The 55,000-nt window shown below is 45.5% G+C and overlaps 2 protein-coding genes across 2 annotated transcripts; both read right to left on the bottom strand.

Moving 5' to 3' along the window:
- Nucleotides 1-8,060: 8,060 nt before the first annotated feature.
- efnb2a (ephrin-B2a) lies at nucleotides 8,061-39,041 on the bottom strand. Its single transcript, XM_030343584.1, has 6 exons — nucleotides 38,932-39,041; nucleotides 38,079-38,816; nucleotides 26,439-26,722; nucleotides 15,894-15,986; nucleotides 14,600-14,713; nucleotides 8,061-12,706 (listed from the first exon to the last, which is right to left on the bottom strand). The coding sequence occupies exons 2-6, from the start codon at nucleotides 38,189-38,191 to the stop codon at nucleotides 12,279-12,281; spliced, it is 1,032 nt and encodes a 343-aa protein (XP_030199444.1). The 5' UTR covers nucleotides 38,192-38,816; nucleotides 38,932-39,041; the 3' UTR covers nucleotides 8,061-12,278.
- Nucleotides 39,042-42,352: 3,311 nt separating this feature from the next.
- LOC115532993 (arginine and glutamate-rich protein 1-B) lies at nucleotides 42,353-50,435 on the bottom strand. The gene is made up of 4 exons (XM_030343136.1): nucleotides 49,870-50,435; nucleotides 47,864-48,089; nucleotides 45,079-45,162; nucleotides 42,353-44,026 (listed from the first exon to the last, which is right to left on the bottom strand). Exons 1-4 carry the CDS (start codon nucleotides 50,208-50,210, stop codon nucleotides 43,862-43,864), a joined length of 816 nt encoding a protein of 271 aa, XP_030198996.1. The 5' UTR covers nucleotides 50,211-50,435; the 3' UTR covers nucleotides 42,353-43,861.
- Between the last annotated feature and the right edge of the window lie 4,565 nt (nucleotides 50,436-55,000).

Below are 55,000 nucleotides of genomic sequence, written 5' to 3'. Positions count from 1 at the left end.
GGCACACAGCATCATTGGGAGAGGTAATTCATCCCCCACCCCCCCTCCCTTCACTTTGCTGTCAAAGTACATCATTGGGCCAAATATTTGTTCATCTCATTGTTCCGCCATATTATGCAATCGTCTGTCGCCCTGGATGTGATTATCGTCGCCATCCAAGCTTTATTAGCAGGTGTGTGTGTGTATGTGTATGTGTGTGTGTGTTTGTGTATGTGTGTGTGTGTGTGTGTGTGTGTGTGTGTGTGTGTGTGTGTGTGTGTGTGTGTGCGTGTGTGTGTGTGTGTCTGTGTGTGTGTGTGTGTGTGTGTGTGTGTGTGCGTGTGTGTGTGTGTGTCTGTGTGTCTGTGTGAGTGTGTGTAGGGGAGCGTGTGTGTGCATGTGTGAGTGTATGTGTGTGTGCGTGTGTGCGCGCGTTTATGTGTGTGTGTGTGTGTGTGTGTGTGTGTGTGTGTATGTGTGTGTGCGTGTGTGCACGCGTTTATGTGTGTGTGTGTGTGTGTGTGTGTGTGTGTGTGTGTGTGTGTGTGTGTGTATCCTCATCATCAGCCAATCACACGGATCAGTGGCGACGAGTCGGTGGTAGCATTATGAAAAGGAAAGCCGTCTTTTGTTTTCTCTTCACTCCTCCTCCCCTCATCGTCATCATCACCGCCGCCACGCCAACCCGCCAACGAGACATCCGGTCCGCGCGTCCAAAAGAAACGCAACTAAATTATCCATTTATATTTATGTATGCAAAGCCCCGCTCCATTCACACTATTAAAAACAATGCAAATGAAATGGACTCACCTTGTTAATTTATCTCTCGCCATAACCCCAGATAGTGCATCTGGGGGGCTTAAGGCCTCCGTCATGGGTCAGTGATTGGCAGGAAATAAAAAGCAAAGCGAGGTGATAATACTGATGGAGGTGTAGAGGGCTGAGCTCTGGCAGGCTGGCAGTGGGAGGCGGCTGGCAGGCCTGAATGAAACTGAAACACGGTTGGAAATACGATGCTGAGCGAAGGGGGAATTTTGCTCCATAATGCTGGGGAAGGGTGTTTTAGGACAGCAGTGGTAACATTCCTACCAACAGAAATGTAATACCGGAGGAGACTCACAAGTGAAGCTTAATCGTTTGGAATAGGTGGAAGAAGAGGTGTTAGACCATGTTGAGCCCAATCCGGTTCAACTAAGTCCTGAATCTGAAGAAGTCAAACCTCATGGTCTTACTCCAGGTTTATGGGAAGATGTGCATACCATTCATCTTGATTAGTGTTATAACCAACAGTGCCAACAACTTTCATGAATAGGAGAACGTAACTGATCACAGAAATAACAGACGACAGTCTTTGTGAGACACTAGACATTATATTGAAGGCAGCAAATGATAAAACATGAGGAAAAAGTGGTAGCTAGAAACGCCATTTGAAGATTAGAATTAATCCCAGAGTGCCACTAAATGCCAGTTCAAACATGAATGAGAGCAGAGGGAATAGAAAAGCAAGGATATGACTGAACATGTGAAATTAAAGTTGCTATAATTAATTCTAATTTCCCATATTCAGTACTAAACCTTTTTTTGTAATGTAAGGCTCAGTGATCTCGTCTGTCCAGAACATAATTTTACTTTTTTGCTCATTTAAATTTTGACAATTAAGGATGCTGTGTCAATGATGATATTTCACAGAGATAGGATGAGATCTATGAAAAATCAAGGGGGCAGAATGTGTGTCTGTATGTGTGTGTTTGTGTGTGTGTGTGTGTGTGTGTGTGTGTGTGTGTGTGTGTGTGTGTGTGTGTGTGTGTGTGTGTGTGTGTGTGTGTGTGTGTGTGTGTGTGTGTGTGTGTGTGTGTGTGTGTGTGTGATTTTGTGTGTGTTTGTATTTTTGTGTGGATGAGTTATTGCTAGACCAGCAGCAGAGCTTAGCATAATTTAAAGAATATTTTGGCTTCAAAAACAAAGGAAAGCCACCAGATGTGCCTTTGGGTCCCTTATTGTGCAGCGGGGGTGCTTCTAATGATGTCGACGTGAGTGGTTCAAAGAAACTCTATTCCCATGACAACCGGGTGACAGACAGCTCTGGGTATGGCCAGGACAGCAGGGGCTGGGGGGGGGGTCTGCTGTGCTGATGCACCTGGTGATCTGGGCTTTGATTGATCAGACTTGACTTTGACACTGCCATGGATGTTTGGTAATTAGTCATAATTATTGAGGTACGATAGGGCCTTGGACTACCAGGGCACCTTGGCTAGGTGCCAAACACCTTCGCTATTACACACTAGTCATTAGCCAAACAACTGGACCATTACACATCCTGCCAGAGTCTTTAATGCATTCGAGCTAGACATTAGCCACACCTTTTAAGGAGGATCTAATTGCTAGCTTCAAATCTCATTATGAGAATTACTTTTATGTTCCAAGTCTTACCTTGAAATTGTTAGAAAAAAAACATGCATACACAGGCACTCAAGCACGCCCACACTTGCTAAACACAAGCATATGTCAGCAGTTTGTTCTGGAGAAGAATTTAAATGTCTTACAAAAAGGAATCTTTCAGTTGAACAAATATTTACCTGTGAAACATGAGAACTTTAATATATTTCCTTGTATAATGGAATATAATGGAATATATTCAAACGTACGCTATTTCAGGGATTTTAGGCCTATAGAAGTTGTAGAAAGATACTGTGAGTGCATCTTTTCTAGCATGAAAACCAAAATCCCTTTCAAACATCTTTGTCAAAGTAATGCCGTCACTTTTCAATTACCGAAGACATGGGGGTGTTTTCACCTCCAGAGTTTCAATGTGTCAGGATAGCTAATTATAGTTTATCAATTGTAACAGACAATGATTAGAAGGTATAGGAACGGCAGCTAAGCGCTGAATCACAACACTGGAGAAACGAGGAGAAAAAAATAATGAAAGCAGCCAGAACACAGATGAAACACTGTCTACCCAGTAGAAGTAGAAAATCACGATCAAAAAAGGTATTCTGTTCATTATACCTCTACAACCACTGAGGAACAACTTCACTCTGATTCTGACAACAGTCTACAGTCTTGCTTCTATCGATTAATCAATGCTTGTGCAACTTGAATTCCTTCCACATTCTTGTAATATCAACCAGTCCAATGACTGTTAAACCTACATTCCCAGTGACTAATCCACCTATTCTTTTCAATCCAAGAAACCGGGTGGAGCTGGCTGGGGCAAAACCTGCTCCAGAGAAAAGCTCCAGGGATCCGGTGACCTCAGCTGGGTTGTACGTCAAGCATAGGTTTGGTTTCAGGATGACAAAAAGGTGTGGACAACTTTTAAAAGCTCAACACCCTGGTCAATGTTACAACGGAGGCACACAACATTACTACATTTTAATTGAATTTCAAGATATTTATTTGAATAGCCTATAGGAGTATATAAATTGACGTCATACATCTATTCCAGTCATTATACATTCTTACAAAATGAATGTATATAAACATTTTTACCTATTAAAAATGTTATTGCATATAAATAGTTCCCTCAGAAAATGCTGAAACTAAACAAAAATATGTCTATAAAATGTTCCCATATGGCAATTGTACACACCGCAGAATGTATTTGTTGTGTGTGGACGATTGAAAAACCCAATGAAGTGTGTAACCCTGGGACCACAACAAAGGAGATAAGACCATCTCTGTTGTTTTCCCAGGCTGACTAAGATGATGAATAACACCCACAAGGCCAAACCCAGGAGAGGTATCTGTTCTCCTCCGCTTGAATCATAGACCTGGAATTGTGAGATTCCGTCAGGATTATGTTATTGTATTCTACGTTGCTAATTCATCCGAAGGCTTATTTGGATAAAGTGCTTTTGTGTTTCAGAAACTGGGATGGTCACATGATACATGTGTCCATGATTAGGTGAATCACCTTCTGGACTTTCCTACCTGATACGCCCACAGTTGAGCCCTGTCTGCCTGCAGATGTTACTCAGGAAACGGACGCAGAGCTAGCTTGATGTATACATCCCGAATCATATGTGTATACATTTGGGAGAGCCACAAGGGCATACAATGATGCATACAAGAATGAACGCACAAAAAACATTTGATTTAATTATTCTACGCTGATGAAAAAAAAAAATACTAGGACTGTTTAGTGTCTTCCCTTTATCTCCTTGGTTCTCTTTGGGTAGAATCTGTATTCAGAGCTGAATTCTGTACACTCTATTCAGAGTCAGTTTACCCCAGTCAAACAACCCCCCAGCAACTGGCCCCTGACGTTTATCTTCCACAGACCAAGTCGCAGGAGGGGTTTCACAGAAGGAGGCCCCTGGGAGCATGCACCCACTGGCTCCTCTCCTGGTTCATAATAGGAGGGAAAGACAGAGTGGCAGGGTTTGCTTAGGAAGTCCTTAACCATGCCATGTCATACTCTCCATGTGACAAACTGCCTGTTGAATAGTGTTAGTGAGAGGGATAGAGAGGGAGAGAGAGAGAGAGAGAGAGAGAGAGAGAGAGAGAGAGAGAGAGAGAGAGAGAGAGAGAGAGAGAGAGAGAGAGAGAGAGAGAGAGGGCGAAAGATAAAGAGACATGGGAAGAGAATGATAAAAAGAGGGAGCAAGAGAAAGAGGGAGCTAGAATGTGAGGAGTAAAAAGAGGGAGTGAGATGGAGAAAGTGAGAAAGAAAGGGAGAAAGTGAAGGAGCAAGAGTGGGAAAACATTAAACATCCGCAAAGCTTCATTGCCTCTCAGCAGCCCTCTGCAATCCCTGGCATGAAAGCGGGGGAGATAAAACAGAAATGTTAAATAGAAAAACATTTGAATGTCCATGCACGCACACACACACGCACACACACAGACACACACACACACACACACACACACACACACACACACACACACACACACACACACACACACACACACACACACACACACACACACACACACACACACACACACTTAGACCACCAGCACACCCTTCTCCCCTCCTCATCAAAGTGGGGAGTTATGGAGATGGAAGAAGTTGCAGATGGGGGACCATTTTGTTTGGTCCTCTGCTTCTAAGGCAAGTTAATGAATTCATCAATTTTGCTGTGTTTATATTTTAATAAACAATAAGGGAAAGCCGCCACAGTTGAATGATGATTTGATTGGTAACTATTGCCTCATAAACAGAGCATCTTCAGTGAGTCCAGTTATTTTGTACATTTGAGTCATAAAATAGCATTTAGCTTTCATATTATAACGGCTCCAGAAATTGGAAGAAATTAAAGCAATAGTTTTATGTACACCAGAAGGAACAGACATTTACTGTATGCTACAGATTGGTAAAATTTGTGTTTTAATCTATCGCGTATTTTGTTGGAGTCCTGCATTTTTGTCGATGAACGTGATGTTGGTTACTTACACCACATTGATGTTATTTTCTGGAGCAGTTAAGTCAAAATAACAGGGCAGGAGGAAAATGGCCAACATGTTTAACCTCTTTGCGAACTTGGAGTTCTGAGGTTCAAATTGGTTCTATAATGCTATGGGAAACCTTGGCTTATATTTTTGGGATGCTGTATAGGCCTAACTATCCTTATAGGTTTGCAGAAGATTGTTTAAGATAATTGAAAGACAACACATTGAAGCTAAGCTAATACCAGATAAAAACGAAACAACTGAATTTGTGTATTTAGCCCTTTTTTTATATACTCAAAGCTCTTTACAGGCCGCATTTGAATGGAATCTGATGCTTTGTGCTAATGCTAAACCCTTGAGTGAACAAAAACACATGAAAAAGCAGAAAGCTTGAGCTGAGACGGCAAAGGAATCCTTTCTCGACCATGAAGCAGACACATATTAACATGAAACATTTTCTATAGCAATAACATTTATTGTCCATCTCCATTCTGTAGAGCACACTCTTTACATCTACATAACACATTGTATCTATAGATTTAACAAGAGGCCTTTTTTCAGCAACATGTCTTCTGTTAGGCACTTTCCGGACCCAACAGCCACAAGAACATTTAAAGCCCCACCCAGAAAGGGTTCAGGATGGTACCTGCTGTGAGGCAGCCGTGCTTAACCAGTTAAACATGTAGCCCACAAGGCTTAGTATGCCTTCTCCCCAATTCTAAGCATAGTGGCTAATCAAACCATGGGCGCCAACCCACTAGTTGTTATTGAGAAGCCTAAATTGCACATTAAAACAACATTGCTTGACTCACTGCTGGTTGGCACACAAGCATTACCTTTTCCATAGAGCAAGCTTCACCCCACTGAGACATAATGGCTGCCTTTGCATTGCGTCACCCATTCAGTTTTACCGCCACATGATCATCACCTCCACACCACAACCTCCCTGCTTCCAGATGCTCTATTGACCATCCCAATCCCCAATTCATTTTATTTTATGGATTCTTTTTTGAATACATGAAAGTATGCCATTTGAATGACCATTACATTTTCAGTGCATAGGCACATTGTTAGCCTGGGTTAATCAAATTTCTACTAGTTCATACTGGATCAGTTTTTTTAACTGTTTTCCTTATATTACACAATTTGTTAAATATTTTCTAATTTAACTTGCTCTAAATTCTATAGGCTACAATTATTTGTATTGACCTTAAAGGCTTTACTTAGCATATAAGGTAAATATATTTTCATTAGGGGAGTGCTGTATGCAGCGCTCAACTATTGTTCTTAAGTATTATTCTTTCTTTCTTTCTATATTATTCTCTACAAACTTTGAGACCTATCGCCTTCCTCGATTTTTCACCTTGAGACTCCATTCCAATTTTAAAATGTTCAGATTAGCTTGGAATCTGATTTTTATATATATATATTTTTTTTATACTTTCTAAGATATTCTACTTTTAAAACACTATTTTTTAGAGCGCAGCCGTCCGCCCATTCTCTGACACTTACTAGGCCTACTTCAGCCTTCGTAACTTGGTCAATTTTGTATCGTTGAACTTCGTTCAAAGGTTTAACAAATCGAAGCACTTGTATCTTCAATGATCTGAATTTCGATTACCTTTATACTTTTTTCATAATCGCAGTTTAAGTTCCATATCGGCTTCGTTTTCATTTGGTCTCATTGATTTACGCTGAGTTAAGAGCGTGAGGACATGCAGGCAGTGTTGCCAGATTGGGCAGTTTTTCCCGCTCAATTGGACTATTTTTTAAGATGTTCAGGCAGCGTTGCCCAATTGGGCTTTTTTTCCCGCCCAATTGGAATACTTTTAATCACGTTAGGCTGGAAAAATTAGCATTAGGCGAGTACATACAATTTCGGCTGGTTTTAAAAAAACTGGCGGGATTATTATAATTCTTTCTCCAAAAATCAGTCATTACCATACCTTTCATAAAGCATATCGTTTGTGCACCTTTAGCTGCTACTAATACTACTACTACTTCAGCTGCTACTACTACTACCATTACTACTACTACTACTAGTACCACTACTACTACTTCAGCTGCTACTACTACTACCATTACTACCACTACTACTAGTACCACTACTACTACTTCAGCTACTATTTCAGCTACTACTACTACTTCAGCTAATACTACAAGGCTACTACTAATACTACTACTACTACCATTATTACTACTATTACTAGTACAGCTAGTACCACTACTATTACTATCTTCCAGCTTTCACAGTATTACAGTTTAACTTCTAGTTTTTGTAACAATGTATTTCAGCACTTTGCTTCTCATATGCAATTCAGCATCAGTCAGTTTTCAATTTCAGCTTCCGGGTTGTTTAGCAGTGCACTGCAATACATTTGAACTTTCAGATTTTTCAGCAGTGCAGGGCAATACATTTGACCTTTCAGATTCTTCAATTCAATTCCATTTAAATTTCTGCATTTTTAGATATGCTTTGCACTTTTCATTCAGCTGTCACTTTCAGCAGGAAATGCATTTTCTAGTTATGAATAATTATGAAAATACTTGTATTGTAATAATTGTAATATTATGAATTCTGAGAAACGTGCTTTCCTGGAAATATGCATACATATGCACACTATATTAAATATATTTATACATAAGGAATACTATTTTAAGACAAAGAAACATAAACAGACAGCACGTCCATAGGAAAAACATTTTATTGAAAAACATTTTCAGTTCGTAACAGACTGGTGGAATGTGTGTCATTTTCCTCACTTTTCATTTTCTTTTAATTTTTTGAATGTTGAAACCACTTTTTCACGGTCGGCCATCTTATACTGCAAGGGGTCGGGGGAGGGGCTACGGCCACCCGGTTACCATGACGAACAAAAGAAAACTAGGGGTTGACAAACAAACAACGCAATCATAATACTGTGTTACTCACAAACTGGACAAAGTTCAAATCATTAAAAAAAAACAAAAAAAAACGAATTCAATAAATATTTATGGTACACACTTATGGCACAAATATGCAGCAGTCGGTTTGGCAACTTTCCTCTCATTTTTTAAAAACCAAATTACCATGGAAACAGTGCAAAAGGGGAGGGAGTGGGAGGACACAGGCTTTTCAACGAGCGCTAGCTAAAATACATAGCAAAAAATTCAAATTTTATACAAAACATCTTACTTTAAGAGTTTATAAAAAAATGGTTTTATTGGGTTCTGGTCAATATTTACACAAGCTATTTACCAAAAAAGTAGTATGCTCTGTTTTACTGAAGTGTGTTCCATTTTTTCTGCGTTTTTCTTTTTCATTTAATTTCCTAAAAAGGTGAATAAGGCTATTGTAACAACCCAGGATCCATATACAATACAAACATTAATGTATTTACAGATTCTTACCTACAGAAGTACGGTGCAAAATTACTGAGTCAGGTGACCAAGGGTTGACCATACGAGCAAGGCATTTTACATTAGCCTGAGGTACTTCTCCTAGCCTGGTAACCGATACTCCTCCAACATGATTTTGTCATTTCATAAATGGCTGAGATATTTCCCGCCCGGTAAATATCGGAGGAGTGCCAGCAGAATATCAACTAGGAAAAGTACCCCAGATTCAAAGAAACTAATAAGATTGTCATTTTCTGCCGCAGTCAGACAGCAACTAAACAGCCATTTCGTTTGTGGTTTGTACTGTATATATATTTGTTCACCTTTTTCTTTAAACATCTGTCCAGGTGTGATACATCTTTATATGTTTTTATTTTTCACAGTTTACCTTTGTACTACGGCACATAGTCAGAAAAGAAATGGTTAAAGTAATACTACAAACAAAAAGAAAGAAAACCCTAACAGCAGGCTCGTGTGACGTTCTTTGCTAGTTTTGTGTCATTTTGTTGTTACATCTTTCAGTGGTTAAGAACACTTTCCATAGGTGTTTGTTTTTTTCCTCAGGACTGATTAAAAAAATAAATAAAAATTGCATATTTGCAGATTTTGTGGCCTCTTAGAGGCACAAACTTCAGACCATACAAGGCTTGGCTTTTCGGTGAAATTTGATGTTTTTTTTGTTTCAAATGGGCAAATGAGAATGTGTATGTCATGACCAGATCTATGCTTGATGGCTTGGCCTTGGTCGAGTCACAAATGTTCCCAGGCCAAAGTCAGCAACAAATATGAATGAACTGAAAATAGCTGACTACCGCTTAAAAAAACAAAAAGGACACACAGTACACACACATATGCACTCGCACGGCACATACACACGCGTGGGTACGCACAGAGAAAAAAACATGGAGGATGGTGGTGGGGGTGTAGGTGGTGCTGAGGAGGATCAAGGGCGTGTGGGTTTGGGAGTCATCCTTTTGGGAGATGCTACAGTGGGTGAGTGTGGGAGACAGGCTACTCCTGACCTTTTGTGCCCCCCCTCCCCCCTTGTGAGCTATTTTTGGGTCTGATAACTCTACTCCCTCTTTGGGGAGAATGCCCCCCCGAGGATGCTCTTCCATGTGCCCAGTTCCCAGGACTCTAGTCCCGGCCGGGATTCAACTTTGAGAAAAATATGGGACTCGTTGGGGCGAGAGATATCGAATAATCAGAAACCTAGCTTGCATAATGTGCACTTATACCATAATATATTAACATTAATTCTTCTGACTTCTTCCCCTACCTTCTGCCTGACAACACATGTGCTCTATGTGTCAATCATAAATAAATTCTGCTTTCCTTGTTTTTTTTCTCTCTCCACCTTTTCATGATTTCAATGTTGTATTTTAAATGTACATCTTTTTTTAAAAAAAAAAAAAGAAGAAAGAAAAATCAAACAATAATAATAATAATAAAGTAAATAAAATAAAAAAACGGACAATATGGAAATGCTAATGAAGATTGAGAAACAGTGACAATGTAACTAGATGTCCCTGTGCTTCTTTTTTTAGTTGAACATGAATAGGAGAGCACCGGGCCTGGAGGCACCCTTAATGCCCCCGCACCCCTGGAGGTGCAGACATTACAGTACCTAGAGCTTGTTCAGCCAGCGGCTCCGCAAGCCTCGGCTTGTCCCACTGGCGTTTCCTTCTAGTTCTTCTTCTCTCGATGCTTTAATGGCATTAAGGCAAGGTGGATTACGTATTGCCCTAATGCTTCCCCGAAAGAACAGTTTTCTAAATAGCTCAAGCTAGCCCTCGCACTAATTACGTTTCGCCTCTTAACTGTCGGGAAAACAGAGTCTCTCTTATCTCTATACCTATTCTCTCTCTCTTTTATTCGCTCTACATCTCTCTGTGGACCGATGTCAGGGTGGAGGTACAAAAAAGTTAAAAGTGCTGCTCTATTAGATAATAAGAAAGACCTCCACCCTTCCCAGAAGCGACCTGGTTCCCAGACCTGAGTCCGCAGAAGGATGACGTAGCGCACGGCCTGTCTCCCTGGTGAGACGGCGAAAAATAAAGATCGCCATTCCTCCGCTCCCCTTCCCGCACTATCGATACTCCGGGCACATCGGCCTTAATATTTGGGTAATTTTTTTTTTTGTCAATGACACCGACACATACAATATGAGTTCCAATAATACCATACCACTGAAGGAAAAGAAATACTATCTCCACTTTTACTATACCAGGGAATTAAAAGCAGATATGGCCAAAAATAAGAACAGTTAATGTTGACTTTACAAAAAAACAATATTTCCACTCGATGAAAACCTTCAAGTAACATCTGAAACAAAAGCATGTTGTCCGTCAAATGTTAAATGCAGTTGGGAGGGGGGATGGACTGGGAAGGATGATTGTTGTCCATGATAGAACACAATAGAACAGTTCACAATGACAGAAACAGCAGGCGTGTCCTCTGTGTGATGGGTATGAGTGTGTCAATGTGTCTGTTGGGGACGGGGAGCAGGGTGGATGAAAGAGGGCAAAGGGTGACCTCTGCGAGTCGGTCAGGAAAGTTCCAGAGAGGATCGTTCCGATCACTGCTCCCAGCTTTCTACTTCCTTCCGGTTAATCCACAGAGTCTTTCTGGCTTGTAACGGCAATAGGGGTGGACGTGGGAACGTGGGGGAATAGAGGTGCTAGGCGGCCATTTTGTGCCATGAGTTCATGCTCGGCCCCTGTCTTCTCTTTGACCTCTTTCGGTTCCGTCTGTCTCTCTCTGTTTGAGTCTCTTTAATTTAGTTATTCAAGTGGACGTTTCCCTCAGGGTTCAAGGCCCAGACACGCCGAGGAGGCCAGAAGCCTAGGCCTCGTCTTCCATCTCTTCTCCCCCACGTTTACATCCATGCATCCGTAGGTCCAGCTCATCTCAAAATAATACAACAAAAGATAAAACGCACACATGCGGATGCATCTGTATGTCCGTCTGCTTGGGCATTCCATTCCATTTTGTAGAGCAATCAAACTCCAGAAAGCAGCTTCCTTCTCCATCCTCCGTCCTTCTCCATCCATCCACAGCACCATTTTTCTAATACCAAGGTCCAACCCGAGCCATTGCAGAATTTCTCACAATTGGAGGGGGGAGAGGAAAATCAACAGGCAGCAAAAAGCGAGTCCATAGTGAAAAACAAACGTTGTCAGACAACAGGAGGGGTTGGCGGAGAGATTGAGAGGGCGGGACAGAGCGAGAGAGACAGAGAGAGGGCTTGAGAGGGAGAGAGGACTAGAGAGACAGAGAGAGAGAGAGAGAGAGAGAGAGAGAGGGAGAGAGAGAGAGAGAGAGAGAGAGAGAGAGAGAGAGAGAGCGTGATCCTTTAACAGGTGTCCTGGCCTGGCCATGGCAGACCACTCCCACTCCCCACTCACCTCCAAACAAGAACCACAACGACAAACTAATCCCCCACCCCCTCCCTTCTCCCGTAACCACTCCATAACTCTGCCAGGGAAAGTTTCTCCAAAGGGTGTCTCTTTAACCGCCGTTAAAGCTCAAACTTTGTAGTAAATGTTGGCGGGGCTCTGGGGAGGCATCTCCTGGACGATGTAGACGGGGTGGCCATAGTCCCCGCTCACCTTCTCGTAGTGCGGGCAGAACACGCTGTCGGCAGTCCTGAGCGGGATGATGATGTCGCTGGGCTCCGAGCCGTTGTTGTTGCCGCCGCCCCTCTTTGGCGTGGCCAGCGTGCTGAGCGAGAGCGTGGCCGCGTGCTGCGGTGAGTGCTTGCGATGCCGCCGCCGGTACTTGAGCAGCAGCAGCACCAGCATGATGATGATGATGATGAAGATCACGCCGCCCGAGGCGATGCCGGCGAACAGTGCCAACTCGGAGCCGATCACGCTGGACGTCTTGCTGTCGCCGCTTCCGCCGCCGCTGCCGCCGCCGACGTTCCCGCCGCCGCCCTCCCGGGGAGCCACACCTGAGAGAGAGAGAGAGAGAGGTTACCTACTGATGCAAAGACACACACACAGCCTTCTACAGAGGTTTAAAATGAGAATCGCCCGGTTCTTTCAACAGCCTTATAATCCTATACACCCACAGCATTTTGGGGGTTTTGCAAAAACTTGCAGATACCATGCTTTGCTTGGAACACACACACAGAAACCAACTGAACACCTATGTTCGGCAGTCTGAAGGAGCGAGAGAGAGAGAGAGGGAGAGAGAGAGAGAGAGAGAGAGAGAGAGAGAGAGAGAGAGAGAGATTTGATACAAGGGGGCCCTGCTTCCACCACTAGGCTTTTACATAAAGGTCACATTCGATTGGTTGCTATTCAAATTCAGCTGGTCGTGGCTGCACCCTTGAAACTAGGTCAGAGCACAGCCTGATACAAGATACAGATAGCGGCCTGGGTGGTGGTAGTGGGTAGAGTTGAAGAAACAGCACTTAAATTAATTGCTTAAAAAAACACAGCTTGCTTCCTTTTCTAACAAACAGTTGGTGGCGTCGGATGAAAAAGTAGAGACGGAGAGACAGAGAAATCCGATATCATCGCGAGGCATGAATTATGAAACCCAAGCTGTGCTCTGACTCCCAGCGATGGCCTTCCTGGTGCTCATCCAACACCCAAGGGCAGCCCTGTCTCTCTCTCTCTCTATCTCTCTCTGTCTCTCCCCCAGGACATGAGCTCCTTCTCTGGGTACGACCACTCTGTCTCCCTGTCCTGTCCCGACCTCTCTCCTCTCCCTGCAACCTCCACTCCCTCCCCCTCTGAACCCCACCCAACCCGCCCACAGGGGACGATAAAAGTGCTGAGTGAGGCGAGGATAGGAGAGGAGGGAGGGAGGGAGGGAGGGAGGGAGGGAGGGAGGGAGGGAGGGAGGGAGGGAGGGAGGGAGGGAAGGTACAATGGAGTATGGCAGCGAGCCCAAAACAGGGACCCGTCCTTTGTTTTACAAGAGGATTAAGCTGCCTCAGACTCTCTGACGAAACACTCAGACGTCCCCGTATGCTGCCACCTCCCTGAGCTGGGAGGCAGGGTGGGGAGGAGGAGGGGAGGAGATGGAGAAGGTAGCAGGGTGGTAGTGGTGGTGGTGGATGCGGAGGAGAGCTATGCCAGCATGGAGGTTTACCTCTGAGTGCTGGCAGCCCGTCGTGGGACGATGTCAGAAGGGTTTAGGGTGAGACGGGGAGGGGGGGAAGACATGGCTGTTGAAGCCATGCCCTTTCAGAATCAGGACAGGGCGTCCGCTATATAGGACAGCTTGTTTTTCTCTGGATGTGGATGTTGTTGTTGTTTTTTTTTAGAACTGTGCCCTTCCTAAGAAGACAGTTTGCAGCGGAAATTGTAGGTCTTATTTCTGCTCTGACAGGGTTTATTTGTAAGTCCTCTACAGCAGAGCTGATAAGGGCGAGCGGGTGTGGGAGAGGGAGGGGGAGAGAGAGAGAGAGAGAAAGAGAGGGAGAGAGAGGGGGAGGAAGAGAGAGAGCAGGAGAGAGAAAGACAGAGAGAATAGAAATGGGAGGAGGCTCTATCTCTCTCAGTCCACCACAGCTTCTACAGATCCCTATCAGTTTTATGTGCCATGGTCAGCTAATGAATCTCTGACCCCTCCCACACACAAACACACACGGACACACACACACACACACACACACACACACACACACACACACACACACACACACACACACACACACACACACACACACACACACACACATACACACGTTTTACTTCATGCACATTCTCCCATTGCTATCCTCTTGGTGCTGCTATCTGTCTGTCGGCCCAAATGCCACATTGGGTGGATAAATCCAACATTCAATTAAAGGGCTGGCAGCGATGGGCCATAAAGTGGAGTGGTCTCTTACCTGGCTTTTCCAGCACTTCGTTATTTGGTCTGTAGGGTTCATTGATGTCGGGGTTCTTCGGGGGGTAGGGCAGCCTGGTTGGGGTGCCTTTGGGCGAGAGAGTATCTGAGGGTTCTGCAAGACAAACAGTAAACACGCAGGTTAAGGACTGTATTGATTTAGAACGCACTCTGAGACATTCTGTTTAATAAAGAAAACAACTTCATTTTATGTATGTCAACACAAGTTAAGTGAGGACTCAAATTATCACAGCCCTCCGCTTCCCCCTTGAGAGTAGTAAAACTGAAATCTAATAAACAAAATGTTGACTCATGCTAGAAGCAGACTCATTCTTCCACACTGTTCTTGGTCTGCGGCTAACACTGGACTGCTCACCGCTTTCTTGTTGATTTTATGTTTGGGTCACAGCCCTTTAGGCTAAAGAACTATGAACTAATACTTTTTGGTTTGAGTTCAAAATATGTTCTTTGATTTTTGTCACATTTCCTCTGTCCTTGAACAGACCCGGGCTGATTAATGCCCTGACCTTCAGAGCATTCGGCATCACTGAGCGTGTGCGACGACCTCTGGAAATGGTGGTGTCGAGTGGCAGACGACCTCATGATTTATGAATAATCATGGCCATTAATTAAGGACAAGGGCTGGATGCTGTTTCCTCACAGAAAGTCAGCTGTGTGCATGTGTGTGTGTGTGAGTCTGCTGCGGGTTTCTATTCCACTTTGGATGTGCAGCAGATACGAAGAAAAACATCTGGAGAATCCATCGATGTGTACAAATATATGTATGCCTGCGTTTACTTGTATGACTATGTCAGCCACAGGCGTATATATTTAAACACAAACTCACTTGTGTGGAAGAACGGGCCACCACGTGCGTGTTGTGACGCATCCCTTCATGTTGTATGTGTGTGTGGTGAATGCGTGCGTGCATGCGTTTGCTTCTGCATGTGGTGTTCATCTATCGTAAGCTTGCATGCGCAGATGGCCTGGCTCAGAAGGCTTGTGTGTGTGTGTATGTGTGTGATTGTTTGTATGTGTGTGTTGGGAATGCAAGTGTTTGCTTCGATGCGCTAGCCTTCCGCTAGATTTGATCTGTTGGCCCCTGTCCGCCCCAGGTGTCATGGAGATGATGGGCGCTTTTAGGAGCGTAATCCCTCCTCTCATGGCCTTATTAGGACTTGCTCCTCTCCAGCTCCTCATCCCCCATTGACACAAAGGAGGAGGTGCCCGCTACAGAGCTACAGAGATTAGCCTGGAAGAACATAATAACTAAACAACTGGACCAAAGTACTCACGTTGCCCCACTTTCATGACTATCTTCATAGACTTGGTCTTGCACACTCCCCCCTCCTGGTTATCGATGCCGTCCATGGTGGTGTTGGACGTAGCTGTGGGTAGGAGCAGAACAACGGGTTAGCCACTAACCACTAGTTGGTGGACATTAGCAGTTAGCATGTTAGCGGGTCCCAAGGGAAAATGTGAGTACATGAGACACGGTACACCTGTCCTTCATCTTAAGTCACTCGACATCAGCAGAGTGTATTTCACATCTACAAAAGCTAATTAGCTTGAGTAATTATGTACTGTAATATCCCTAACTGGGCTGATGGGACCCGGTGGACTGGGCAGTTAAGAATAAAGGAGGTGGACAGAGAGAGAGAGAGAAACAGAGAAAGAGAGATAGAGAGAGAGAGAGAGAGAGAGAGAGAGAGAGAGAGAGAGAGAGAGAGAGAGAGAGAGAGAGAGAGAGAGAGAGAGAGAGAGAGAGAGAGAGAGAGAGAGAGAGAATATTGGTCCATGTGTCGGCGTCCATTTTGGCAGGCCACTGGTAATTCTACGGAGGCTTATCTCACATTAGCGCTAATGACACTCCAGACGGTTATTAAAGAACACACTCTTGGATTTCAAAGGCCATGAAACATTCATGTGGACAAACACCCAAGGACAAGAAGAAGGGGAGGGAGAAAATGAACTAAAAAGATAAATAAAACCAGAGAAGAAAAAAAGAGCGAGACATGAGGGCACTTTCCTCCTGAAACAGCAGCTTGAAGAGGAGGTTACCAGAAGGTGGTAATAAACATTTCAGCAGGTCTTTAATAAAAAAAAACTTTAAAGGATCTAAGTAAGCAGTTAAATAAGCATTGGAGAGGGAGGTCGTGTGGAGCTAAACGCTATGTTTAAGGTGGCAGATGTTAGTTGAGGAAGACCCACATAAGTCTCAAGGACACTACAACCAAACATTTTATAATTTTTTTACTATTCAGGCAAAACCGTTATCTAATCTAAAGTGCCATACGGTTGAATCACACATAGGTTGTTAAAGAGATAGGGATAGCAATCCCGCTCAAGGATGCTTACAGTTCAAACTGAGAGCATGTTTAAACCTATTATTCCCAAAACTCGGCTTTAGAATAGTACTTTGCAGCTCAGAACAGGACTAGCTAACCGCAGACGGACATTTTGAAAAGCTGAGTGGGAACCATGCTTTCTCCCTGGTTACGCCTGCCTCGTTCATCCCTTCACTGCCCCTGCTGGCGGCGGCTTCAACAGCAGGCGCTAGACGCCACGGTCTATAGACAAGGAGTGAATGGAGTCAGCAGTAGCGGTTGACGTGGGGGGGGGGGCAGGAGTAGTGCATGTGTGTGAGAGAGGGAGTGTGTGTGTGTGTGTGTGGGGGGGGGGGGGGGGGGCTGTGGTCTATCAGGTCAGTAACACAGAGGCTAACGAGTTGCCAGAGCTTAGCGGCTTGGCTTGCCGCCAACGTGCAGTGGCCCACATTCACTGGGAGACTGGCCCTCCAATATCCCCCCTGCATTCCCCCCACCTTCCCATCCCCCCTCCCCCCTCCTCCCTTCCCCTCCCAGTGCCCGACCCCCTCCCCCTGCTCTCAGTGTCTACCTTACCCCCTCATCCATTTGCAAAGAGAGGCAGGCGCTAGGCTTCCTTCACCCCACGAGTGCCTTCCCAACCGACCACCCCCCGTCTCCCCCCCCCCCCCGACCCCCATCCACTCTCTCCAAACCCTCACCCATCATTCCCCCCCACCCCCCCCAACTCCTGCCCGCCACCCAGAAAGATTTTCATCAACTCCTTGCCAAATCCCAAAGGAAGGCAAAATAAAACGACTAATTTAATAAATAAAGTAAAGCAGTGAGTTGCTCCGGGGCTGCCTCCGTCTAATAATAAAACCGACCAGGCTGAGAAGTAAACAAAGACAACAAAAATATATTCTCAAAGACCCATCAGTCCCTCTCTCCTCTCTGCCTTTCTCTCTTCTAGTACAACTTCTTAACGTTTCCTTTCATTTCTACAAGTCTGTCTGAACAGTCTTGACACAAGGAGCATGTGCCTGAGCCCCGTGCATTCAAACACACACACACACACACACACACACACACACACACACACACACACACACACACACACACACACACACACACACACACACACATACACACCTCTATTCTACTGACCTATGGCTTTCTAGTGTGGGACTGAAGGCATATTACAGACAAATCACCTTAAAGGCTTGTTGTTTTGTGTTTGTGCGTGTGTGTGTGTGTCTATGTGCTATTAAACCTGTTCGCTACACAGGCAGGAATTCCCCAATCCTGCGCCATAGCGAGATGATTGGTTGTCTTATGTGCTGCTGGTTGCTATGTGTGACGATCATTATAACTATAAAAACATCCTGTGTTTGCGTTGGACACTGGATATAAGAGGGTGTGTGTGACAGGGTTTGTGTGTTTGGCAACAGAAGCATTAGGGCGTAGAATGTTTGAGTTCCAAAGTCTGAACTGGTGAACTGAACAGAAGGTATGTGTCAGTCAACCCTCTCTCTGTCTCTCTCTGTCACTCTTCCATCCCTTGTTCCGTTTGACCAATAAAACCAATGAACACATAAACACCATCCAAACTACCTCATCAATTTGGTTGAAACCACCCCAACAAAGTGCAAAAACGACTTGTAGAGAGTTGGCTGAGGTGTTTAAATGAAACCAAATATAAAAAAAAATATCGTAAGTAATTAGATCTGCAGATCTTTCTACAGTCTTTGTCGACTTTAAGAGAAACACAAACCTGTGTATACGCACACACACAAACACACAGTTAGGCAAAGGCAAATCTGTCATCCTGCCAAGCTTGCATTCGAACAGAATGTAATAGTTGACTCAGGCTGACTGTCTAGGCTAGGCTATGCTAGGCTGCCAAACCCAATGGCTAGAGAGGGCTAGGCATGCTTAGGCTAAAGCTAACCAGTAGCGGCTCATCCCTCATTCTGGGGGGAAGGGTGCAAGGGTCTAACATGGCTCACGAGCCCCTCACAAATGGGCTTAGCATCCAACTACTGCTAGCTCTATAGCCACTACAGGCCCCAGATAAGACATACAGGGAGGGGGGGGGGAGAGAGAGCTATAGAGAGAGAGAGAGATGAACATTCTGACATAAAGGGAGAAAACATGGTTTGAGATTAATCCAGCAGTCCCAGAGGGAGAGGGAGCGAGAGAGCAACAGATCAAAGGAGAGAGAAAGGGCGAGAGAGCGAAAGGAGAGAGAGAGAGAGAGAGAGAGAGAGAGAGAGAGAGAGAGAGAGAGAGAGAGAGAGAGAGAGAGAGAGAGAGAGAGAGAGCAAGGTAGTAGAGTATCTTATTTATGGCTGTGTTAAAGTTGGTAACTGTTGTTCCAATAAAAAAAATATTGGACTTGGGGTCTATTATTCTCTGCATGTCCACACTGTGTTGTAACTGGATGGTCTCAAATCAGCCTGAGGAGTACTGTGAAGTGGAAATGATCTTATGGCCGCGTCAACACACACCTAGCAAACACACACTAACAATTTGTTTAGGCAGGAGTATATAAAAGGATTCCCTCATTCACAAACCTTTTGGCACCTTGTGTGTGTGTGTGTGTGTGTGTGTGTGTGTGTGTGTGTGTGTGTGTGTGTGTGTGTGTGTGTGTGTGTGTGTGTGTGTGTGTGTGTGTGTGTGTGTGTGTGTGTGTGTGTGTGTGTGTGTGTGCGTGCGCGAGACACTCTGCTCTTCAGACCGATCACCGGTGTAAGACATCAAGGCCTCTTCTTCTCTCAAACAAACATTACTTTTCTCCCTCAAACACACACCCTTGGCTCTATATGCATCACAAAGTCATTTCCCACTATCACCTTCCCTCAAACCCCCCTCCCCCAACCCCCCACCCCTGCCCCCAATCTACTCCACTTAAATTATACAACTGTTATCTAATTAAGACCTCCCTCCCTCCAAAGCACACACACACACACACACACACACACACACACACACACACACACACACACACACACACACACACATACACACACACACACACACACACACACACACACACACACACACACACACACACACATACACACACACAAACACACACACACACACCTCCCTTCGACCAATCTGGTGAGAGCAGAGCGAGGCAGACGCTCAGACCAACACAAGGACTGCAGGCTCTAAACTCAATTTCCTCCCTCGGCTACTAATACACAATGATCAATGATCAACCGCAGGCCACATTCAACTTCCACCCCCTCCTCCCCCTCCCTCCCCCTCCCTCCCCCTCCCTCCTTTTCGACCTCCTCCTCCATCCTCCTCCCTCCTCCTCCCCCTCCCGCCTCCTCCGCTCCAGGACGGCGAGACAGAGACGGAGGATAGAGATGTACAGAAACACCATGACAGAGCGACCGTCATCGGGCGCACTGGCAGGGCCTGTTATGAAAAGAGCCGTTGCCATGGCGCCGGTGGTGGAGCGCTGGCCAGGGCACGTCAGCGGACCCCACGTCTTAATCACCTCTGACAAGGGGGACCCCCGTGACCCCCCCCCCCCCCCCCCCCCCCCCCCCCCCCCCTCCCCAACGCCCCCTCTCTGGTGCAGACTCTGGTGAAGCTGGGATATAGCCTCAAATACCCAAACACCTGGTAATCACTAGCCTTGAAACACCCACACACACACACACACACACACAAACACACAGTCGCTCTATTAACACACACACATGCACACACACAGATAGCGCCACACACCAGCATAGACGTCCATGGTCTGTATCTACTTAATTTGGCTGAATGAAGTTAATGTGCGTATATCAAACATCTTCATGTCCTTAGGAAATAATTGGCTCCCAGCTTTTGCAGTGGTTTGTTCCTTTGAGCATAACTTGACAAACGCACCATGACACTCTCGCACAGAAAGCCCCAAAGAACGACAATGAATTATAGCAGCACAGCGGCACTGTCATCGTTGAGTTTAATCTTTAAAAGCACACATCTGAAAGCACAGTGGTGGTTAGAGATCTTTTTTTATTTTGTACTACATTGTTTTATTTGAACTTCTCAAATTCATGACATTAAGAAACTGGAGGGGGCCTGGGCTCTCTTTGGAGAAAATAATGATTCAGATTGTAATGGAATTTCCCTGACCATGTCTCATTGTTACTTCAAATCCAATTCTTTATGTACTTCTGATCCTGTTACCTCTTTCCCTCTCCATCATTCTCTCCATAGTGCCCTCTTTCTCTATCCCTTGCCTCAATATTCTTATCTCTCTTTAGCTCTCTTACTCCCTGTTCTGTGCATCTGTCTCTCCCTTATGCCTCTCTCTCTCTCTCTCTCTCTCTATCTCTCTCTCTCTCTCTCTGTCTCTCTCTCTGGCTTTCTCTCTCGCTCTCTCTCTCTCACTCTCTCCTCATCCTCCCCCCGCGCCCCCCTCCAAGCCTTCATCTTTAGGTCTCTTACTCTTGCTCATTATGCTCTCCCCCTTTCTCTCTGTGTTCTCTCGTTCCCTATTTAGATCGCTTTCGCTCTACTGCACTCTGTCTCTCTCCCTCTCCCCTGTGACTCTCACTCTATTGCACCCTCTATGTGTGCATGTGTGTGTCTCTCTCTTCCTGTGGGTCTCTCTCTCTCGCCCAATCCTCTCTCTCTCTCTCTTTCAGCCGTGTGTGTGTGTGTGTGTGTGTGTGTGTGTGTGTGTGTGTGTGTGTGTGTGTGTGTGTGTGTGTGTGTGTGTGTTTCACTCTCCCAGCCTGTGTCTACGTCTCTCGGCCTCTCCCTCTCTCTCTCTCTCTCTCTTTCTCTCTCTCTTCGGATCATGTAAACTTTCAGCTCACTAGGTTCCCTGCTGCAGGCCATGCTGCCTCCAACAATAACATCAACTGGAGCAGGGTGAAGCTGCTACCACTGAAAAGGTCTGCGCACGTGCGTGTGGGCACTCAGACGTACATGCCCACACATTGGTACGCACACATGCAACAGCCACCAGATGTGGTCAGGCAAATATTCAAATATAAAACACACACACTGAAACATGTAGCTATAGCCATCGCCATGCAAATTATCTAGGGACCAGCAGGGACACTGCATGAAAGGAAAAAAAGCAGATCAGAGTTTCATTCAACGACGAGAACCAAAAATGGATTCCAATGGGGCTCCATCGTCAGTCTACTCCCCACAGTTGGGAGGAGATAGTCAAATCATTAGTTTGAATTCAGGCCTGAGGGAGGGAGGGTGTGAGGGAGGGTTTGGTACATGCCCCCTGTCTCATCTAAATTCTAGCCTTGGCACAACACTTAACATAAGGCAGCACTAATCCAATTGGTTGAGATAGGGATCCGTTCCATTGATGTGTGGCCTCCACCATTATAAGTGGAATTGGCGGATTAAACAGTGGATAATTAATTAACGTATCGAGTGCTCCCTCCAAAAAAACGCTAATGAATCCCCCTGGTGAACTTTCCCGAAGCGCCGAGCTTTCTTCAAAAAGTATAGAGGCATTCACAGACTCTCACGCACACACGCACACACACACACACACACACACACACACACACACACACACACACACACACACACACACACACACACACACACTGAGTCATCCAGATGCAGTTCACTGGCACCCACACACAGAAAAACAAACCCTAAACTCTACAACTCTCCCACAGTCGACGTACAAACACATACTTATTTACGTTGTAAATAAAACAACAACGAAGCGCGTTGTTATTCTATTCTGCACACACACTGTTTTGTGACCATTGAAGGAGGACACACATTTGCGCACTACAGCGCATACTAAACAGACAGCAAACCAATCATAATAAAGCACACAAAATCCAGTCACCCTCAGACAAACGTGTCTCTTATTTGGCCATCTCCCCTCCCAAACTCAGGCCTTTAATAATTCCACAGGCCTGCTCTCCCACAATGCACTAGGCTGTTTCGAACTGCAGGAGGGGGTGGAGGTGGGAGGCGGGAGGGGGGAGAAGGGGGGGGACTGAAAAAAAGCTAACAAGGGGTAATTAACAGTTAATGCAACGCACTGAGGGGGAAGAAGTATTGTTGCTCTCTCTCTCCCTTGCTCTATCTCTCTATCTTCCTTACTGCACTTTAGGCTAGGAATTAGCATTATGGGTAAGAGAGGAAAAGAGGGGTGGGTTATAACAGACGAGGGCTGGAGGGCTGGAGGGGTGGGGTAGGGTTGGTGGGTGGTGGGGTGGGGGGGAGGGGGGGGGAAGTAGATGAATTTGCCAGAGAGGCAGAATTGGATTCGTTCACTGCCCTCCCATCACCCCATCACCCCACCACCACTATAATGTTTCACATTTTACCTTTTTATTTATTTATTTTTCAAGTCCCTTCTTCTACTCCAACATGCTGAGGGAGGGGCTTTATCGACAGGGGCAAGGGGGGAGAGTGGGGGAGGGTGGAGGGGGAAAAGGCGTCTCAGTTCCACCTCAGAGCTCCCATTCGCCAGGGCATTAACGTGCATTAGAGAGAGTATAGAAGCGCCTTAGTCAGGAAGGAGTCACTTGTGTATTAATGCATGGCAGCAGCCTAGTGGCCTAGTCCCCAGGAGGCAGAGTACAGGTGGATGTTCTCTGTGCCACAAACCAACAGGACACATCCGCCCTGGGCCAAAGAGCACAACGGCCTTCCTTCCTCTGTCTGGGTGTAAGCGTGGATGTGTGTACGTGCAGAAAATATGTGTAGGCATTTACCGTACACCTCAACACCAGTCCGACCTTATCCTGCTGTGATATGTATGTGCTTGTGTGTTTGTGCCTGTGTGTGTGTGTGTGTGTGTTTGTGTGTGTGTGTGTGTGTGTGTGTGTGTGTGTGTGTGTGTGTGTGTGTGTGTGTGTGTGTGTGTGTGTGTGTGTGTGTGTGTGTGTGTGTGTGTGTGTGGGTGACTGAGTGACCTGAGCTGTCTTTGTTGCTAGAGTTCTCTATTAACCTGTGTTCGCCCTCGTCTATGAAAGTGGCGGTCTCAGACTTGTGGTCTCTGGCAGGAGCGGACCCATTTGGCGGGTGGGGTTGGGGGGAGGGTGCGAGACCGGGGGGTCTCTCCCTGGCAGGGTAAACACACCAGCACCGCCGCATCAATAATGAATGGCAAGTGGGAGAAAGGCAGGATGTAGAGGCGAGATGGTGGTGGCGGCGTTGGAAGTAAGGGTGGGGGAGGGTGGGGGGCTGCAGGGGTGTGGGTGGATGTTTGTCTCTGTGTCGCTCATCTAGCAAAAGCTGTTGCTGCCCCCCCCCACCCCTATCCAGCCTCAAAACCCACACTCAAGCCATATCTTATAGTACTGTTTGTTCAGCTTGCATGTGAGTGTGTGTGTGTGTGTATCTGTGTTTCTATGTGTGTGTGTGTGTGTGTGTGTGTGTATGTTTGTGTGTCTATATGTGTGTGTGTGTGTGTGTGTGTGTGTGTGTGTGTGTGTGTGTGTGTGTGTGTGTGTGTGTGTGTGTGTGTGTGTGTGTGTGTGTGTGTGTGTGTGTGTGTGTGTGTGTCTGTGTGTGGGTTTGGTTGTTTTTTTCAACAAGGTTGAATAAGACGTTGACTTGAATGGAAATGTATCCATGTAAAAGTGTATGTGCTTGTGTTTCAATGTGCTGACATTTTTCAGGTTCTTACCCATAGTGCAGATAGCAGTTGATATTTCTGCATGTGTGCGTGTGTGTGTGTGTGTGTGTGTGTGCGTGTGTGTGTGTGTGTGTGTGTGTGTGTGTGTGTGTGTGTGTGTGTGTGCGTGTGCGTGTGTGTCGGTTTGTGTGTGTGTGTGGGTGTGTGTCTGTGTGTGTAAGTGTGCAAGTGTGCATGTGTGCCTGTGTGAGTGTGCCTATGAGCTTGACCTAATGCATTTAGTCAATGTTTGTGTGTGTATGTGTGTGTGTGTGTGTGGGGGGGGGGGGGGGGGGGGGGGGGGGGGGAGGTGTGTGTCAGTGTGTGCATTTGAGCCTGACCTAATGGAGTTATCCTTTGTGCATGTTTGTGTACACATGCATCTGTGAGTGTGCCTGAGCTAATGTACCTAGGCCGCTGTGTCTGCCCTGAAGTGTGTGTTTGCATGCATCACTGGCTCTGGAGCGGTTTTGACTACCGCAGTCGTGACATAGTAACAGCAGTTAATGTGCCACATTCAGGAAATTACATCCCAATTTGCATTGTGACACAGCAGGCAAATGCTTACCAAATTGAGTTATGCTAGGAACCAAGAGAATCATCACACTTAACCTGTCAAGCCCGGCTAACAAAATGGTCGGCACATGTTTTTTTTGCTGTGTCACCTAGTTGTGAAGAACTGGAGACCATTTGAATTTTCACTTGCAGTTTTCATTACGTCAGCACAGATGCAGTGGGCAGACGCTGCCGTCCAAGGCTGTAGAAGACCACAGCGATGCTATCATACAGGGGGGTGATTGTGGTGCACGCAAGGGGCATCCATCACGCATGGTCATTATGTGAGATCGGTTGTAGGCAAACGAGAACCTTGGTAAGCACTCCCAGGGGGGCAACACGTTTCCTTTGCCTCTCGTCCCCTTTCTCTCCACAATGCTCTGTCCCCTTCACCATGTCGTTTTCTTGCTGTCCTCTTTCCCTCTTTCTTCCCCATCTTGTAATCCCATGCTCCCTCTCTCTCCCTCTTGCCTCCACTCAGTCAGAAATATGGCCGTCCCCTTCTGTGACAGCTCACAGATGGCTTTGGCACAGTCCCCCAGATGGTGCTTTCTGCTGCCCCCCCTCCCACCTTCACCCTCCTCTTCTTCCTCCCTCACCCCCCCCCCCCCCCCCCCCCCCCCACTAGTCAGAGACACACAGATGGTTCAGTCCACCTCCCATGTTTCAAACCACGGAGGGACATCATCAGTAGGCGCCCCTAAAATCACATCTTCCTCCGAAGACAATAACCAGTGCATCATCGTTCATGGAGAGCACAAGCTGTGATTGGAGGGAGAATGGCATCCCTTGGCATTTGATTGGATGAGATGAGTGTGTGACTGGGAAGTCTATGAGCAGCTTAGCAAGTCCCTGAGCTCTGAGTCCCTAAGCCATGGACACTTGAGATCTGCAGCCTGTTGTTCGAAGAACGACACACAACAAAAAGAGAAGGAGTTTTCATCAACTGTGACCACTATGGAGGCGGATCGGAGCGCAACAAGCTCAGTGCTGGAAGTGAAAGAATCCAAATGGGAGATGAGGGTTCAAAGAGAACTCTATGTACGGCACAACAGCCGCACTGCCTACAACAACTTCTGGAGCAGAAAGAAAGGCAATCACAAAGAAACCCAATAAAGGCTCCATCTCTGCTTCATTATTTTGTGGATGATTTTGGTTCCCCGTATGAAAAGAAACATGCTAACACAACAATCTCGGGTGCACTGACCGAGAGGTACTGGGTTTGATACCCAAACGGACACAAGTCTACCGGTGCACATTGTCCCCTTTGGACACAAGCATCTGCTGAATGGCAACGCAGTGAACACGATGATGAGGGTCGGCATTAGCGCGTCATTAGTGTGTGAACTTACAGATGATGTAGTAGTCCTTGCCACGGAAGAACTCCAGGCCCCAGAGGTTGGGGCTGAACTCCTGGAACTTGAGGGTGAACTTGACGTCCTGGTCAGGCTTGACGCAGTTTAGCAGTGGCGTGTCGGCCTTGGTGATGGTGCAGCTCTCCAGCTGCTCCCGGGGAACCATGTACACCTTGTAGTACTCCACCCCGTCACTGGGGCCACCGTCCACGCGCGGGCACACGATGTCCAGCTTGTCGCCGATCTGTGGGTACAGCACCACGCCCTGGCCCGGCACAAATCTGTTGATGTGGAGAAAAGAGAGAGACAGAGAGAAAGGGAGGAAGACAGAAGGAGATGGCAGTTAGAAATAGTCAACAGATTGCATGGTGTTCATCATTTACAGGGTTGGAAGCCTTTGAACATCCCTCACCAAAAAGGTGGAGTAGTCTCATTAATTATTGATGCGATGACTATTGATTAGGCCTATCAATTTTTGATTGTGCAGGCTGTGTGTGTGTGTTTGTGTGTATTTGTGTGTGTGTGTGTGTGTGTGTGTGTGTGTGTGTGTGTGTGTGTGTGTGTGTGTGTGTGTGTGTGTGTGTGTGTGTGTGTGTGTGTGTGTGTGTGTGTGTGTGTGCGTGTGTGCGCGCGTGCGTGCGTGCGTGCGTGCGTGCGTGCGTGCGTGCGTGCGTGCGTGCGTGGCCTCCTATCTATCTCTTTCACATCATTTGGGCCATAGCGTTGGAATGGAGAGAATAATAATCAGAAAAATAACGGAGGGAAAGGCACTTCCTATGAACGCCGGAAACACAGGAAGCACCACAATGACGGCTGGCAAAACAGGAACAGTACAACAATATAGCTTGAGCGCCGCCTACATCTTGATGATATATGTTCCCACACACAGAAAATGTCTTACTTTTCTCATGTGCACTAAATTAATGTTAAAAACCACACATGAAGGCTATTGGGTCAGAAACAGGGTGCGGTTTGATTTGGCCCCTATCTGCAAGTTTCATGGCAGTTCCATTTTTTAAGGCAATCAAGCTACACTCTCCCCCCTCTCCTCTCTCTCTCCCCCCCTCCTCTCTCTTTCCCTCTACTCTCCATTTCTCTATTTTTTATCAGAGGGACTAAGAGAGGCAGGGAGGGACCCCAGCCCACAGGGACAGCCGGGGAAGGCAGAGCTGTTTCATAATTAACATAGAGAGATAATGTAATGTTGGGCTGGGTGTGTGGGGGGGTGGTGGTGCAGAATTCAATGCATAATCAATTTCTAGAAGTACCGTCGCTGGCTGGCTGCAGAGAGGCAGCAGTCACCAATCATATATCTGGCTTCCTATCGCACTCCCTTCTGACTCTCTCTGGTGTCTGGTCTCTCCCTCCTCTCCCTTCCTTTCTCTGGCTCTGGCTCTTTCTCATCTCTCCCTCCTTCATCTCTCTCTCTCTCAACTCTCTCACTCTCTCTCTCTCGTTCTCTCTCTCTCTCTCATCTCTCTGCCTTTCTCGCTCGTCGTTTGAACTTCCAGAGGTAGTCACACACATTCCCTTTGCTCTACAAGACACACACTGTATCACACACACAGTGTACAGACACAAACACATATGCCATACACATAAATATTAACACAAAAATCACCTAGCTAGACCTATTGGAGAGACACAGTCAGTGATGGCCGTTAGTAGGCTGATGGACTGAGCAGGAGATACAGAGAATACATAGAAGAGAGAGAGAGTTAGAGAGAGAGCAGGAGAAAGAGTGAGAGAGAGAGAGAGAGAGAGAGAGAGAGAGAGAGAGAGAGAGAGAGAGAGAGAGAGAGAGAGAGAGAGAGAGAGAGAGAGAGAGAGAGAGAGAGAGAGAGAGAGAGAGAGAGAGTGTATGCCCTACTCTGCCATCTGGCAACTCAGGATCTCTCTGAGTAATGATGGGGTGAATCAAAAGAGAGGACGAGAGATAGAAAAAGTGAGTGAGTAAGAAAGAGATAAAGAGAGTGAGTGTGATACAGAGAGAGAGAAAGAGAGACAGAGACAGAGAGAGAGATGCCTCGAAAAGCCCGAAGGGCTTTGTTGATACAGGAATAGAGCTGTATGTACTGTATGCATTAAAACTTTGACATGTATGCACGTGTGTGTGTGTGGGTGTGTGTTTTACATTGCTTGTGTCTGTGTGTGTTTGTGTGTGTGTGTGTGTGTGTGTGTGTGTGTGTGTGTGTGTGTGTGTGTGTGTGTGTGTGTGTGTGTGTGTGTGTGTGTGTGTGTGTGTGTGTGTGTGTGCGTGTGTGTGTGTGTGTTTGTGTTTATCTGTGTGTTCCAATAACGACACGAGTTGAGGGGGAGAAAACGTGACTGCCACATTTTATGGAGGAATGAATTATGGATGCACACACACACACACACACACGAAAACCTGTTCAAAATGTAGGCAGCCAGGTACACACCTACCACACATGCTGTTATTGAACTGCACTTTTCAGGTGCTGGATTTTCCCTACTGGAAGGGTGACAATCGCATCAGCGCTCCGTACAACCACCTGCATGGGTAATCAGCTGTTCTAGCTTGAATGCTATCTTTGTAGGGAGTGGGCACCATGCAGTGATCAAACAAGGCTAACCCTAACGCAGCTTGCTCACTACAGGTAGACTGAACACACGCACAAAGTGACTGTAAGATTAACACATTTCCCTTTAGTTTTATCTTTATCTGTATTTTCCTTGATATACTGCACATCCTACAGGGTGTGGACCCATGTGGTTGGTTTACCAACAGAGGACGCTGGGATTGGGTGTCATAATGACCGTTTCCTGTTCTATTCATCCTCTATACAATCAAAATGCAGGAGCTGCCTTTGCCAGAGGCACACACACATACACACACACACACACGCACATGCATACACAAACACACCCACACACCCATACACACACACACACACACACACACACACACACACAAACACACACAAACACACACACCCACACTGAACACTTGTAAAATCCCCTTGTCCAGTACACACCCCTATCAGCACTGCGGTATTACATCGAATGTACAGACACCGGATAGGAACAGAGCGGTCCTGTGCGAAGGACAACCAAAGACAGACAGCTGAGAGACAGACACACAGGTCGACAAATGGACAAAGACAGTCAGGCCGACCGACAGACAAGACAGACAGGCAGGCAGGCAGTCAGACAGACATATTATTGTGTCAGGGTTTGCTTTAGAGAGAGAGGCATAGCGAGAGAGGGAGAGAGTAATAGAGAGAGGTAGAGGGATAGAGAGAGAGGGGGGTAGAGAAAGTTACAGAAAGGCATAGCAAGAGAGAAAGAGAATGACAGAGAGAGATAGAGAGAAGGGGAGAGGGTGGGGAGAGAGTGTTCCAGAGAGGTAGAGAGATACAGAGATACCAGACACCTGTCCTGCCCCTCCCTGTTGGCGGCCATTGGATGGAAACACCAGGTACGCAAGGTCACCCAGACAAGCCGGGGAGACTGATACATCTATTACAGCGCTCTCTCCACCCCCTGTCCCACCCCCCCTTGCCCTCTCTCTCTCTATGTCTCTCTGTCAACACCAGCGCTCCCCCGCTCTCTCTGTCACGATGGCTCTCTGTCAACAGCTGCATCTCTCACACCAAGGCCCAGCCAAGAGAGGGGGGGGGGGGGGGAGCCCATGGAAAATTGATGATGAAAAGAGCAGAAGATGACAAAAGGAGGGAAATAGGGAGGAGAAACGAGCGTTTGAGGTGATAGAGAGAAGGGGGAAGGAATGGAAGAGAACCAGGGGAAAAGAAGAAAGATATGATAATCCAATCAAAAGAAAAATTAAATGTACTATTTAGAAGATGTACAGGATAATGTTAATTGAATCCAGATGTTGGAGCTATGGAAGCTGTTTTCATTATTACCATGATCCTGCTATGCGCCATAGAGAAGTGACACTGCAGAGTAATCTGTAGAACAGCTCCCCTAGTGTTAGTATTCATGAACTGCAGTGGCTTATTTTTAGCATATTGTACAAGAAAAGCTTTGAAATACCATTAAGACGGCACCTGGGAGGGTGTTTGAAAACTATGGATGAACTATAATCACCAAATAAATAAAGAAGGGAAAAAAAAAGAAAGAAAGTAAAACAGAACGAGAGAAATAAATAAAGAAGAAAGATAGAGGGAAAGAAAGGTTAGCCTAAAAACATTAAGTGCCGAATCCAAGTACTTTATTCTCTCTCTCTGATCTCTACTCTCACAAGCACACACACAAACACAAATACACACACACACATACACACAGAACACACACCCACACACACACACACACACAAACACACACACACACACAAACACACACACACACACACACACACACACACACACACACACACACACACACACACACACACACACACACACACACACACACACACACACAGAAGGATTTCTTCTGACAAGGCAGTGTGGGAAATAATAGCTGGCCTACGGACAACAGACCCGTCAGTGTGTCTTCCCGCCTCTCATCTCGGAGCTCGCTGTCAGACCATTTGGTATGAAGGTGATAACAGACCCAGGTGCCTTCGCGGCATTCTCTTACTCCCTCTCTCGTTCCAACCCTGCCTCCTTCTTGCCTTCTCATTCTTTCTCTCCCAGTCTCTCTCTTTCCTTATCTACTCCTCTCTCTTGCCTACTATCGCCCTCTCCCTCTCTCTCTCTCTCTCTCTCTCTCTCTCTCTCTCTCTCTCTCTCTCTCTCTCTCTCTCTCTCTCTCTCTCTCTTGTTCTCTCCCTATTTCTCCCTCCCTCCCTCTAACTCCAGGCTGGGCTTCATTCAGCGAACCCTCGCTTCAAAAACAAAAACACATCTACAAACCAAGGCAGAAATATAAATAGATAATAATGGAGTGGTGAAACAAGTGGGCTCCTGTCTATGTGTTCAGCACCTTTACCATTGCATCTGTACGCTGTGAAACACAGCACTAAGCATTCACTCTCTGTCATAAACAAAAGCCAAGTGCAGTCAAGTATATTCTGCGCAATGAGAAAAACCTTGAGTTGGGAAAAGCTGTCCATGGCCAGAGATACATGCAAAGAATAGTCAAATTGTCATACACACACACACTTTTATCTCACAGTGAGAGTTTGGTTTGTACTGCAGGTTTTTGCTGCCAAGCATAATGTGAACTACTAATGGCTTTGCGATGAGATTTCAGGAGCAGGGGGGTGCACAGGTGTGTTGCAAGGAGTAGGGGAGGGGGGTGATGATAGTGTGTGTGTGTGTGTGTGTGTGTGTGTGTGTGTGTGTGTGTGTGTGTGTGTGTGTGTGTGTGTGTGTGTGTGTGTGTGTGTGTGTGTGTGTGTGTGTGTCTGTGTGTGTGTGTGTGTGTGTGTGTGTGTGTGTGTGTGTGTGTGTGTGTGTGTGTGTGTGTGTGTGTGTGTGTGTGTGCGTATGTGCTAAGGGTCAGGCGGCGGGGGTCCTGATTGTAAATCAACAATGACATCTGTTTTTCACATCTGTCACCATGTCTACACTTTCAACTTTTTGTGTCCTTTTTAGCGTGTGTGTGTGTGTGTGTGCGTTCGTGTGTGTGTGTGTGTGTGTGTGTGTGTGTGTGTGTGTGTGTGTGTGTGTGTGTGTGTGTGTGTGTGTGTGTGTGTGTGTGTGTGTGTGTGTGTGTGTGTGTGTGTGAGTCTGTGAGGGAGGGTCTTACAGGCCTACATCCTTGGGTTATGACCATCACATCTGTTGGCAGTAAAAAAAAAGAGAAAAAATACAACGCTGCAAGATCTCCCACCCTTACTCTCACTCTCTTTCTTTATCTGTTCCTCTCTCTCTCTCTCTCTCTCTCTCTCTCTCTCTCTCTCTCTCTCTCTCTCTCTCTCTCTCTCTCTCTCTCTCTCTCTCTCTCTCTCTCTCTCTCTCTCTCTCTCTCTTCTCCTTCTCTTCAACCAGTGAATCCCATGGATCCTGCTGTCACAACATATCTCTATTTTCTACGACCTCACACTCTCTTTCAAACTCCCCCGCCCTTCTCTCTCTCTCTCTCTCTCTCTCTCTCTCTCTCTCTCTCTCTCTCTCTCTCTCTCTCTCTCTCTCTCTCTCTCTCTCTCTCTCTCTCTCTCTCTCCCTTGCTTTGTAAACCCTGGTTGGCTATTTCTGCGGACCACCGGTGATGTGAATATGAGTGTGTTTGTGTGTCAGTGTGTGTGGCTGTTTGTGTGGCCCGCTGTTAGCTAAACACAGCGACTGGAGCTAATCCCCATTCAAATATCGCTCCTGCTCTGCTCCCGGTCGACCCCGCTGACAAGACATGTGTGTGTGTGTGTGTGTGTGTGTGTGTGTGTGTGCGTGTGTGTGTGTGTGTGTGTGTGTGTGTGTGTGTGTGTGTGTGTGTGTGTGTGTGTGTGTGTGTGTGTGTGTGTGTGTGTGTGTGTGTGTGTGTGTTTGAGTGTGTTTGAGTGTGTTTGAGGAAATGCATATGTGATTTGTACACAAATATCTACAAATAGGTCTATGTATATATATTCATATGTATATATTTGTGGATATATGCATACGTGGCGTGGCCTAACAACTGTTCTGACTTTCGGTGGTTGCCGCGGCGATGCAGGGATTCATTATGGCGACAGACAAAGCAATTGGGTGAGGCTCGGGCGCGAGGGTTAATCCCCCACAATGCCTTGCTGCGTGGCCCCAGCTCTCCCCTCCTCGGGACGGGGGTCTTTTATCTCCGTCCGGACGACTACGTCACCACACACACACACGCACAAGCACACACATTCACAGGTGCACGCCACACACACACACACACACACACACACACACACACACACACACACACACACACACACACACACACACACACACAAACACACATGCCAATCCAGCCCGGTCCTTGTCCCTGCGTCTCTCTGGGTCTCTCGGCGGCCCTGCCTTGGGCTCTACCTTTCATCTGGTAATCCAGGGCCTGTTGGATCTTAGCAGACCTAGACGTAATTACCCCCCCATCGCTAGCACCACCGCCACCGCCACCCCCCTCCCGCGCGCCCAGGGGCCACAACGCCCCTCTTCTACCCCTGTTCTGGTTCGCTCTCCTTCCTTTCCGCTCTGCTATCGTTATCACTTGCACTATTCGCCCCTTTTTTAACTGCTGATCCATTCTGTACCCCTCTCTCACTCACTCGCTCTCTCTCTCTCTCTGCCCTGTTGTTATTTCCAACCATTCCACTCTTCCGCCCTAAAAGTCTTGATTTTAGTTTAAGCTGCAGGCGTTGTTTTAGCATCCAACTTGTCTCTTGTAAACCAAACAGTCCCCTGGTAGACTCTACAGAGCACAGTCTTTCACACTGCCTAGCGCAGCAGAATTTAACTCTAACTCCTCTCGACCCCCTCTCTCTCTCTTTATCTCAGTCACTCTGCGCACCTCTCCGTCCCTGTCTGTCTCCACTCGTCTTTGTTGAACTCCATCAGTACAGTCACTAGTTATGTGCTTTTGAAAGAAAGAAAGAAAGAAAGAAAGAAAGAAAGAAAGAAAGAAAGAAAGAAAGAAAGAAAGAAAGAAAGAAAGAAAGAAAGAAAGAAAGAAAGAAAGAAAGAAAGAAAGAAAAAGTATATAATTCAATGGAACTGTATAGAAAGTGTAGAAAAGTATAGAAATACATATGTGGGAAAAATAATGACGGGTCAAATTGAATAGCAGTTCCTTTACATCTATAGGGCTTCAGAACAACAAGGTGTAACACACAGAAACCATAACGAGGGGAGTGCAGTGACCGGGGACATGAGGAGGTTAGATATTGGGGCCAAAAGGAGAAGGGAGGGCGGCATTACATCCATTTAGTATAGGGCCTCGTCAGTCATTCATGATAGATCTGCATCTCTATGTGCACCCCCTTCCACAACACACCCCCAACCCTCCTTCACAAAAGGACCCATGGAGGTGCCCCCTCCGCTGCCCGGTCACAAAGGGCCTTTGGACTTGTATGTAATCTCTTAATGAACTGCAGTGGAGGACGGGAAGGTTTCTTTTACATGAACCATGTTGAGAAGGCCTCTCTTTTGTTTCTCGCTCCCGACTACAAAATGGATTACCAGAGGAAGGAGGTGTATGCAGGGCAGGGGAAGGGAGGGAGGGAGAGAGAGGGAGGGAGGGGGGTGGGGGGTGGTCGTTCATGCATAAGGGAAGTAAAGCGGTAAAGCACAAACAACAATGCGCTTTAATCAACACACAGCAGTGGGGCCCCGCAGAGGGAGTTTTGGGACATATATTTTTTACTTCACAAACGTTTGCAACGTGTAGGACGTGGACACGTAGGATACGTGGTAGACACACGCACACACGTTCACTCACAAACACAGAACATCACACAAATAGCACAGAGGGAGCCTGGCCGTTTCTCTCTCTCATATCCCTCAGCCTACGCACAAAGGCATTACACTGGCCCGAAGCATTCACGTTTTTAACATCGAGCCTTCCTCCTGAATAGCCAAAGACAAAAACAAAGACGTAAAGAAAAAAGTGTGTGTGCGTGTGTATGGGGGGAGGGGATAACCGTCTGTTGAACATATTGGTAAACTTGAGAGCTGAATATATTCTACTTCTTATTGTTTATTGTTCAATCTGCACATATGCCGTTAATGACGGTCCCACACACACACACACACACACACACACACACACACACACACACACACACACACACACACACACACACACACACACACACACACACACACACACACACACAAACAGTCCCACATTTATGAAGTTAAAGGTTAAACATACCGATTTCCACTAACACATTATTGAATTTCAATAGCTTAATAAGTAAGGATTGTCGTTCCATTAATCACAAACCTAAATAGGCAATAGTGGCAGGGAGTTTAGGGTAAATTGTTGTTAAGCTCATGAGAAGTGGACGCACTTCTTTGGGGTCCTTACTCGGTCAGCACGATTTGGGCTCCGTACCAAAGGTCAAAGCGGCGTGCGTAAACGCAGAGACACGGGCCTGGACACACATAATGGGACTTCCATGGGGTTAGTCTCTACCTACATGGACCCTCTCGCCCAGACACAACGCAAAGAATGTGCACACCAGTTAATTCCGCGGAATGCCCGTGGCTGCACCGTGCAGGCTGTGCGCGGCCTGTACTTGCTCATGGGGCGGCGGACACATTTTTGGTCCTTTTCAGAAGCAAGAGTGACACCACGCCAAGTGAAATGACACACTAATTTGAAAAGCCAGCAGTTGTTTCCCTAAATAGGAGAATGTTCCGTTTGGTTGCTCAACGAGAATGGCATTTTGGAAGCTGAATTCGGCTGCCTTTAGACTAAAAGACAGATCATGCCGAGAGTAAAAAAGAAAAAAGCCTATGGATAAGCTATGTTGGGCCTTTATACAATATAACATAGACTACTAGGCCTATACAGCCTAGGCTGGTGTCAAATAACAATATGGAAATAGGTTCAATATATATATATATATATATATATAAATGTAGGCTATGCTGGGCCTATATACACTAGAACATAGACTACCAGGCCTAAACATATATGTATATATATATATATATATATATATATATATAGATAGATATAGATATAGATATAGATATAGATATATATATATAGATATAGATATAGATATAGATATAGATATAGATATAGATATATATGTATATATATATATATATATATATATATATATATATATATATATATATATATATATATATATATATATATATATATATATATATATATAAGCTATGCTATAGCTGGCCATTAAAGCTATTAGGTCGTTGCGCGTAATTATATTCCTCTAAAATTGCCTTACGCATCAAATCAAATGTGACTACATCATACTGTGACCGCGGTTATATTTCCCTCTATACTAAGTGGTGGTCAAACGTTGCTCCCCAACGAACTGCAACCCACAAACACGATGCAATCCCTCGTTTCAACCCCCTTTTTCCACCATTAAAGAATAAGCGCAATGCGACTTATGATCGCCATCCTAGATATATATATATGTGCCTGCATACGCATACTTAAGCCAGAGTGAACCCATAAACGTGTCACATCGCGGTTTCTTATGCTTCGTTGTACGTTGATGAGGGTTATTAGCCATAAATCGATCAGCTGTTTCGGGTAAACGAAGCGTCAGGGCGCAGACGGTGTGGCTTATCGGGCCATGGGAACTCAACCTGAACACCCCGCAGTCACCGCTTCTGCACCCATACTCTCCATTCTCTCTTTACAGATCACAACACATGGCTTACACTCTATATCTCCGCACGCAATTACGCATGGGTTACATGAATAACAAAGAGCAACTATTGGATGCTGGGTGCGTTGGATAGGACTGCTGCCAGTCCACTACTCAGCAACAATGGACACCTGTTAAACGACCATGGACCACGCTACTGTCTCGTTTCATCACAAGCTGGTGTGTTCAGTGTTCTTAACATCATTGGGATATATGAGTGGAGGAAGGTCGGAAGTTGAGTCTCCCCGTGGCGGGACGGTCGCCAGAGAGCCGTGACCCTCAACACACCGTCGTCTGGCTTTGGTAAAACGCACAATATTTCAAGTCCACACGTATAAGGCTGTTGGTCGAGGCTGCTTATCCAAGAGGAAACGGGCCAAACATATGAACAAATACAATGAACAGCTCCATTTGAAACGGATGCGTCATACAACTATTGTTTGACGTCAGTTTTCTCAAACTCAATCATATATGATCATTTTCCTAACGTATACGGTGTGTTGCCTAAACACGTATCGTGTATTTGTTACACGATACGTGTCCAGTTAAAATCAATAAAGAATGGTCCACATGCAATGAATTTATATCAACAGGCCTCACGCAGGGGTTCGACCCTCGGCTGGAACCTCTAGATATGCACGGTCAGCTATAAAGAGCCACACCTGGTGGGCTGGTCCTTCATAGATAAATGACTCCATATGTTCTAAACCGGCCGAGATAGAAAAACGACCACCAAGAAACACACAAACAAAAAAGCCAAACTCAAATATTTATATATATTTAAAAAAAAAAAAAAAAAAATATATATATATATATATATATATATATATATATATATATATATATATATATATATATATATATATATATATATATATAGATACATATACATACATTTATTTCTTTCCTCTTTTCTTAAGGAGAAATAGATTTTGAATTCAGTGTTGACGTCAGTTAGACGCACATACATTATGGACGAAGTAAGTGAAGCGAGAAACTAAATTCATAATTGATACATTCGCTGTGAAGATAGGAATTCAAATTCGAAGGGGGCAAACATAGTGGCATAAAATAAATAGAGTCATATCGATATCAAATGAAAGGATGAAGCGAAAGTGCGGAGTGACTATATTTCTTTCTTAAATGATAGCTATTTCTTCATCCCAAGCCTGTTCCGCCGTGTTTACGCACGGCCTCCCGGGCCCTATCTGCACTCCGGTTCAACTCTTCGTGACACGGCACGTATTTTATTCCTACAAGCAACACGACTCAGGTCTTCCTATGGGTTGAGAGGGAAAACACAATGGATTTCCCCCCCATAGACGCTCTTTATGGAACGCGCGGCACTCTATGTGAGTCCTGGTCGCTCCGGAATGAGAGCATCACGGCGGTGGACTTACTTGGTGTTCGTGGTGTTCCAGTAGATGGACTCCAAAATGAGCGCCCGGGACAAGTTCACCTTGCACGCGAGAAACAAAACTCCTAGATAATATCTCCACATTGAGTCCCCCATGATTTCTTTGTTTTCCGTGTGGCTCTGCAATCCGTCTCTGAGTGAATTATGTCCAAAACTCAAACGTCAGGCGCTCCAAAAAATCGGAATAAAGGGCCGCCACAATATATTTTATATTCCCGGTCCGGTAGCCACAAGGATGAACGCAACGCGATCAAACCCTGCGCATCTCCACACACTACACCCGAGAGATCCGACTCTCTCTCGCTCTGAACGAGAGCTCCGCGCTCGGCTTGGAGACCCAAACGGCGCGCAGCGAGTATAGTTCAAGAAGAGCTGGAGTTGCGTGGTTGCTCGCCACTTTCAGTGCGCCCACTTCACTAGGTACATTCCTCAGAGAGAAAAAGGGGCGACCCGTGTCGACCCACTGCTTCTGCTGCTGTTGGATGCGGTGTCCACTGTAGGCCAAGTAGCAGAAGAATACAAATCCGCGTGTTAGTCCGGGTCTCTAGTACACCAGCAATTCAGGTACCAATCCAGCAGATGATAGCAGCGATGAGAGGCGATGGGTGGTAGTGGTTGCGGTGGTGGTGGTGGAGCAGAGAGAGAGAATGGCCCGAGATATTCCCCGTTTCAGCTGGTGGTGGTCGTAGTAGTGAGCGACACACTGGGAGCGCTGGATGAACTGTGGATGACAGCGGAAGAAGAAAAATGATGAGGGCAAAAAGATGAAAAAACAATCAAATGAGCAAATGGGAAAATGAAAGAAACCGAACGAGCTGAGATGAAAGTTCTCATACTATAGGTCCCTCTCCGTCGCCAAAACAATCCCGCAGAACCGTCCGGAGTGCCTCTAGATGCGCTAACGTGGTGCGTAATGCGTGTGCGCGCTGCTCCGAGCCTGGCGAGTAGCAAGTAACTGCAAGGAACCGCGACTCGGAATATGTGGCGGAGCTGGCTCCATGGTGGCTCCTCCCCTCGCAGCTCCTGATAGGGCCACTGTTTGGAAGTCAATGGTAACGCGCCTGTCAATCAACCTGGAGACTAGTGTGTGACTAGTACTGCTGAATGCAAAAGGGAAAAAAACGATCGAGTGACCCTTTTCGTTACTTTAATTAAACCAATAAAACCTCAGTTCAAATGCAATACTTATATAGACGTTCTCTGCTCCCTAAGGCATGCACATCACTAGTGATCATATGAACAAAATGTCCTTAAACTTTATTAAACCAAACTCTAAAATACAATCTCAAATATGTGTTGTTTTATTTTTATTGATTGTGCTGAAAGCTTCGGAACGATCCCGACAAGAGAACATGACGGCGTGTGTATTTCAACAATGCTCCCCATGTCCAGTGGCCAGAGCGTGTCCGTCTGACACAGGATCAGGTTTTCCGTGAGGCAACAGCGCACACTAGCGGTCGAAATCACCAGGGATGGAGAGAGGGAGCGGTGGGGATGAAACCGTCCAACACGCTGTCTTAAAACAGTTTAATCGATGACACATTTGTGTTTGAAGCTCTTGATTTAGTTATTAGTGTGTTGAATATTTACCAATAATTTTCTATAGACCTATTGTGATTATTTAGGTAGGGTTTATTTGTAAAGGAATAGGTACGTATGAGTTGATACATTGTTTTATATTTAAGCAGAAACTGACCTTCAGGGCATATTTGGGTTGTCGTTTTGTCGGCCTATGTTATTCATGTAATATATTTATTTGATAAATATATACCAGTAGGCTGCATCTATTTGTGCAGATGGTTTAACCGAAAAGTCTCAACTATTTAATTGAATTCTTGTACAAGATCGATGGACCAAGGATAATTATTCTTAAATAAGCAAACACTTATTTTAAAGTAAACCATAGTCGATGGGACTTCGACTGGACGGGACGGTGCTTCTCACACGCGCTGGACAATAGCAGATTACAGGTGTGAACTAACGTCACCTCCGAGCTGCCCTAATTCAATCACCGCGTTTCAACGCAGGGCCGCTGTGTATTGCGCTTTAGCTCATATCAGCAGAAATAGCACCCGAGAGATAATTAAGCAATCCTGAGACGTGTGTGTGTGTGTGTGTGTGTGTGTGTGTGTGTGTGTGTGTGTGTGTGTGTGTGTGTGTGTGTGTGTGTGTGTGTGTGTGTGTGTGTGTGTGTGTGTGTGTGTGTGTGTGTGTGTGTGTGTCTGCTTTTTTGGAATAAACAGGCATAGCTGCATGGCGTCAAGCCGAAGGAGATTCGGACGGCCAATCGGCTTGATGTTTATTGCATTTGAGTTTTAGATTAATTCAAAGAGGGGGCGCAAACAACACCCACCCCCCGAGAAAACGATTAGCAAAGTACTAAGACTGAGGGGAAATGAAGCGAGAAACTTCCAGTCTGTAGGTAGAAGTAGGTTATCCTGCATGCTTTAGGAAGACAATAGGAATCAGAATCAGAATTACTTTTATTACATTATTGTACAAGTACACAAGAGTAACATTGGTACCCTCAACAGCCTAGCAGCCACAAAACAAGATAAAGTAAATAAAGGTAAGCAAAAATTAAAATAAGTAACATAGATCACAATAATAAATAATAATAATAATAATAATAATAATAATAATAGAATAAAGTAAGAAATTGTCTAATAAGAGAGAAACTAAAACAGTGGTAATAAGTGATAAGTAATGAGGTGTAGGTGTAATAGGAAGATGTGTCCTGGGTCTCGTCCCCTCGTGGGAGCAGAGGAAGTAGGCCTATACGAGTTGGTGAGTTTTAAAAATATCCTCTTTCCCGTGCTAAAAATAAGGGCTGGATCTGGGGTCAGGATTGCTTTAGCGCTTCTTTCCTGACCAGTGCTGACAATGAGGTTTAAACACGTCCATACTCTGCACGGTGGCGGACGCTCTGGGGTTCAGGCCACATGGGTGCGAAAATATTCATTCATAATATGTATTGTGGTTATGTGTTATGGAATAAACATAAAAAGGGGGTGAAGACAATCTTTTTTTTTTTTATGTAAAAAATGTGTGGATTTCAACATTTTGTATTGTAGCACATTAAAAAGTTTTAAAATAGGTCCCCAACAAGAACAACACTGACACTAAAATAAAGAATAACACCACAAAACAACTTTGACCTCAAATAAAAATTAGATCGTCATTACAAAATAACGACATAAGTTTATAAAAAAAAATCTAATATTCAGTTATTACAGCTTTGTAACTTTTCTATATTTAATGATATTTATTACAGGCCTAGTTCATATATTTTTATATTATTCCTAGAAAATGCAACGTGGTAAGCCTACAGCTCGACGTTCTGGATCAGACTGTTATCCAGGATATTTACCAGTAAAGGCCTGCAATTGTGATATAAATAGACAAATGAAATAAAATAGTTGTATGTAGAGTAAAAACTTACTTTTGAAATCCTGTTTTTCTTCTTTTATGTGTTTACACCTGTTGCCAGATCTCTAGCACCTACAACCAGGCCTGGTCCCCGAGGAGGGCAGGGGGGGCCCTGAGCTGTGTTTGTACATTGGTGTGTGTGCGGAACTCGGCCGGTTGTGTGCCTCCGCGGCCCTAACGGCGCAGAGCCGATACCCGGGGAAAACCTCACTTGCAATGCGACCTAATCCCTCATGTCACTGTGAGACGACATCAGCCGTTTGCTCCTGTAAGGCCTAATTTATATTAATTAATGTTGCGTTCCTGAGAGAAGTCGCCGCGTCTCACCAAAGCACGGTCTTTGACTTTTTTCTTCTTTTACAGAATAGTAACATGAGCTCATGTCTCCGGAAGAGAATTAGGGCCACGTGTGATTTTCCTTCGTGACGTTCGGAGTTTAAAGTCAGAATTCTTAGAATGAAGACAGAATTTTGATGTCTAAATCAGAATTCTGAGTCCAAATTCCTGTTGGCCTGTTTTATTTCAAAATATTCATTTATTTTAAGACTTTTAGACCGGAAAAATTCGGTCCAAAAAAAAATTCATCGACATATTGTTAAGTTGACCCACTGACAAAGCATTCTGGCCAAGATGACAATTGGTTTTTTTTAAACAACCAGCTGACATAATACGTTGTTGCCGTTAGAGCCTATGCAGCATCACGCAGTTATTTTAAATGGCTTTGGCTCTGACAATTATCTACATTGTATGATAATGTTCATCCGAATATAAAGATCTGAACAAAAGGTTACAACATGATTGATGAACTGGTAATAAGCTGAGACACAATCAATTTACGCATTCAAGGAATTTATTGGGTGACTTGCTTAGTCCCTTAACAATTGGGTGAAATTTACAAGACAATCTCAAAAAAAAAACTGAAGTCATACCCACCTGAGGCCAGTGCGTCAGAGACACACGCACGCACACTCACACGCGCACTCACACTCACACGCACACGCACACACACTGACCTCGACCATGCACCGTATCTCTTACCTGAACTTGGCCATCCTTTATGAAAAAAAAGTTAACGAAAACAGAGGCTGCTAAATTGACTGACTACACCAACAGCAAGGGACATAATGTGGATTACCAGCGGTACAATTTAACCAAGAGACAACCCCCCCCCCCCCCACCCCTTTCTAAAGTCCAATAAAAACTATACGGACACTGTATAGATTGATTTTCTGAGTATGGAATCCTTTTCATGACACAATCATGAGGGGTGTGTCAGGACAGCACATCACAGCAAATGCTAATTAACATTACATCATACAGGAAACCACAACCCCCCCTGCCACGTTATTGTTTACTTCCTGCCCTTGGGCCAGGCAGCTTGGGAATTGACCTGCTTCACCTTTCCTTTGCGAATAGTTTTTAGATCAAGTGTACTAAAAAAGTCATGAAATAAGAGTGAATTTAGGAGTTACAGAAGAAAGAAGGAAAGCGGGCATGTGTTTGTGGTTTTTTTTGCAAACACACGGTTATGATCGGTTCACAGCCAACTGCCTTTTTGTTTCAATGTGTTATTTTTTGTTCTTTCTAAAAAAATAAATAAATAAACAACGAAAACATGGCGGTCAGAGCAAAGGAAACCACAGGACCGACTCCCAAGCTGCACACCACGGTGTTAAAGACGCCCAACTGAACACAGCTGGGCTGTACATGCAGTCACCCATGGCATAAAGAGGGCATCCTTAAGCTGTCTGGCTTTACAGAGAGAGAGACTGAGGGAGAGCATGAGAGTGAGAGAGAGAGAGAGAGAAGGGCAGAGGGTTTACTCCTTGGAACAAAGTTAAGACCTATGATGGAGGACGAGGGCATCATCGTGTATTAGCATTCTACACCAAAAGTTCAAAGTTCGTTAAAAATTGAAACTAAATCCAAACAAACAAAACCCAAAAGAATAGCAAAAACTAGCCATCAGTGTGAGGGGTCAGGGAGGAGGGATAAGAACCGGAGCGGCTGAGGTCATTTTAGGGTGAACCGATCCATCCTCCTCCATGGGCACCTGGAGGACGCAGGTCTTGGGGGAGCGGAGGGCTTAAGGGGTCGAGACGCAGGATCTCCTGCCTCCCCCCCTGGAGTCCCCGGCCTTCCTTGGGCACTTCCAAAAACGAAGCGTGCATTCAGGATAGGAGGAGGATGCGAGGAGTGGAGTTGCGGAGAGGAGCAGGAGGAGGTGGAAGAGGAGGAGGTGGGTGGATAGAGACAACAAGGAGAGGAGCAGCCGGGGAGGTGGTGCGCGGGGCGAAGCGGTGGAAGAGGAGCAGTTTGTCTCTCTCTCTGGGTCTCTCATTCCGTGGCTTTGAGACTGAAGGAGAGTTTGGGCCTGGACTTGCCCTTCCCTAGGATCATCTTCTGCTCCTCTTTCTGCTGCCGCTGCCGGTCCTGTTCCAGCTTCATACGCTCCTCGTGGATCTTCCTCTGCTCCTCAACGATGCGCAACTGCTCCTCCGCCTGACAAACACACAATAAAGCAAACACACACATAAAGTGTTAGCAGAAGAACACAAGGTCATGTGGGGACAGAACCACCCTGGAGCCCAGTACCCACAAATTAGCTAGAAGTTTCCCCGAGACCCCTCCAGATACAGTGGTAATGCATTCGTCTCGGTGCTCTCGCCCGCTCTTTTTCCCTCTCTCCGTTCTCTAATGGCTACTTGCTCACTGTGGAATCAGCCCGGCCAAATCAAGTTGGAATTAAATAAACACTGCGTTGTGAATTAGTCATGAGTGGGACGTAAGCCCTAAAACAGACGCATGAACACAGTAAATAAATATAGGAATAAATGTAAATAAGAAACTTGATTGTCCAGTCCACCACACAACTGATAGAAATGCAAGCCAGTGCCATGAGGACGGGCCCCTCTGATGTGGTCGAGGAACCCAGGGCTTTTTGCAATGCAAACACTGGAGGTTTGGAGAAACAAACTCCGAATGAAATACGTCACCTCTTAAAGTGCTCCTAATCTGGATGTTAGGAAGTAAAAAATGTGCCACTAAAACCACAGATGGCATTCAAGAAGGAGAGCTGTCAACTGTTGGGGACGCCTAAATGATGTGTACAAATAGCTCTGTCAATACAGCAGAATATTCCATCTTTAGTACGCAATGCAGAGCTGAGGTTAACAGACTTGGCCCGTTTAACAAGACTGGCAAAGTCACTTAACAGGATGACACTGGTTTGCTAGATTTAATGTAAAAAAAAATGTCATCATGATTAATTATCATATTTGGGTATTAGTTTATGCATTAGTTATAATTAATATCAACATAAGTTTATTACCAACAGGAATGAGGCACTTGGAAATAAATGGAACACCTACTAATAATACACTACTGTGCTTTAAAAAACAGCTGTGTAATGAACCCAAAAATACGAGGAGGTATTTAGCAATACAGTTCCTTGTGTTCCCATGAATAAGACAGAAATATGAATGAGGTAAATCATGCATGTATGGTATGGCTTCCGAGGGAGCCGGTGGTTGTGAATTAGAGTGCGTGCTTACCAGCTTGGCTTGGGCGTCCGCGATCTTGCGGTTATTCTCCTCCAGTATTTTCTCCAGCTCCTCCCGCTTGGATTTTTCTTCTTCCTATATGGGTGACACGGTGCAGAGTTAGCTCACGAACAGGCTACTGCCACTACGGCCAGCCCACACAGGCCCGCCGTCCAAGCCTCTCAGACACACACACACACACACACACACACGGTCCTCACCAAGCAGGCACAGTCCTCACAAAACAGGCTCACGCACACAGAGTCTCCCACTCACAACTATTTCATTGCACCACAAAAAGGCTTGCTTAGTATCACGCACATGACCACACATGGGCATTCTCTGCAGTCAACCAGAATAGTTTTTGCTGTTTTACCCACAATGGGGTCTGCGTAAAGTTATTAAATGAGGGAAGGGGGTTGAGGGGGGTGAAACTAAGCCCACTATGATTTAAATTTTTTCCCTCCCTATTGGCTGTAAAAACCCTCCCGCTAAAAGAATTTAAGACCGGCTCTGCACCAGTATGATATTAACGATGATTGTATAAAATATGACCAAATAAAATTCAAAACCTACAGGGGATAACCCAATTGTCACACTCACGAGTAGAAAGATAAAAACAATCTAGACTAAGAAAATATTCAACTTCTTTATTTACATCATGAAAGAAAATCAAAGAGGGAGAGAGAGCAAAAAAAATAAAAAAATAAAAAAGGATAAATTGGAGGGAATAGTTTTGGCTCACCAATGAACGTATACCTACGCATTTTCCTTGCCTGTGTACCTACACAACTGGTGAAAGCATTCGCCATTAAACGGTTGAATATTTACTGTCTGGTCCAGACTGTGTGGCCCCTGCAGAGACAGAGAAGCGCGTCCCGGGGGCAGGCAGGTAGGTGGGTGGGTGGGTAGGAAGGAAGGTGGCTGGGTAGGTGAGAGGGGTACTCTGCCATACGCCACATTGCACACTGGGAAATAGTCTTATTTATCTTGTACTGATCTCTGAACTGCTTAAGATTGGGCCAGCTTGCATTCTTTCTTTACACATTCCTCTGCTTAACAGGTGCTCAGATCCCTCTCGGGCCAGAGCCGTGGAGAACAGGACACAGTGCTTCTCTCTGTGTGCTGATCAGTATGTGTGTGTGTGTGTGTGTGTGTGTGTGTGCATGTGCGTGTGTGTGTGCAAGTACTGTGCAGTTTGTGTCGCGGGGGCGTAGCCAGGAGAACTGCAGGCCTGCTCGGGTCAAACGCTTGTTACGAAGGTGGTGCTTGTGTTAACAAGACAGCAGTGTTTCCAAAAATTAAATAAATAAAACATCAACGGAGGTAACATGGATGCAGAAATAAGCCGTACTCCTAAAGGAAGCAAGTTGTCAGGACAAAACAGCACATTCTCATGAGAAAAAGAAAAAGTTACTTTTTTTGAAAAAACATTAAAAAAAGGGCGCAACAAAATGTATGTAATCAGGGTTAACAGACAATAAGGGTTAGACCAGAGATTGTTGACCTTTTTCAAACAGGAAACAGGAAATGTGGTGGTCCATCACCGTTTTGTATCCCACAATGGATGCCATCTAATGGGAGCGTCTCAAAACAAGTGTTATTAGATAGGAGGGGGTGGGGATGAAGGCGGGGGGAATCGTAGCGAAGATGTAGAAACAAAGAAGCCATCAATTAACCTAAAGGGATTCCCCAAAGGACATTCTCTACACATTGCACTGATGGGAGGAAACGCCAAACTAATGCCTGAGCAGAATCTGCCTGGCCTGTTCAAGTATCTACTCTTGGAAGGTGAAGGGATGGTTCCTCGCTCTCAATACACCTCTGCCTTCCCTGTGGGGAATTAGGTGTTCTGGTGGACAGAATCGGAATGCTGCGGGCTAGGCACATTTATGAATGAGGCATGCACAGCCCTAGTGAGCGCTGTTTAGAGTTCTTAGTGATGGAGACTGGAGCCCTCAGACCACATCTCCCAACACATTAGTGGTGAGCCACAGGGTGCTCCCCGAGCACCTCTGGGTCGCTACTCTCCACCTTCTCTCCTTATTAGCGATGCTTTGCTACTGTAGTGTACTCAACACCCTACCCAGGGGGCCAACCCAGTGCTGGGGGGAGGACCATACCAACAGCGCTGTGAGATTGGACTTGACAACATAAAAACACTATCTGAAAAGGTTAGTATTAGGTTACAGAATGCAAGCGAGCAAGGTGAAGCTAAATTTAAAAAAAGTATTAAATAAGAATATTGGAGCTAAATCTGCCACTGTTGGGCATGGCGACATTGGCTAGAAAAACAATACTAGAGTGTTGTTTCAGTGAAGACATTAATGCTTACATATATAAGAAACTGGTTACAACTGAAACGCTGTAAGAGGGGGAATACAAAGAATGTCGGGTCCAGCAAACTCAGCCATGGCAGAAGCATCACCAATGGCCAAGAAGATAGTAATGGACCTCGCAAAAAAACTCGTAACAATGTAAGCCATCTAACCAAAGGCCACACAGGCGGCAATCCAATCCCAAACTGTCCCATTTGAGATTCTCCGATCTACTATGACCAACTTATAGAGCTCTCTTACTCAGCCTCCCTCTGGTCACACTTGTGCCATGGCTGGGCTCCTAGTCTGAGGGGATCAGTGAGGACATGGGGGGGGGGGGGGGGGGGGGGGGGTTCGCGTACTAGGGCCTGTGGGGGAAGGGGGGGTCACGGGTGGTGAGTAGGTAGGTGCTCAGGCGGCGGGGGGGGGGGGTTTAGAGGGAATGGGACGGGGTTGCGTTCCAAACGACCGAGCGTTACCTCTCGGGCCTTCTGGGCAGACAGCTCGGCTTGCCGCTGGCGCTCCAGCTCCTCCAGCAGCTGCCGCTCCATGATGCGCTTGGCCTCCTCCACGCGCCGCAGCACCTCATGCTCGATCTCGTCCTTGCGCTTCTCCAGCTCCTCCTCCACGCGCTTGCCCACCAGCTCCTCCACGCGGCGCGCCGTCTCCTCCTCGATCAGCTTTTCCTCGATTTCCTGCTGCCGGCTGGGCGGGAGGAGGAGGCGCAGGGGAGAAGACAACAGAGGGTTGGGTTTTGTTAAGATAGGCGTCGCAGTGTTCACATTACATATTGCATGCAGGCAACTAAACACTCCATTCCGCAGGGAGTTGAACGCAACCTTACCCAGAAACGATATTGTTAGGGAAAAGAGTGCACAGCAAACACTGCCCTCCATTATTAATGAGGTTAGACCGAGTGATGGAGTCGGTTAGGATGCAATAGGTCACAGGAAGTTTACACCATGAGGGACAACTGTCAGAGAGAGTGGAGCCCTGACACACAAATCTTTATTAGGAAAAGGGAACAGGTTTAACGGCAGCTTCTGCCTACCGGCCCACTCTTATGAGAGTCAACAGCCAACCGTCAAGGGACACAGGAATGGTTGCACCAGGTGTCACCTGGTGGTACGCTCATCCATCCAGAAAGCTGTTTTATCTGACTATTGGTTTTCTAATGCCCCCCAGAACAGGAAGCAATGCTCGGACGACTGTCAGGATGCTTTTGGATTAAGGAAAACCCTTCTGGGCGAACTAGTAACACATAACACCGCCTACTACACCCTTCCCTATCACTTGGGTTTGGTTTCGCTTTGAGTCTAGAGAAGAAAAAAAAAAAAAAAGGGCATCCTCCTTCCAGAAAGCGTCCATGCCTGGGCATTTACATATGTATGGAAGGTTAAGTGGCCCTGTGGCTATCAAGCGGAGGCGGACAAGGAGACGAATCCAAGGCACCAGGTGTGGAACAGCGCAGAGGATCTCAGGTGACTGAGATGTGTGCCTCTGGCCACCATCAACTTCCACAATAGGCGTCCCGCATGTCAGATTCGTATCACCTGTCAGCGGACAAAGGGTGCTGGATGTGGACAGGGTGGTGGTGGATGTCTATGAGGGGGGGGGGGGGGGGTTGGGGGGGTCTGGAGTTTTGTGGGCACCCAGGCGAAACATGTTTTTGAGACGTTCAGTGGCTGCAGTCTTGCAATTTGTTAGAAAAGCCCGCTGAGGCAGCAACTTTCACTATGCTGATGGCCAAACGATTCCTCTCTGTAAACTAATGTCAAAAGTGCTGGGGTCTTGTGGTTTTATAACCTATATGGATCTGGCCTACTGCCATACAGCTAGTTTACAGAAAGGAACAAAATGTAGCAGGCAACACGCATACATATTTTATAGATAGAAATATATAAACAGATGTGTATTGTTTTAAATCATTGCGTTCATTGCGTCCATATCAGTATGCAGGGGAAAAAAATAAGTAGACATGGGTGGATAGATGATAGTGCATCCAGCATCATTGAACTTAAGAAAAAGGCAATGTCCTATGCTGGTGCTGTGTTCACACCACCCTATACAAATACAAAATCTACATTTTTGCCAGTAACCCAAATCTTCGCTTGTCAAGTAGTGGACGTAAAGTCAGCTATTCGAAATCGGGGAAACACGTACACTGCGCTGCTGCTGGTGGTCTGCGACCGACTTACCGGTGAGCTCTGCAACCAGTGCTGACAGATTGAACCAATCTGGCAACACTGTTTGCAACGTCTACGCCATGAAACGCCAGGCCCCTGGTCATCCATAGCATGCTAATGCTAAGCTAACGTACAAGCATAATAGCCCCCCACTATGATAGCTTAGCGAGCTAGCTTAGTCTCAAAGCAGATGGGGGTGAATGCATCAGTGCTAAAGAATAGCTTAGCCGGCTCATGTAGCATGCATACGTGAACAGAATAGCGGCCTATGGAGGAATAAAAGAGGGTTAGAGACGTACATCTTTCGCTGTCGCTCCATCTCCACCTTCTTCTCCTCATCCTCCTTCCTCTGCTTCTCGTCCAGTGCGTTCCTCTTGCTCAGTGTCCGGCCGAAGATGTCGATGCGCTCCGGGGGCGAGGCGGGTACCCTCTCCCGGCGCTGAGCGGCCGCCGCGGTGTTGGACCGCGAGCGGGACCGCGACGCCTCGCGGGTTCGTCGGTTCCTCTTGGACTCGCGGGACTTGGAGCGCTTCTTGGCCCGTTCCTTGTCCCGCGAGCGGGAGCGGCTCCGCTTCTTGCTGTGCTTGCTGCTCTTGGAGTGCTTGGAGCGCGAGGAGCTGCGGCTCCGCGAGCGGCCCATGTCGACCCCCTCTACACACACTTAGTGTGTCTTCTGGCGAATATATATTTGTATAAGAACGCCTTAATCCAACTACGACTGTTATATGGCGTTATGGATGATAACCGACCGAATGTAGCTTCTGAAATAACAGGTTAAAGGAGAAAAATGAATTCGAAAGGGGTTGTTATTTTGCTCTGTTAACTTGCCGGATAGAAAGATGGCGGCCAGGGCAGGCGACGGCCTCTAGTTTCCCAGGATGCAGTTCGGTTTTCGGAATTGTTCGGCTATCTTCGTTGCCAATCAACGAGTCTGTCAATATGCAGAGAAAACAATCAATCAACATGTAGAACTGTTATAGATTTGAACTATTGCATGTTCAAAAGATGACAACGTTTATTTGTAGGACCCATGGTATAATGTATGTGTGTATGTTTTGTGTGTGAGTGTGCGTTTTTCTCGGGACATGTTATGTATGTTAAATTAGGTTGTGATGAAGTGAACCAGTGGTGTCACTCACTACGCTGTTTTATTCCGGGCTAAAGCACCGGATATTATTTAATTAGCCCCGAATATATTATTTTGGTTAAAAAATCTATATTTATTGGTATATTTACTGGTAACTATGGAATGCATTAATTCAATTCAGTCTAGAAGTGATGAACTGATTTAGTCACTAATGGTAGTTAGTTATTTATAAAGAAGCATGGGGATTCCAGGGGCATCTCAAAATAAAGTAGCCTTGTCCTTCTAGATAGTCCTTCTGCCAAGAGAATAAACAGTTTAAAAACATAATTACACTGTTTACCACCTCAAGTGAATTAACCTATCTTATCCCCAGTCAGATCCATACATATAAACTTAGCACAAAAAGTAAGGACATTTGTGTTTGGTTGATTATTTCTCTGTGGTAACAATGCTTTTTGGCAATAAATCTTATACCGTTGGAAAGCCTGTATAGTTCCCTTTCAAATGGTGCCCCATTTGTAAGGAACATGCACTTGTGGGATGAGCAGCAGAGCTGAGTATACCGGTTGCGCCCATGAAAATGTTGCCAAATCTTCTCTGCCAATGCCAAACAGCTTATTCTGCCATTGACTCATTTGGTGTTTGGTGGATTGGATGATTGAAGTTTGAAGAAACAAGAAGTATTGGCAATTAAACAATTCATTAATTTCACAAACAGGAGCCTCAGTAGTGTGTAGCAGAAGAACCATACACAGCCACAACAGCCTGGCACCTCCTCCTCATGCTGGTCACCAGCCTGGTCACACACTGCTGTGGGATGGCATCCCATTCTTCAACCAGAATTTGTCGCAAGTCAGCCAACGTGGTTGTGTTGGTCACTCTGGCACAAACAGCATGCCCAAGCTGATCCCACAAGTTTTCAATGGGGTTGAGGTCAGGACTGCTAGCAGGCCATTCCATCCTCTCCACTCCCACATTCTGGTGGTAGTCTCTGATAAACCCCGCCCTGTGGGGGCGAGCGTTGTCATCTTGGAGGATAGAGTTCGGTCCCAGACTGTGGAGATATGGGATTGCCACTGGTTGCAGAATCTCATCTCTATGTCTCTCTGCATTGAGATTGCCTGCCTCCAATGATGACAAGCCTCATTTTTCCAGTGAGGGAGATGCCACCCCACACCATCACACTGCCTCCACCAAAAGATGTTATTCTATCGGTGCAGCAATCAGCATAGCGTTCTCCGCGTCTTCTCCACACTTTGACCCTACGATCCAACTGCCATAGGCAGAATCTGGACTCACTGCTTAACATCACTTTCCTCCACATGTTAAGGTTTCAGTGCACGTGTTGCCGAAACCAGCACAAACGGGCCTGACGGTGAAGGGCAGTCATGGCAGGACTCCTGGCAGCCCTATGAGACCGGAGATTGGCTGCGTGTAGTCTGTTCCGGACTGTCTGGGCAGAGAGCCTTCGGCCATATCGTCCTGCAAACCTTGACTGCAAATCTGTAGAAGATGGAGTGCTGACAGGGTGATGAAACAGTCTTCTTGTGGTGTCGTCTTATGGGACGCCCACTTCGCGGCCTGTCTTTGACATCCCCTTTTATATGGAACTTGGCCTTAAGTTTGGAGAGGGTACTAGGGCTCACTCCAAATAATAACGCAACTTGGTTTTGCGGAACACCAGCTTGAAGTTGCCCAAACAGGTGCCAATCAGGCACCTGATTGGCAGCACCTGGTGGTACCAGAAGCTCAAAACAAGTGTCAATAGCAACAGCAAAATAACCTTTCAAATTTTTCATGGCCACAACCCACATACTCAGCGCTGCTGCTCATCCCACAAATGCATGTTCCTTACAAATTGGGCACCATTTGAAAGGGAACTAAACAGGCTTTCCAACAGTATAAGATTTATCGCCAAAAAGCATTGTTACCACAGAGAAATAATCGACCAAACACAATTGTCCTTACTTTTTGTGCTAAGTTTATATATTGATGATGATCGATAGCGCTAACCCTGATCTTATATGTAAAGTTTGTCTCACTTGTATTCTTTTTACTAAGAAATAACTTACATTGAACTTAAGATGTTTGGGGATAAACGGCACAGCCGCCAGGTAGCTATTTTAAGCTTTAATAAACTGTGCATATTGTTTGTTAGGTGAAGCATTATGAAAAAATGTGCATGCACAATAAAGAATTAAAAGCTGGAGCTAAGCCCCTGATATTTCAGAAACCTAGAAACACCCCTGAAGTGAACTAATCTCAGTTCTGACCAGGTTCACAGCCTCTAAATATAAACAACAAAATGGTGTGATTAAGATTACATCATTTCTATTTTTTCTCTCATGTCATTGACCTATATTTATCCCCATATGGGTCCATTTAAAATACATTGTTTTAATTTGTTCAGCCTGTGGGATAGTCATAGTATCTGTGTGTGTGTGTGTGTGTGTGTGTGTGTGTGTGTGTGTGTGTGTGTGTGTGTGTGTGTGTGTGTGTGTGTGTGTGTGTGTGTGTGTGTGTGTGCGTGTATTTATATAGCTTGACGACTATGTATAAGGCTCTGATGCAGGGAGGAGAAGAAAAAGAGAATATATGAGTTGACAAAATCCTCCATAAAAATAATTACCCTCCTTCTTTGGCAAAGCAAGGCCATTGTGATAACTGTCCCTGAGGAACTGCAAAAGCTGGCATTGCTATATTTAAAAAGGCATAACTCACGGTGCCCACAGTCAGTATCTGAAAGGTCACACCACTCAAACTGAAAAGGGGTGAGCTGTTCGACTACAGAGGGGACTTTTTTCAGCAACTGTATTGTTTTGTGTTCGCCTCTAGTTCTGAATATCACTGAGCCTAATTTTAGTGGGGAAAGAGGGCTTTCATCCCATCCTACGCTTGAATTGAGGATCAAGGAAACTTTTTGCGGTGGTAAAATTGACAATGCTCGCCAACCAAATCACTTTCATTCCAGCACACCTGAAGGGTGTTTTAGCTTCAGCGCATCATTAATAATTCTGTCTTGTGCTTAGACTTCACACAACATTACAATAACACAGAGATCCACCCAAAGCACTTTAAAAAATGAATACAAATATGATGCATATATCTTTCTTTTCAGATTTCATATTTATCTATTTGTCTATTTTGTTTGTGAATTGGCAATACACAATAAGTCAATTTGAAGCAATGTCTTATCAAGCCGGTTTTGGTAATTTCTTCTTTGACCTGAAGTAATTGGAATATAAACTAAATCTGTTTTTTAAAGAATACACATATACATGTAATAGATCTATGTAAACATTGATAAAAGGGATTTAAGAGACACTAGGCAGGGTTTCGCGAAGGTCGAGGTGGTCGCCTTTGTTCCTATATAGGTTGGTGGGGGTGAGCAACAGAGGCTGGATCGAGGAGGCCCCACCATGAAGAGGGAAGGAGGGGAGGGGATATGGAGGATTTCAAAGAGCCGGTTTCGCGTTTCTCTAATCCTCTGTTTGAAAGGCCATGCCACACAGGTGATCTCAGGAGACAGGGTTTGGATATGTCGGCAATAATTGTGTGTCGGTCACTAACTCGTGGTATAGGTTTCACAGACAGGATTGTCCCCTCCCTTGAAAAGTCAAGATATTCAAAACTGTCAAGCAAAATGGTCATTGTTTGGTTAACCGCAGTTGATTGATGACTAGTTGAGGACTATGGTCTACTCTTTTATTGCAAACTTTGTTGTTGTATATTTGTGTACCTCGTTTTTTTCATACCCACCCTATAATTCCTCGAATTAATCATTGTTTACATTCCACATTCAGCGTACACTGCATATTTTGTCGTTTGTATTGATGCTTTTTTTTGATAATGCAATTCCCTCAGGGATCAATAAAGTACCTGCCTGTCACCTACCACTTGGTCTTGACTTGATAAATTACCCCTGCTGATCAGGTTGCCTATCCTAAGGCTCATATCATAAACACAAAAATCATGAATCAATCCACTTGTACACTCCTAATCTTTCATGTAGGAAAACGACACCTTGCTGTAGTTATGCTCTTCACATATGTTGTGGAGCAGGAATGCTGCAGGAATGCTGTCAGGGCAGTGTGAACCTTACTCTTTCTGCTTGTGGTATATTGGTATGATCAATTTATATAGAAATTCAAGGTGTTTTGTGAATTGCACTCAGAATCAGAAAAATGGCAGGGAAAATTGAATGCTAAATTAAAAATGTCCCAAGCACACCGAAATTTGAATTTGCTATCGAAATAAAGTTTGCTTGATAGATTCTCATTGATTGAGTTGTGTCAGCCCCTTATTTCATGTAGACTATTTTCAACCACAATACTTTTGCACAT

This window comes from Gadus morhua, chromosome 20 (assembly GCF_902167405.1).
Source record: "Gadus morhua chromosome 20, gadMor3.0, whole genome shotgun sequence".
Taxonomy (NCBI): domain Eukaryota; kingdom Metazoa; phylum Chordata; class Actinopteri; order Gadiformes; family Gadidae; genus Gadus; species Gadus morhua.
This window is presented reverse-complemented; position numbering and strand designations above follow the sequence as displayed.

Excerpts from the sequence above, each read along its gene's own strand:
- efnb2a (XM_030343584.1), bottom strand. The coding sequence starts at position 38,191 with ATGGGGGACTCAATGTGGAGATATTATCTAGGAGTTTTGTTTCTCGCG. Across the intron at positions 26,723-38,078 it reads TGGAACACCACGAACACCAA|ATTTGTGCCGGGCCAGGGCG; the intron begins GTAAGTCCACCG and ends CCACATCAACAG. Across the intron at positions 15,987-26,438 it reads CAAGGACTACTACATCATCT|CTACGTCCAACACCACCATG; the intron begins GTAAGTTCACAC and ends TCCTACCCACAG.
- LOC115532993 (XM_030343136.1), bottom strand. The coding sequence starts at position 50,210 with ATGGGCCGCTCGCGGAGCCGCAGCTCCTCGCGCTCCAAGCACTCCAAG. Across the intron at positions 48,090-49,869 it reads ATGGAGCGACAGCGAAAGAT|CCGGCAGCAGGAAATCGAGG; the intron begins GTACGTCTCTAA and ends CCTCCCGCCCAG. Across the intron at positions 44,027-45,078 it reads CGGACGCCCAAGCCAAGCTG|GCGGAGGAGCAGTTGCGCAT; the intron begins GTAAGCACGCAC and ends TGTGTTTGTCAG.